Here is a 72,089-nt window from a genome sequence, read left to right as displayed (position 1 = left end):
CAACCCAAACCCTTTTCGGAACAAACTACAACTTCCTGTTCCTCTCTCTGACTCACTCCTGTTTGCGATAACTGCTACCGTTGGAGACGGTGTCACATAAATTAGAAGGTGCGGCTTGTGATTGGCTGGAGTGGAGGTCTGGAGCGCTCGGCTGTGGTCACTTGGACCGGGTTTCTGTTGGCTCAGAGCCCACCCGTAGCTGCCGCTGATTGGTCTGGACTGGGACTTTACGTCATTATCCACTCTCTTTGAACAGTCCCAGATGTTTGCGCAGGGCGGTACGCACTGCTGCCATCATCTGGCGGATTCAGGTTACTTTGCAGATAGAAAGAGGATAATTCAAGCTTTCTGTACAGCTGCAATGTTGAAGAGTTTAACATTGTTTAATACAATCAGAGACTTGTTGGTTGGTAACTGGTGTTACCAACCAACTACACAACATCAACACAACAACTACACAACAAAGCAGCAGATCTCCAAGCTCACAACGCGTCTGCAGAGTGACATGTTGTGAGCTTGTAGATCTGCTTCCTTCCCCATAACCATATTAAACTAGTATAAACTCACCCTACACATGTTGTTCTGTGTTGTTTGTAAACTATTCTGAACAAACTGTAACTTCCTGTTCCTCTCTCTGTTTCTGCCTGACTGCAACCATAGACATAGAAAGGTAGACGCCTCCTTCTGCTCTGGTGCGTATGCATCGGGGGACCAAGGGCATCGCTTCCATGTGCGTCACACATAGGGAAGTTGCTAGGCCAATCAGAGGCAGGTGTTAATTATCTCATTAAATTTGCACAATACAAAAATGTATTGCTGGCAACATTTTTAAGCTCTAATCCAGCATTTACTGTTTTCTGATATATTTAATGAATCCTGACAGGTTGATTAAAGATCAACATGGAGAGAGAGGAGGAGAGCAGAGACCGAGCAGAGTCTCCACCAGTGAACAGTGACCGGTCTAAAGATGAAGCACCGTATGTCAATCCCTCTATATGTTTACGTTTATCTATAGATTATAAATCACTATGTGCTATTCAATGTTTATCTATAGATTATAAATCACTATGTGCTGTTCAATGTTTATCTATAGATTATAAATCACTATGTGCTTGTTCAGTGGTGAAGCTGCACTATGCAAACATCCAGGAGTTGAAACCTCCAAACATTTACTCTGTCATAGACTACTTTCATAATGAGATTTAACAATACATAATGTTGAACAAACTGACCTTTTCATTCACATAATAATTATTTAAACATTTGTATGATTCCAGAAGTCTTCACCACAGACCAGAGACTTCAACAGTGAAGAGTGACCGGTCTAAAGATGAGTCTCCTTCAGACACTAATGAACCTGGACCTTCACACACACAGTATGTCAATCCTTCTAAATCGTGGATGTACTAATCATAATAAAATGTGGAGTTGTGTCCAAGGATCAGGATTAAATAAAAATAAAAAAGATTATGACCTACGGTTCAAGCTTGAGGAAAGTCTCATGGCCTCTGTGTCAGTCCATGTCCCTTTTATGCCCATACTGTATATGGAGATCCCTGATGTCATCAATATTACGTTTTGCATTTTCCCTTTCAAGTCAGTGGAGGTAATGAATTCACTAATACATGTATATAGGCTAAATTACAATATGTATAATGTATCTTTTGGCAATTTGACACATGGCACAAGTGAGTGCCACTGTGGGAGGAATCCGCGGCAAAATACTATCTGGAAAGATTGAAAAATGTCGGACAAGTAACCATAGTCTGGTTGCCCTCTGCTGGGGCAACACATTAAATAGCCAATTTTCAAGCTCACAAAACGGCGCGATGTGACACATTGTGAGCTTGTAGATCGTCTATTTTTGCTACCTTTGTTTGACTTTTGACCGATTAGCGCATTCATTTACGAATAAACAGAAAGAATTTTGGCGATGAAAAGTTTCTGCCTGAAAGAAAGCAATTCATATTTTAAAATGTTTAATATGTCTGTTTAATTTGTGCAAGGTCAAGGTCTCATCTCTCTGGCCCCTCCCCCAACAGAGGCAGGGCAGTGGGGACAAAGATTAGCGCTTTCTTCAAGAAAATCTCCACAGCCTTCAGAGGGTGAGTCTACTGTACCTGGTCTACCATCAATCTATACCAGGGTTCCCCAATTAGTTTTCCTGGGCCGAATTATGTCTAGCCAAGGGTCACAACATTGCGGGGACGACGGCGGCATTCCCGCTACTCCAGCGACAGTTATATAGATAGATATACTAGTGTTGTTGCTGCTCTTATACCACCATTATTGTGGGCTCGCTGAAAGGCGAGACCATTATGTTATACCAAATCTTTATTGGTCAAGTTTATTGTCCGCCAAAAAATTACAGACAGTACAAAGGCAGGGTTGTGTTTATTCTCCGCAAATAAATTACAGACAGTACAAAGGCAGGGTCCTTGGTCAATGAGGAGCAGCGTTCTAGGTGATATCATCACCAACAAGTGCGACCTAATATAAATTACAACAACATGTTGGCTCGAGACCAGTATGTTGTATCAGTATGTTATGCTATACTTTACGCCCCCTCTGTTATACCAAATCTTTATAGGTCAAGTTTATTCTCCGCAAAAACATTACTGGCAGTACAAAGGCAGGGCCCTTAGCCAATGAGGAGTAGCGTTTGGTGACATCACAAATAAGTAAGTGGAGCCAAAGTAGGCATGCAGCTTAAGTGCACAAGATACGAGCAGTGGGTACTTCTCTCTGCACACAAGTGACCAAAAGTCCTGGTTTCTAGCTCTGCCCTTCAGTTGATGGTCAGTTAGTAGCTCAAAAATCTCCATCTCCACACCTGTAGTTAATGCAAACACATCCTGCATTTTAGCTGACAGCTGATCAATGTCAATATCGAGGAAGGGGTTTGATACAAATTCAGCTACTTGACTCATGCCTTGTACCTCAACAAATCTACGCTCAAATTCTGATTTCAGTTTGTTCAAATGGGCACAGAATTGTTCGGGATGAAATGCAGTTTTGTCTGTGAGGTTTTGTAAAACCTTCTCAAGATTTGGGAAGTGTGTCAGCCTTGCACGTCGGAACTGAGAGCTCCACCAATCGAGCTTCATTTTGAATGCATTGACTGCACTGATCATGTGACCAATGCTTTTGTCCTTCCCTTGCAAATCTTGGTTGAGGTCGTTTAGTCTTGCTGTCAGGTCTGTAAGAAACCCCAAGTCAATAGCCAAGCATCGTCAGACAGCTGCTCGTACTCCTCGTCCCTCGACTTGAGAAAAATTATGATCTCTGGCAGCAAATCCAGAAAACACTGCAGCACTTTGCCCCGACTGAGCCACCTAGCGTCTGCGTGAAGTATCAAATCTCCATATACAGAGTCCAGTTCATCCAATAAAGACATAAATAATCAGAGCTGTAGCACTTTATCACGAATTGAGTTGACTATTTTAACAACAACATTCATCACGTGTGACATGTCAATTGCTTTAGCAGCCAGTGCCTGCTGGTGTATCACACAGTGATAGTTCACAAACGGCAGAAAGTCTTCGTCTTTTCTGCACAGTGAAACAAATCCTGATCGAACACCAAGCATCGCTGGGGCCCCGTCTGTTGTATTGGGGATCTTGTACTGACGCATGTAATATTTGAATTTGTTGTACACATCCTCACCTCGGGTCCTTTCTTTCAACGGAATAAGGGTGAGAAATTCCTCTTTGATGGTACAATCAGCTAAAACCATTCGGATGCATGTATGCATCTGTATAACAGCAGCCAGTTGACAGTGCAGATACATAATTGCCTTCCTTTGATATATTAACGAGCGGCCGTCAACTACTAAATAGCATCAACTGGACACAGACATGCACACAACTTCCCTCTGCAGTGTCTCATTTCTCTCCAAAAGCCCTTGAATATGATTGAAAAGGATTAATGTGATTATTGTAAGCTTACGTTTCATATCAGACTCACCATACCTGTAACTTTCACTAGTCTCCCAAAACAAATTGCTTTGAGGAAAAGAAAAGTATTGTCATTGTTGTTATTATTATCTGGTCTGGTCTACAACCAGTCTATACTGTCCCCTTCAGAGGGCGAATCTGGTCTACATGTTAAAGTTATACTATGTAACTTCTTTTATAAAACATATCTTAAAATTGTCCTAACTATTAAATCGCTAAAGTTTTAGAACCCCCACTCCGTTAATTTCAGCCCCAAAAGACTTTTCTTTATATGTGTTCTACTGAGCTCTTGTGGCCGTGAGGGGGGTTGCATTTCCCGGCAAAATGACGTCATCTGCATCATCCGTATACGTTGTGTATACGTTGGCCAATCACATTGAGGATCATACACACATGATACACTACCGGCCAATGACAGTGCATCTTGCGTCTCTTCAGGAAATAGCTTGCTTCAACAACAGCTTTGTTTAGGCTGGTCTAGAAGTCTAGCCTGTAACTCCCCAACGCCGGTCCGCAGAGGGACACGAGAGACCTATGCGACTTGGCGAGGCGGGCGAGGCGGACGCGGGGGCTGAAGGCCCGGTCCGCGGCGAAAAACTGCCGAAAAAAGCAGACGCGGTTTGCTATACCGCTACTGACCACTAGTTGAGCAACTTACACAGTATAGCTTTAAAACATGTAGCTTGCTGGCATCCTTCAAAACTGCCCTGAAAACTCACCTTTCAGGAGGCCAGAGAAGGAGGTAGTTATCACTTCTCCCAAAGACAGCCCAGAAGCGATACCTTTTCAACCAGAGAAATTAGGCCCTATGTAAATTTCATGGTTTCAGAGCATGAGAAACTCAATGGAATACTTGTCTTTATGATTGGATGTGTCTGGACCTTTGACTGCTAAAGTTGGAGATCTCCCTCTTATCTTTTTTTTTTCTAGTCCTGTGCCAGGTATTTAAGGTGTTTTACCTGTTTTTGGAGGACGCGTGTGCACAGTGCCGTCCGTCTTCTCCGTTTGCTTGCGGTCATTTCTACACCCTTGGTGTGTGTCATCGTGCAGTAGTTTTGTTTCCCTGTTCAAAGTACTCCAAATGCCGTGTGCACAAATCCATGCGGCCCATTTTCCCCTCTCCAAACCTAGGGGTGGAGATATAGCGCATTCTTCTGCTGCAGTTGACCGGGATGGGGAATGGATGTTTTGTTTCCGGGTTATTTCCTCTCCTAGCAACTATTAGCAATGGTAGCTTGATCAAACAATAGAGAAGAGTGATCTTAATACGATGATTAAAAAACGCTAAGACGGAGATCTCCTCATTTGGCAGAGCATATTAACCATAATTCATAAACCCCTGGCAGGTATGCATATTTCCAAGATGGACGCCACCCGAAAATGAGTTTTAACCATAGAGTTATAATAAGAATAGAGAGGACTCCAGATATCCCCGCCCGTCCACTTGCATTGAGTTGCTCACCCAGCGCATGAGGCGTTTTCACCCCTCCTTCCGGGCAGTAAAACCGTGACGTAGTGGGGCCTTTGTGACGCATTTTGCGTCATAGTTTGTGTTCATGGACGCGCATTCATGAACGAGCACTTCCGGTATGAACGCGCGTCAATACAAAGAAGCCTAGACGCGCGTTCATGTTTCTGGCCCCAACTGCAGTACCTCAAAACGGCCACCATGTCCATTTGGTTTCAGGGCGCCCCTAGGGTTCTCGGGGCTTGGTTTTAACAGCTGGATAGCAGTTATGTATTTTTTTTTTTTTTACTTAGCCACGCCCCTAATGCCCTTATTCTGATTCTTGATATTTCATCATTTCTATCTGTTGCCATAACTTTTGAACAGTTTGTCTTACACCTTACCTCCTACCTTCAGTAGTGAACTTGGACCGCCACACAACAATAATTACACTAATCATATGCACTTTAATTTGTACATTTAACTTAGCATGAGATCACTTTGTCATGTGTTGTGTATATTGTATAGTAAAAACAAAGCTATAGTCCAATAACATCGTGTCATCCTTGACAAATGTTTATTATGGTGGTAGGTCGCAGTTTAGTATGTGAACAGTCACAGCTTGTTCGTATGTATGTATCTCTGTCTATAAAGCCTGACACTGTCGTTCTATGGGTTTGTTGCTCTGACATCATGCTCTGACGTCACTGTGATGTCATACTGTACTAACAGAATCCCTTTATGCCAATATATGGAATGATGTCCTTGATGTCATCAATATTAAGCCCATATCTAACAGGACTTCATATGGGAATGCCCATATACGGAGGCCACATCGACCACATACCACACTAACGGCTGTTTCTACAAACACTATGAGCATAAAAGGATATGATGGCAGATGTCATAGACATCAAAATAATTTCACATAACAAATAACTGAGTAAGCATGTTTGGGCTCTCACAGCATATCTCCATTTACAGTACATTGAGCTCCATATATGGGTACCAGGGGTCTCCATATATGAGTATACATCACTGGCCAGATGGCCAAGGGCGAGGTTGCATGTCGCCCTGAGGCGTCTTACTAGTCTATAGAGTATATTAGTTACTATATGAGTATTTTGTGAATGAAGTGCTACAAATCACTATGTGCTGTTCAATGTTTATCTATAGATTATGAATCATATGTGCTGTTCAATGGTGAAGATGCACTATACAGACTGACTGACTGACTGACTGACTGACTGACTGACTGACTGACTGACTGACTGTTTTTGTTGTTGCTGCAACGTCCAGGAGTTGAAACCTCCAAAATGGACTCTGTTATGCTTACATAATGAGATTCAACAATAAAGAACTGACCTCTTCATTCACATATCGCTTATCTCCCGATTAGGGAGTCTTACTGGTATAAACATTTGTCTGATTCCAGAAGTCTTCACCGCAGACCAGAGTCCACAGTGAAGAGTGACCGCTCTAAAGATGAACCTCCTTCAGACACTGATGAACCTGGACCTTCACACACACAGTATGTCAATCCTTCTAAATGATACAAAGATCAGGATGAAATAAACTAAAACATCTTTATTTAATGACCTACGGTTCTAGAGTTATATGCCAAATCATGAATCTGGCTGTTGCTGCATGATATTGCCTTGTTCATTGACACAGGCCAGGCTGGCTGGATAGATGCAAGGGAGACTGCATTGCTTTCACTGAGAGACCATCCATACTCTATGAAAAAAAAGAAAAAAGAAAAAAAAATCCGGCTTGGCAATGTGTGCACGTTTATCTACAGTATTATGGTTGCTAGAGCAGCTCTTCTCAAGTGCAGGTCAAAGGCATTCTTTATCGGGCAGCAGCTTTAAGAAGATTGATCTATTATTGAGGACTTGTACACTCTAAGCTTACTAAGGTAAAAGTCCTCTGGGGTGTCAGATTTGGATACATATGTACAGCAATAATTGTGAGGTCTTGTGCCCAATTGATGACGTCATCTGAGAGAGAATCAGAAGAGTTTTCACCAAACCCCTCAAGTGCACTGAGATCGAGACACATGCTGGCCTTGAACCATGCCTTCTTGCCAGTGAAGAAGGTATAGCTATCTCTGCCACTTAAACTATGGATAAAGGGCAGGGCACGACACTGTGTAAGCCCCAGTGCTGATACCATTTGATGGACAGGAAGGTATTCATTTTGCTCTCACCCACAGCTCACCCACAGCTCTGGAACTGGAAGGCATCTGAGATGGGTTGCTGTATAGTAAACGCTGTAACGGTTTGATGTTTTCGGGTGCCAGTTAGGACTGAGCCTTGGATTGTGTCCAAATGGAACCGCAACCACTTTTTTTTTTACATTTTATAGTCAACCTTACAGAGTGTTTTTAAATAACACATAAATAATGGCCCTGCTGCAAGTGGAGGAGTTCAAGTACCTCGGGATCTTGTTCACGAGTGATGGAAGGAGGGAGCGGGAGATTGACAGGCGGATCGGGGCAGCGTCCGCAGTAATGCGGACGCTGCACCGGTCCGTTGTGGTGAAAAGAGAGCTGAGCCGCAAGGCAAAGCTCTCGATTTACCGGTCAGTCTACGTCCCAATCCTCACCTATGGTCATGAGCTTTGGGTAATGACCGAAAGAATGAGGTCGCGAGTACAAGCGGCCGAAATGAGTTTCCTCCGCAGGGTGTCTGGGCTAAGCCTTAGAGATAGGGTGAGGAACTCAGACATCCGGGAGGGACTCGGAGTAGAGCCGCTGCTCCTACACGTCGAGAGGAGCCAGTTGAGGTGGGTCGGGCATCTGGTTAGGATGCCTCCCGGACGCTTCCCTGGGGAAGTGTTTCGGGCACGTCCAACCGGGAGGAGACCTCGGGGTCGACCCAGAACACGCTGGAGAGATTATATCTCTCAGCTGGCCTGGGAACGCCTCGGGATCCCCCCGGAGGAGCTGGTGGAAGTGGCTGGGGAGAGGACTGTCTGGGCTTCCCTGCTGAGGATACTGCCCCCGCGACCCGGACCCTGACCGGAAAAGCGGAAGAAGACGAGTACGAGTACATAAATAACCATATATACAACCCTATAGCCAGGGAATTGGCCTGTCACGATTCACTCAACTCACGATACGATTGGAATCACGATCCAAGGTTCACGATTCACAATGTCACGATTTTCTCAACACAAATTTATTTTCCAGAAAAATTACCCTCTTTTAACAATACTGTTTTCTCTTATGCTCTTTTCAATACTGTAGAACTATCAAATGACAAAAAACAACAATTAAATTTCAGTTCTTGTATTCTCTCCTGTATTTTTGAGATGTTCTCTTATTCTCTATACAGTAGCAAATAGCAAATGACGGAAAAGTGTAAACTTATCTATTCTTAAATGTCAAATCCTGTTCTTTTTTTTAAACAGTACTCTTACCCTCTTTTCAATACTGTATCAATTATCAAAGAATGCCCTTTTCCTGTGGTACATAGCAAGCCTGTACTGTAACCCTACTGCCAGCTCCTTTTAGAACAGAATCCAATTAATTGGAAAAATAAGTCTCCAATCAGCCAAACAAGCTTTATTTGACAGCTGTGATCAGTGCATTTACCAGACATTTAAAACTGTCAGTAATTTTGACCCTAGGCTCTGTATGGTCTTTCCCTCAGAATAAAGGGATATATAGGGTTTAGGCTATGTCAATAGTAGTGTTAATAAAAGAAAGGGGTCCTATCACACAAAGATAAACCCCACTAGTACTACTTCTTGCTTGTGTTGTTGTGTGTAAATGAGAAGAGGAGGGGTTCACTGACCGTCTCTCTTCTCTCTCTCTCTCTCTCTCTCTGTGTGTGTGTGTGTGTGTGTGTGTGTGTGTGTGTGTGTGTGTGTGTGTGTGTGTGTGTGTGTGTGTGTGTGTGTGTGTGTGTGTGTGTGTGTGTGTGTGTGTGTGTGTGTGTGTGTGTGTGTGTGTGTGTGTGTGTGTTTGTGTGTGCGCGCGTGTGCGCGTGTGTAGGGTTGGGACCCGAAACCGGTTCTTTTTAGGACCCGGTTCCATGATAGCGGGTCCAGAACCGGGTCAATCATTTTTGCCGGTCCGATTCTCTTAACGGGTCTCATCACCGCATCGCGGTAAAAGAAAAACACTAGCGATTAGCGAATCGCAAAGGCCTGCAAAGTAGACTTCCCAAGCGATATGGAGACGTTTTAATTTTTGAAATCCCTTCATAATTGACTGTGCAATGATCAAATCAAACCGTGGTGTCTGTCCTTAAATCCTTGTGCATTGATTAAAAGCTGCCATTTGTCCTAAGCTGAAAGTGAAAGTAACTTCTGTGCAACGGTGGCTCCCCCTCCTCGTCCCCCGCACACAGCTTTGGTGTGTGTCTTAGGGTGCTTTTTTTTGCCTTGATGAAACTTAAGCAAGGTAGCGACATACAGTACTTTCTTCCTTGACAATAATGAGAGGCAGACAATACCATTACTGACATTTTGCTGAATATAAAAACGTTTTATATTGCTAATAAGCAAAGTAAAAGGGAATCTTTTGGAAACTTTATGGGTCTGTAACTCAGTGAATAAATGGAACCAAATGGACCTGTTCCATTTTTACTCTAATATTTTAACATTTAATATAAATTGGGGTCCCAGTGATATAAATATAATTAAATGGGTATCTGTAGCCTAGTGTATTTAGAAATCCTAGTTCTAAGTTCAAACTAAGCCATATTGTAAAATAAATATAAGAAATAGGCAAACATTTTGAAAATAGCCGATCTACAAGCTCACAGCGCTCAAACACTTTATTGAGGACTCATAAAACTTTTCTGGGACCCGGGACCCATTACATTGAAAACCTATTAACATCACTGCTAACTACTGTTTGAACGCCCATTAGGCTTATGTAAACAACTACTGTTAAATGGTCTCAATCGTTCATGTTTTATTTAGGAAAAAAAATCATAAAAAAAAAACATGTTGGACTCATGCATACAGCCAGACTACCTAACCGAACAGTGTTCAAGCCAAGTGAAATGGGTGCAGTAATTTAATAAAGCTGATTTTCCATGGTTTAAGTTGTGTGTATTATGTAATTGTATAATGGATGATAGAAAATATGAAAAAATATATATATTGGAACCGTTAAGAGAACCGTTAGGAACCGGAATCGTTAAGAGGGAATCGCTAAGGACTCGGAATCGTTAAAATCCTAACGAGTCCCAACCCTACGCGTGTGTGTGTGTGTGTGTGTGTGTCAACTCGCGAGGCAATCTACAACTCTCTGCGCAGTTGTGTCAACTTGACCTACTTCAGAAGAAGTTACGACCGTCAATTAAGCAAGCAGCTGCAGGCGATCAGAGCCCTGCATGCGGGGCTTTGATCGGCTCTCCTCTCCTGCCAGATTGTTGGTCGAATCGCGATTCGTTTTTTAAAAGATCGATTTTAACCGGCCCCCAATTAAATCGATTTAAATCGTTTTTTTTCGTGAATCGTGACAGGCCTACCAGGGATAGATTACCCAACAAAAAACAACCTTCAACTCAAGAACCAAGAAAACACACAAACACAGAAAATAAACATTCAATGCCACGTATTGAAATTACTCCCAGCCGACGTGCATGCATGATTTTCCTGTCCTCTCCTAAATCCTCCAATACTACCTCATAATTCACTGGTCCGACTATTCTCCACTGGCTCCCGATTGCTGCTCGCACAAAATGCTGATGCTGGTATTCAAAGCAGCCAAATGGCACCTCATACCTCCAAAACCTGATCGACCCCTTCAACCCCTTCAACCCCACTCGTTCACTCAGATCAGCTAACACAGGGATGCTGACAGAACCCTCACTAAAAACCCCAGGACAATGATCAACTCATCCTAGACTCTTCGCCCTCCTGGCCCCCAAACAGTGGAATAAACTCGGCATACTCACTCCCTAGCTTCCGCCGTGGTCTGAAGACTCACCTCTTCAGACTCCACCTTTGCCCATAGCACTTACCATAGAACTTGCCTACCCTCAAATGACCATACACATAATTTAGATTTTTTTTTTTTTTTAATGAATAGGTGCTTGATCTTTCTTACATTACAATTTCTATGCATTCGATGTATTACCTTGCTATTACAAGTCTCTCTGGATTAAGAGCATCTGCTAAACGCCTACATTTCAAATTTGAAATTGTGAGATACTTAGCCACGCCCCTAATGCCATTATTCTGATTATTGATATCTCATAACTTGCCATAACTTTTGAACAGTTTCTCTTACAACGTTCTACCTTCAGTAATGAACTTGGACCTCCACACACAAAGTATTACACAAAACAATATGCACTTTAATTTATATTGTATAGTAAAAACAAAGCTATACATACACACAGCGTGTCCTCCCTGTCCAATGTTTATCTATAGAGTATAAGTTACTATATGGGTAGTTGTGAATGAAGTACAATAAATCACTATGTGCTGTTCAATGTTTATCTATAGATTATAAATCACTATGTGCTGTTCAATGTAACTGTAGATTATAAATCACTGTGTTGTTCAATATTTATCTTTAGAATATAAATCATTATGTGCTGTTCAATGATATCTATAGATTATAAATCACTATGTGCTGTTCAATGTGTATCTATAGATTATAAATCACTATGTTCTGTTCAGTGGTGAAGCTGCACTATACAGACTGACTGACTGACTGTTGTTGTTGTTGCTGCAACGTCCAGGAGTTGAAACCTCCAAACATTTACTCTGTTATACTTTCATAATGAGATTTAACAATATAGAACTGACCTCTTTAATCACATAGTACTTATTTAAACATTTGTATGATTCCAGAAGTCTTCACCACAGACCAGAGTCTCCGACAGTGAAGAGTGACCGGTCTAAAGATGAACCTCCTTCAGACACTGTTGAACCTGGACCTTCACCCAAACAGTATGTCAATCCTTCTATACAATATAAACAACAAAGTGATCTGCTAATCGATTCGATTGTGATTAACCAGGTAACGATTCGATTTGATTATACGATGCATGCATGTGTCCATCATGCACGATCGTGCACGATGGTGTGCACCAGGCGTGTGCACACTGTTCACAGCTTTCAAACAAAAAACAGGATAAACAAATGATCCATTGCCGAGATAGCTTTAGCTGTGTTTACAGCTAAAGCTAACGTCCCATTTCATGGTGACACCCCGTTCTGTTTCCGCTGGAAATGGAAATGGGACCGGAAATGGGACCCGACGCACTTTTCCGGGGGCGATTATACTTTTAATTGTTTTATAGCGATTAAAGCATATTAAAGTTATACCATGTAACTTTTTTTATAAAACAAATCTTAAAATTGTCCTAACTGTTAAATCGCTAAAGTTTTAGAACACCCACTCCATTATTTTCAGCTTCTAAAGCCTTCTCTTTATATGTTTTCTATGATCCTGACCGGGCCTCGGTTTTCGCGAAAAAATTACGTCATCACACTACCGGCCAATCACAGCGAGGGTTATACACTGCCGGCCAATCACAGCGCATCTTGAAGTGGGGTCGCTATGGCGGCCATATTTGTAGTCGCCCGTGTGTCTCTATACTCAAAAGGTAACCTCGCCTACCAGGCAGGGTGAAGGAGTCCGTTTCTCCGGAATGCCTGAACGCACAGGAACCAGGGACCCCTCTAAAGATAGATCTCGGCGAGGTGGAGGCAGACGTGGGGGTGTGAGGCCCGAAAAACGTCCGAAAGACGCGGACGCGGTTTGCTATAGGGCTACTGACCACTAGTTGAGCATCTTACACAGTATAGCTTTAAATTCTTGGGTTCCTCGGGGCTGGCAGAGAAAGACAACAGCTTTTTCTCTGGATCCTCCGGTCTAGGCAGCAAATGAGTTAATGTGCAACTTGAAGCAGTGCTCTTCCGAGCACAGGTCTCCCAGGTTGTGCGTGTACAACTGAAGGACTAATACAAAAATTGTTTCACATAAGTTGACTTCCTGGTGGCGCTATAAAATGCAAATTAGAAAAATACACAATGCAGGACAAAGATAGTGGGAATGTGCGTGCACAATTTCACAGAAATAGCACGCTGTGTTCATGATTTGAGGCATTTTGTTCAAAACAGACCAATCCTGCAAACTTTGAAAGCCAATCTTAGCCAATCAGGATGGAATATGAAAAAGCATCACATGACTAGAGATCACATGTACCGAGTTGCATGAAATTTGGATAAAATCTGAAGGAGTAATACAAAGAAATTTGTTTTACATAGTTGGCCTCCTGGTGGCGCTATAAAAGGCAGATTTGAAATGCAGGGCAAAGTTATATATTTTTTCCTTGGCCTCTAGGGAGTACGCATACAACGTTTTACACGGATTGGTGGAAGTAAAAACACAAACCAGCCTGTTACAGCGCCACCATGAGGCTGATGTGAAAATATTCAAGTGACATTTCTTCCTTGGCCTAGTGGGAATAATAATTGAAGGCATTTTGTTCAAAACAGGGCACTCCTGCAAACTTTGGAAGCCAATCTTGGCCAATCAGGATGGAATATGAAAAATCTGGAAAATTTGTTTTGTTTAATGACTATCAGAGATACTGTGTACTGATTTGTGTGATTTCTGGACAAAATCTGTAGGAGTACTGTCCAAAAATGCGTTTTGCATAAATCCGCCTCCTGGTGGTGCTATAAAAGGCCCCTGTGAAAATTCAGGGCAGAGTTCTTGCTCTGGTATCCAGGGAGTGTGCATGCACAGTTTCGCTGCCATCGTGGCAATGGTGCTGGAGATTAGCTGTCCACAGACATAAGGAGAGGGCAGACGGACGGACTGACACACACATGGACGGACGGCGGACAGGGGGCAAAACATAGTCTCCCCATGCCTTCTGCTGGTGGAGACAATAAGTGTTAAATAGTACTGTAATAATTACTATAAGATCACCATGTTCTCTTCAGCTCTTTATAAACAGAAAATGCATATTAAACAGAATATATCACTACATTTTACTAGTAGATACAATACTTTTGGAAAATAATATTGAAGAAACCGTTAACTGGTTAATGTGTGTAGTGTACGTTCACTTTTAATTAATAATTTTGCTTCCTCGGGCAGCGCTGGCAGGTATCAATATACTTTTAGACAGACAAGTTTGTGCCACTATGTGCCAGCGAGGGTGATTAGATTTATTTCTTGATCTCCTCTTGCCTTGATTGTTTAGACAAGACATGACGTCATGGACCGCTATTGTTCTGCCCTCGTTAAAGAGTGCTTTCCCCTTTCCTTAACTAGACAGACAGTCAACTGTACAAGTCCTTGTTTTTAAGCAGAGTTTATTTGTCCACTCGATGGGTAGGACTCACACAGTAAAACTACAAAAAAGAGAAAGAAATAACATCCATCAGTAATACACTCTGTGCTGCATATAACACAACATTTCTCAAGAATGTCTTTCAAAAAGATACATGTCATTAACTTAAACATGAATGCACATAAGGATGAACAACAACCACATTATACTGTACATCATTAATCCTGCTGGTTGTAGTGACTCCAGCTAGAGCCATGCACATGTACAAACAATTGAGTTAGAAGCTAAGTCATGTCTAAAAAGAGTACACATAACTGTAATCAAAGCACTGTAAGCAACACAAATTACATTTCCACAAGAAAAGAAAGCACAAACTTACAAGCATTGATCCTGTGATGATTACAAACTGTGTGGAGTCAGAAACATGTGCCTACTGCACTCACAACTTGCAAACTGAGAGGTTCTCTGCTCACTGAGCTATACAGGTGATTCAACTTGCTCTTAATTAGGGCCCACAGCACAGAGGTAGTGGAAAATTCCACAAGACACATCCGCCACCTACTGGCTAAACAGAGAAATGCATTAAATAAAACACAGGGCCAACACAGGGCCAGCACACTCCCCGCCTTGCATCTGAGAAGATACCACCATAAACAAAACATGGGGAAAACATTTAAGTCTCTGAAGGAAGCAACAAAACAGTCTGTGTCACAGGTCGCATAAACGTCTTGCATGACCCGCCCTTCACTGTCTTGATCTCCACTTTCCTCACTCTGCCATCCGAGCCGGGGAATGTTCGAACTATGATGCCTATGGGCCACTCGTTCCTTGTCACTTGGTCATCTTTTAGTATGACAACGTCCCCGTCGCGAAGATCGCGTTTTTCCCTTTGCCATTTCCTACGTTCTTGCAGGGTAGGAAGGTACTCGGTTCTCCAGCGATGCCAAAAGGTGTTGGCCAGAGATTGCACTTGCCTCCACTGCTTGCCGTAGAGATCCCTTTCATCAAAGACCCCTTGGGGAGGAGGAAGGCCGGGATCGGAATCAGGGATTCTGATGCGTTGCACTCTGTTGTGTACATACACATAGAATATTCGGTTGTCATTGTGAATGTAGCTTAGGACCACTTGACTGTCAGAATAGAGTGTCACAGCATCAAACTTGGTGCCCATCTCATCCATGATCACCTCCGTCATTTCCACAGCCAAAACTACAGCACACAGCTCAAGTCTTGGCACAGTTGTCTCAGGGCGTGGAGCAAGCTTAGCCTTGCCAAATATGAAGCCGACATCTGTATTACCGTGTGCATCTGTTGTAGTGGATGCGTCACAGAAAACGCTCAACTCCTTATGTTGTGCCTGACTGAGAGAGATGGGAGTGTACTGACGTGGTATCTTGACTTCTTCGAGCTCTTTGAGCGAGTCTCTCCACAGTTCCCATTCTCGGTACTTCCCTTCTGGTAGAGGGGCGTTTGGGGTTTCCTGCCTTGGGGCGTTTGGGGTTTCCTGCCTTGGGGCGTTTGGGGTTTCCTGCCTTGGGGCGTTCGGGGTTTCCTGCCTTGGGGCGTATGGGGTGATAATGCTTGGGTGTCCATTCTCCAGTATGCTGGTTCTGAAGGCGTTCACAGGTGATGGTTTGTGTACACCATCGAGGCAGACCTCTCCTACTATCACCCACCCCAGGGCTAAACGTTGTGCAAAGGGAGCATGCAGAGGCCCATTACGCTGCTCTAGCACTTTGTGAGCTTGGATGATGTCTCTTCCTAGTAGGAGTAGAATCTTTGCCTTGGGGTCTAATGGAGGTATCTTAGAGGCTAGGGACTTCAAGTGAGTGTAATACTTTGCCACGGATGGCGTTGGGATCTCTGCCCTATTATCAGGTAGCTGGTCACACTCTATAAGCGTTGGCAGTGTAAGGCTGGTCTTCCCATCAGCCGACTCCACCACGAAACCCCTTGCTCTTCGACCTGCAGTTTCTGACACACCCGAACATGTCTTGAGTGTGTAGGGGGATGTGTCAGCAACTATGCCAAACCTCTCGAAGAAGGCCGACCTAGCCAAAGATCTGTTGCACTGGTCATCTAGAATGGCATATGCCTTCACCTTCTTGGCTGTTTGGCCCTTGGGGTATACATACACAAGGACAATTTTGGCGCAGGATTTCCCAGTAGTGCTGCCTCCACAAACCTCTGTGCAAGTTGATGTAGTAGTTTCAGAGGAGGGAGATTCTTCTTCCTCCCCGCCATCCTCTTCAGAGGGCCTGGTGGGTTGCTCCACTGTCCAGGGCGCTGGGCCAGCATGAAGGGCCGCAATGTGCCTGTCACTGTCACACTCTGAACATTGAATGACAGCCTTACAGTTCTTTGCTTGGTGTGAAGTCGTGGCACAGCAACGGAAACATTTTCCGTTCTCTTCAAGGAAGGACTTCCGCTCCTCCAAGGGCCTTTGTCTGAAGGCTCTACACTTATGCAGGGGATGAGGTTTCTTATGGATAGGACACTGCTTCTTAGGATTGTCCGATTCCTTGGCCCCATCCTTTGGTTGAGCTCCCTCCACCTCTGTCCTATGTACTGATATAGGCATTCTTGATGATCTCAGTGGGAATCTGTCTCCTTTTTCTCCCTTTTCTCCATTAAGTGGAGTGGTGGTAGGGGTTACTGTAACAAAACTCGGGTCATTCCTCATCCTCGCCTCATCACGGATGAAGAAGGTGAACACTGAGAAAGGTGGGAAGCTGAGATGATGCCGTTGCTTATACTGTGTGCCATGCACCATCCATTTCTCCTGTAGATTGTAGGGCAGCTTCTCCAGGATTGGGCGGATGTCATGGGCAGTATCCAGGTAACTCAGGCCTCCATAGTAACCTTCCTCTTTGGCATGGTTAATTTCCAGGAGAAGGTCACCTAACTCCCGCAAGCGTTGAGGATCTCTGCTTGAGATCCGAGGGAAGCGTTGCAGCTTGTTAAAGAGAGCAGACTCCATGGCCTCTGGGGGCCGTAGCACTCCTGTAACCTTTCCCAGACCATAGTGAGGGCTTCCGCAGGATCACTGACGTTAACTGACCTCATCCTCTTTGCATGTTCAGTGGATTCTGGTCCAAGCCACCTAATTAGCAAGCTAAGCTCCTCACTGGGTTTCAAATCAAGGTCCTCAATGACATCGGTGAATGCAGACTTCCAAGCCCAATAATCTTGCGGCTGGTCACTGAACTTTGTGAGCCCAGCTGAGAGTAGGTCTCGGCGAGCTAGGAACTTGGCTAGATCTAAGGAACGTGAGTCACCAGACACATTACGATCATCTTTACGTGACTGCTCATGATCTGCATTGTCTTTGGGTGACCGTGAATCCTTTGGTTTAGTAGAATGTGGTGGTGTATGCCACTTCCACTCAGCCTCTTTTTTGGGGGTGAAATGTACATGTGGGACTGGTTTGTTGGGGGTTGGGGTATGGGGAGATGAGAACTGCCTCTCATCTTGGCCAATACTAGCATTCTGATCTGGAAATGATTGCTTAGGCTTGTCGGCTGCTGGGGAAGTAAATTCAGCACCAGGGACTGGACCATCAATGTGCGCCACTGAAGGATGTATAGTGTTCAAGTAGGCATATTGTTCCTGTACATACCTCTCAGTTCTTTCAGACGGTCGATGATGAGTCGAGCCGTGTTCTGTGCCAGGCACCCCAGACAGCCCGCCGATGCTTCCTCCGTCCCCCACAGCGGCCTCTAAAACATTGGCTACAGCTGAAGCGGCTGCCGCCTCCTTCTCCTGCTCGATGGCGACCAGTGTGGCTTCAAGCCGTGTTGCCTCTACTTGTAGCTCAGCCTGCTTTACCTTTATCTCTATCTCCTTTTGTGCGAAGGCTGCCTTAGTATGATAAGCTTCAGCTCTGGCGCGAGCTTCTACTGCCATTCTGCTGGAGCGTATTGATGCTTTCGATGAGCGTCCACACTCTGATCTCACCACAAGCTGTTTTTCCGACATGTTGGCTGCGATGGTTGAACTCGCTGAGCAGGCTTAGAATCCACTCCACTGACGTTGGAATCACCGTAGAGTCTGCTTTTTTACTGTTCTGCCCTCGTTAAAGAGTGCTTTCCCCTTTCCTTAACTAGACAGACAGTCAACTGTACAAGTCCTTGTTTTTAAGCAGAGTTTATTTGTCCACTCGATGGGTAGGACTCACACAGTAAAACTACAAAAAAGAGAAAGAAATAACATCCATCAGTAATACACTCTGTGCTGCATATAACACAACATTTCTCAAGAATGTCTTTCAAAAAGATACATGTCATTAACTTAAACATGAATGCACATTATACTGTACATCATTAATCCTGCTGGTTGTAGTGACTCCAGCTAGAGCCATGCACATGTACAAACAATTGAGTTAGAAGCTAAGTCATGTCTAAAAAGAGTACACATAACTGTAATCAAAGCACTGTAAGCAACACAAATTACATTTCCACAAGAAAAGAAAGCACAAACTTACAAGCATTGATCCTGTGATGATTACAAACTGTGTGGAGTCAGAAACATGTGCCTACTGCACTCACAACTTGCAAACTGAGAGGTTCTCTGCTCACTGAGCTATACAGGTGATTCAACTTGCTCTTAATTAGGGCCCACAGCACAGAGGTAGTGGAAAATTCCACAAGACACATCCGCCACCTACTGGCTAAACAGAGAAATGCATTAAATAAAACACAGGGCCAACACAGGGCCAGCACAGCTATGCTCGATAACGGGCTCGACAGTCCTTAAGCTTATTGATACCGGGTCTCAATAAATTTGTTATCGAGTTTGTACGGGTTGGGTTTCAAGCTCCATCCGATATTTCTTGACCCACTTCCCTGATCTTGCGGGAAAGTCATGAAAGCCGGCAAAGGATGATTGATCGGCGTCATACTTGTAGTGTTGCCAGTCTCCCGACGAAGATGCTGCAAGAATATATTGCACTATAAATATAATGGCATAATCTGACATCTGACACAGTTGTGTAGTTTCAACCTGGATTAATGACCTGCTAACCATTTAGCCCTTGTCCTTTTTATGCCCATATATGGAGATCCCCGTCTGTAGAACAAGCCACACAGACATGGGATGTCTTCCTCCATATATGGGCAATCCCATATGAAGTCCTGTTAGATATGGGCTTAATATTGATGACATCAGGGATCTCCACATAAAGGCATGAAAGGGATTCTGTTAGTGTGGTTCCCCTGACATCACACTCACAGTGATGTCAGAGCGTGATGTCAGAGCGTGATGTCAGAGCGTTAAACCCATAGACCGTAAAAAAAAACATACACAGACAGACGTCTGGAGACATGATGTGCCGTTTCTCATACTAAACTGCGACCTACGGTCGCAATGAAACTGCCCTGTTAGGGAAACCTGACTAACAACACATGATTTATTCATCAAACTCTACTGAGCCATGTCACGTTTATTCAGTTTTAACAGCTTTTATTCAGCGCACTGTCTGTAAACAACAACACACGGTTTCCGTCCATATTCACATCTGAATACCCAGCACCCCCTGCGCATGCGTATAGACCCACAGTGTGAGCCGTAATGTGTGCAATAGAGTAGCAGTGTAAGTTAACAATCAATATCAATAGCCTTTATTAATATTTCTTCTGTCTTACCAGCATTGATGGATCTGACATCTGCGTTTAATGTGTCCAGTGTCCACATCGTGGCCTTTACCGGCTTTCTATCTTCGTCGTAGCGCCACCGTTGTAGCGCCACCATTAGGCTGTTGTAACCAAGTCTCATAGCAATCAGACGCTGCATTCATGATTTGTGGCATTTTGGGCAAAACGGGCCCCTCCCACAAACTTTGAAAGCCAAACGTTGCCAATCAGAAGGGACCAAGCCCCCAGAACCCAGGGCTAGATTTGAAGCAACGGCTACGTGCTAGCATGTAGCTAATCCAGGTGCATTCTGGGGGTTTGGCCCCACTACTCCTGTGAGCGGATAGGCGGAGAGCAGCGTGACGTCATTTGTGGTCTCGAAATAGAGACCACTTTCCCCCAGAATGCACCTGGATTAGCTACATGCTAGCACGTAGCCGTTGCTTCAAAACGCCACTGAGCACTTGCATTGAAATGATAGTGGGGGCGGGGCTCATCCGCTCTCTATTTTATATATACTCTATGGAAGGGACTGTGAAAGAGCTGACAGATTGATTATGATCACGTGACCACAGAGTTGAAACTATGTGCATGAGCCCCGCCCCCACACAGAGGAACACGGATCTGCGTCAGACCCCAGACCTGCACGAACATCATAACTTTATGTGATGGTGTATGTTTAAAAAGAACAGATCTACAAGCTAACATCATGTACCATTTCACAGTGTTTATAGCTTGTAAATCTGCTGGACACGGACACACCACAGTGCAGACTCATAGACCCATACAGTGAAGACACACCACAGTACAGACTCATAGACCCATACAGTGTAGACACACCACAGTACAGACTCATAGACCCATACAGTGTAGACACACCACAGTACAGACTCATAGACAGGGGCGGCCTTAAGAATTGGGAGGCCCGTTTCAAGATCTAATTTGGAGGCCCCCCTTATATTTTTATACACAGTATTTTTTTTTTCCCTAAAAATATACTGTATTACCAGAGATCACACTAGTATTTTAAACTGCCGGTCAGCGTGACATGGCACGATTAAAATCTACCAGACATCTAATAAAAAGACCTTTCATAGATATCTGTATGCATTAATGACAACCAGGTCCGTATAAAAGCAGCCTAACACAACCATAAGCATTATGTTTTGGATTGAACTGTTTGAACATAATGCATAGGCTATCCACAATTGTAGGGCCAACTTGCACAAATACTGTACATTAATTACTGTACCCACATTACCATTTGCGCATTGGCGTGACATGTTAAGTAATAAATTAGGATACTCACAAGTTATATTGTGGATACAAGCAGTGGATGCTGTCCCAGCGTCTGGTTTAATAGGACAGGACAGCCTTTTGGTGAAGTTGACAACATAATTGCTCCTCAGATATATATTCCATTCAAGGTAACGTTTTAACGTGTCCAGCTGTCCACATGACATGATTAACATCGTGTTTCATCTGACTGGATACGACCATAGGATGCGACAGACAGACCAGTGTTACGTCCATGTTTGTTGTTGCCATCTTAAAATGAGCGTGCATTGTTGTTAATTAGTGGTTGAACAATCTTGCCAACTTTACTCACAAGTGCCCTCTCGTTTGAAAGGCTCTGTGATGTATTCTAACTAATAACAACTTGTTTTGATAGTCCATCCGACAACTAAACCGCGCGCCTAGCTCGTATTACAAAGTCAAGCCGATCGGTGTGCACTGCAGCGTCACAGGCACTGCGACAGTGTGATAGAAGGGGGCCCATTGAGGGGGGCTTCCAATGGAGGGTCATTCACATTGACCGTCATTTATTTGGACTGAGATTTACCGGCAGTCGGAGTCCCCCCTGGCAACAGGATATAGGCAGAACTAGCACGTTAAAGGGGGCCCAAATGTGAGAGGGGGTTTTCGATGGACGATCATTTGCATTGACCATCATTTGGACTTAGACTGACGGGCAGTCGGAGGCCCCCCTGACGGCCGAGGCCCGTTTCAATTGAAACCAATGAAACATAGTTAAGGCCGCCAATGCTCATAGACCCATACAGTGTAGACACACCACAGTACAGACTCATAGACCCATACAGTGAAGACACACCACAGTACAGACTCATAGACCCATACAGTGAAGACACACCACAGCACAGACTCATAGACCCATACAGTGAAGACACACCATAGTACAGACTCATAGACCCATACAGTGAAGACACACCACAGTACAGACTCATAGACCCATACAGTGAAGACACACCACAGTACAGACTCATAGACCCATACAGTGAAGACACACCACAGTACAGACTCATAGACCCATACAGTGTAGACACACCACAGTACAGACTCATAGACCCATACAGTGAAGACACACCACAGTACAGACTCATAGACCCATACAGTGTAGACACACCACAGTACAGACTCATAGACCCATACAGTGAAGACACACCACAGTACAGACTCATAGACCCATACAGTGAAGACACACCACAGTACAGACTCATAGACCCATACAGTGTAGACACACCACAGTACAGACTCATAGACCCATACAGTGAAGACACACCACAGTACAGACTCATAGACCCATACAGTGAAGACACACCACAGTACAGACTCATAGACCCATACAGTGAAGACACACCACAGTACAGACTCATAGACCCATACAGTGAAGACACACCACAGTACAGACTCATAGACCCATACAGTGAAGACACACCACCGTACAGACTCATAGACCCATACAGTGTAGACACACCACAGTACAGACTCATAGACCCATACAGTGAAGACACACCACAGTACAGACTCATAGACCCATACAGTGAAGACACACCACAGTACAGACTCATAGACCCATACAGTGAAGACACACCACAGTACAGACTCATAGACCCATACAGTGAAGACACACCACAGTACAGACTCATAGACCCATACAGTGTAGACACACCACAGTACAGACTCATAGACCCATACAGTGAAGAGACACCACAGTGCAGACTCATAGACCCATACAGTGAAGAGACACCACAGTACAGACTCATAGACCCATACAGTGAAGACACACCACAGTACAGACTCATAGACCCATACATTCTGGGGGTTTGGCCCCACTACTCCTGTGAGCGGATAGGCGGAGAGCAGCGTGACGTCATTTGTGGTCTCGAAATAGAGACCACTTTCCCCCAGAATGCACCTGGATTAGCTACATGCTAGCACGTAGCCGTTGCTTCAAAACGCCACTGAGCACTTGCATTGAAATGATAGTGGGGGCGGGGCTCATCCGCTCTCTATTTTATATATACTCTATGGAAGGGACTGTGAAAGAGCTGACAGATTGATTATGATCACGTGACCACAGAGTTGAAACTATGTGCATGAGCCCCGCCCCCACACAGAGGAACACGGATCTGCGTCAGACCCCAGACCTGCACGAACATCATAACTTTATGTGATGGTGTATGTTTAAAAAGAACAGATCTACAAGCTAACATCATGTACCATTTCACAGTGTTTATAGCTTGTAAATCTGCTGGACACGGACACACCACAGTGCAGACTCATAGACCCATACAGTGAAGACACACCACAGTACAGACTCATAGACCCATACAGTGAAGACACACCACAGTGCAGACTCATAGACCCATACAGTGAAGACACACCACAGTACAGACTCATAGACCCATACAGTGAAGACACACCACAGTACAGACTCATAGACCCATACAGTGAAGACACACCACAGTACAGACTCATAGACCCATACAGTGAAGACACACCACAGTACAGACTCATAGACCCATACAGTGAAGAGAACACTTTTATTTTGGTCAGAAACCAAAGCAAATCACGCTCATTGTAATGAGTAAAGCAGTGTTATCTGGATAAGTAATATGTAATAATATTAGTATGTTTTGGCATAGTAATAAGTTACACTACTCGTTACTGGGTAAAGTAATAATATTACAGTAATATATTATTAAGTAACTCGTTACTGCCCAACACTGCACATACATCATATAAGTGTATGATATTCTAACCCAACACTGCACATACATCATATAAGTGTATGATATTCTAACCCAACACTGCACATATTATAAGTGTATGATATTCTAACCCAACACTGCACATACATCATATAAGTATGATGAAGTATGATCATAAAGTCATATCTCCTTCTCGTCCACAGAGAGAGGACTTGTGTTCTGATCCCACCTGGACTGAAGACGTCCCGTCAAACCACAAGTGGACAAAGTAAGACTGGACACAGTTTGTAATAATAATTATTTTTGTAGTATGTTATACGAAAACGTTATAGGTCAAAAAAATTACCGACAGTACAAAGGCAGGGCCTTAAAGGTGATACACCATGACATTTCACTTTTCCTATTTTAAAACCTTTTTTTGGGGTCCCACTAGCACCTTCTATCCTCACAAAGTCCCATTTCAGGTGTGTCTTTCTCTGGTTTTGGGAAGGTGGAGGTTAAAAGCATCCCACGGGTTCTCAAAACAGGCTGTCCAGATTTGCTGCCGTTTGTGACGTCATAAACGGCAGTTTTTGGCGCAGTTCAGGCCAAAGGTGGTACTGCAGCTGAAAGTGCTCTGAGAGCCATTCAAAAATGAGGGGCTCTCTATTCAGGAGTGGTTATTTAGCCTCAAACCTTTTGAAAAACGTTTTTGGGACATAAACAATATGACATAAATACTTTTTAAATGCATGGTGTATCACCTTTAAGCCAATGAAGGAGTAGCGTTCTTGATGACATCACCACCAACAAGTGCGACCTGATATGAATAACAACACCCACATGAAATCTTATAGTATGTTCTCCTAAATCTTTATATAGTAAAGATTTGTGGGTTTGCTGAAAGTGTATGTTCTCACAGGCCAGTATGTTCACCCAAATCTTTACTAAGGTTATTCTCCTCAAAAAAACTTCTGAAAGTACAAAGGCAGGACCTTTAGCCAATGAGGGATCAGCGAGCCCACACTGTTTCGTAGGAACAGTATTTGTAGTTTTTGCTGCCATGCATAAAGTACAGAAGTCATAGTCTGGAAGGCATTTCATTATTAATGTTCATACACAGCTGTAAGAATGTAAAGTTATGAATGAAGCTGAATGTTTAAAATGTCTTCATTGTCTTCTCATAGCAGGTGTCAGTCCACAGGAGGATTTAAAGGTTTATAAGGTCGGTTTGAACCGTCTTGATCGTGTGACATACGTCACTGAAGTGCCCTCCCTCAGCAGCATCTTCACAGAGCTCCACATCTCAGTGGGAGAGAGTGAAGGGGTTAATACCCAACATGAGGTCTGGCAGCTTGAGAGAGCTTCCAAGAAGAAGACCCTCTTTGACCAACCAATCAAATGCTCTGACATCTTTAAGCCCCTCCTCCTTGGCAGAGACAAACCCATCAGAAGAGTTCTGACCAAGGGCATCGCTGGCATTGGAAAAACATTCTCTGTGCGTAAGTTGACTTTGGACTGGGCAAGGGGTTTGGAAAACCAAGATGTCATTCTCCTGGTTCCTTTCTCATTCCGGGAGCTGAACCTGGTCAGAGATGAGCAGCACAGTCTTCTCTCACTGATCCATCGTTTCCACCCAGAATTAAAGAACATCACAGCTGAGCAGCTTGCTGTCTGGAAGGTTGGCCTCATCTTTGATGGTCTGGATGAAAGCAGGTTTTCGCTGAAATTCGAGAACATTCGCTTTGGTTCTCATGTCTTCCAAGAGAATGACATTGTTTCTGATGTCACAGTGACATCATCAGTAGATTTGCTGTTGACAAACCTCATCGAGGGGAATCTGCTCCCTAACGCCCTCCTCTGGATAACCACCAGACCTGCAGCAGCCAATCAGATCCCTGCTGATCGTATTGACCTGGTGACAGAAGTACGAGGCTTCACGGACCCCCAGAAGGAGGAGTTCTTCAGGAAGAAGTTCAGTGATGAGAAGCTGGCCAGCAAAATCATCTCACACATGAAGACATCAAGGAGCCTCCACATCATGTGTCACATCCCAGTCTTCTGTTCAATCACCGCTACCGTTCTGGAGGACATGTTGAAGACAGACGAGAAAAAACAGCTGCCCAAGACCCAGACTGCGATGTACAGCCACTTCCTGTCGGTCCAGACAAAGAGGAAGTGGAAGAAGTATGATGACAGACATGATGTGAATCAACAGCAGCTCATGGAGAAGGACAGGGAGGTTCTTCTGAAGCTGGGCAGGCTGGCGTTTGAACATCTGGAGAAAGGCAGTGTCATGTTCTACCAAGAAGACCTGGAAGAGTGTGGCCTCGATGCGAAAGACGCCTCGCTGTACTCAGGACTGTGCACAGAGATCTTCAAGAGAGAGTGTGTGAGCTTCCAGAGAACAGTCTACAGCTTTGTTCATCTGAGCATCCAGGAGTTTCTGGCTGCAGTCTACCTGTTGCACTGTTTCACACAGAAGAACACGAAGGTACTGAGGGCATTCGGGGTATTCTGGTACCGTGGCTTGGAAGACTTCCTGTACAGAGTCATGGGAATATCCCAGGAGAGTGAAAATGGCCACCTGGACCTCTTTGTCCGCTTCCTTCATGGCCTCTTACTGGAGTCCAACCAGAGTCTGTTAGGCGGCCTGCTGGGTCAGACAGAGAACAGTCCAGAGACCATCCAGAGAGTCATCGACAATCTGAAGAAGATGACCACTAAAAATCACTCTCCTGAGAGAATGATCAACATCTTCCACTGTTTGATGGAGATGAACGACCACTCAGTACTTCAGGAGATCCAACAGTACCTGAAGTCAGGGGACAGATCAAAGACCACACTGTCTCCATCCCAGTGTTCAGCTCTGGCCTTCATGCTGCAGATGTCAGAGGAGGTTCAGGATGAGTTCAACCTGGACACATACAACACATCAGAGGAGGGGCGACGGAGACTCATCCCAGCTGTGAGGAACTGCAGAAAGGCTCGGTTAGTATTCATGTGAATATAAACTAGACCAGGTCAACCTGGTTGTGCCAGACCCTGTCTGTCATCATCATTTATGACATCATGCCTTTTGTAGGCATGTCATCATCATGTCATCATCATATATACCCTTTATATAGAAAAGGGACAGACCGACATTTGCTTATGTAGGCCTACCCATTTCATGGGTCTGGCAAACATACTAGAATAGAGTCAATCTACCTTCACACCAGTACATTATAACTAGAAATGATGGTTAACATAAAACATTAGTTTTCAAAGTGTGTCTGGGGTCCAGTTCTAGGGGGTCCCCAGCTAAATAAGGAATGGTTGAACACTTTCATTAGTGTGGTTTCCAACACTTTATTTATTCTAGATAAACTTTATTCTAGACAAACTATTTGAACAGGTTTCTACCTTGAATCAAATGAAATTGGAAATTGGTTGAAATACATCTGGATTTGGGAGTGGTGTTAGCTGGAGTATTGGTTGAGCTTCACATGACAGTTAGCTTGCTGTAGAATATATCTGTCACGTCAGCAACCACACTTGCAATTTCCAATTGCATCTTTCTAGTTTAATTTTATACTGTAGGTATTTGGAAATAGTCGATCTACAAGCTCATACCGTGTCGCGGCACGTTGTGAGCTTTCCGATCGGCTATTTAAAATGTTCAATTTATATATTACTTTAAATCCTGTATGGGTCTTTTGATTGATTGACTATTTTATTAGACAAAATTGTAGTGCAGCACAAGTACAGTCAAAACACATAGGGCTCTATTTTGATTGTCTTAAGTAACAGTTCTTATGCCTTAAAGGAGTCATCCAGACCAAAACACATATAGGGTTAAATCTGTATTTTATCATACCCCTTTATACCTGCTTTATTCCATTTTTTTCATAGCTGCCCCTGTTGCTAGATTTCGGCTGCCCCTGTTGCTAGATTTCGCGGGCCCTCTCATAACTAACAGAGTAGATAGACTTTATACTAGTGCGGTTATTTCTTCAGCTTCAAAGTTATAATTTTTTTTATTGGATTGTGTTTACACAACGTCCTGAGACCAACCAAACCGCTGTTTTGACCTCTCAGGCACCCTTACTTGTCAAACCGACCCCTCCCTCTCCTCCCTTTCTAGCCTCTCCTCTCCCTGCTCTGGTGCAGAGCAGAAGCCGTTTGATTTTTTATTTCTTGGACCATATGGCTTGATGTATGGCCTCTTTTTACAGATGCCATCTCCCCACCATTTTGCCACTGCTTCCTGGCTTTTATAATCTGCAGGAGCACAACCCTGTGATTTGATAAGGAGGAGGTCTTCAATTGTGGATGTGTGCAGACTTAGGCGCCAGTCTCCCTGCATTCTCTTCATAATTGAGAACTGTCGCTCTACCTGAGAGGTGGAAACAGGGAACACTAAGACAATTCTAATAAGGTGTAGCAGGTTGGGATATGTGTTTCCCTTCTCATTGAGAAACTTTGACCATAACTGGAGGAAAGTCTGGTTCTTGTGGTGGCGTACTATGTTAACTTTAGCTCTATACCACTCTCTGTGAATCTCTGCCACATTACAACCATTTTTTGTGAGAAGAGGCTCAAAGTGCTTGCATAAGTGATGCACTTCTTCCTCACCAAACTCCTCCAAGAGCCCTTCTTCTGTTGGGAAATTCACAGGATCAAACACCTCTGCTGCAAACAGCACAGGATCAGTGGAGAAAGTGGAAAATATCTTGCCAATGCAGGCAATGATTTTGTCCACAGTCTCTTTCCTACAGCGACAGAAGGCCTCTGCTGTTACATTGGAGTTTTTGATTGTGACACCATTGTATTTAAAATCCTCCGTGGCACTGGTGAAGAATTCAAGGACTGGGCGGAGATAGGGTCCTGGCTTCTTAGTTTGCTTTAATACTAACCAGTAAGACTCCCTAATCGGGAGATAAGCGACCGTCAGGTGACATGTATACACAAAGAGGGCTGTAAGTGGCATTGGTTCCTGAGTGTAGGGGGACGTGTAGACATAGTGTGTACCGATTTGTGTGATTTTAGGGCAAAATCTGTAGGAGCATTGTCCAAAAATGTGTTTTGCAAGAATCGGCCTCATGGTGGCGCTAGAAGAGGGCCATGTGAGAAATGAGGGGTGGGGTCTCCGCGTTGCCTTGGCGGACGAATAGGTACCGGCCCCGGCTCTCCCGGACGCTCCTAGCCCGAGTTACGGCATTTTATGTGAGCTGCAGTGGAGGGGGTCCTCCACTGGGGGCGCCACCACTTTTGAATCCGTTCTGGAGCACCAGGAGTCGGTGGTCCCCGGGAATTCCCCGTGAGCAGCCCCGTTGGGGTGGTCATTTGGTCATTTTTGCACATTTGGTCATTTTTTACATCTGGGGTCCCCCAGGGACCTGGGGGTCCCTGGAGCTCCGGGGGTTGTAGTTGTAGTTTGGCAGGCAAGGAGCGTGTGTGCAAAATTTGGCATGGATCGGGGCAACGGTTGCGGAGATATGAGCAGGGCAATAGTGTGACATGTGAGGTGTGACAGACAGACTGACGGAGGGACTGACTGACTGACTGACTGACTGACTGACTGACTGACTTACAGTTTGTGGAGGTTTTGATAGTAAGTGCGACCTGACGGTCGCAATTATTCACCTTGTTCCCTGGGAGCGAGCTGGTTTCACAACATGCTCCTTAAGTTCCTTTCCGATGGCCTTCAACTCCCTCCATTTTTTGGGGGGAACGACGGTAGAGAGAGTACAGTCTTGCCAAGAGGTCATCAATCTTAGTAAAAGACAAACAGAAATAAAGGCATTTATTACACTGCATTACACATGTACATTTTGATTATATATTTTCCAGATATAGTAGGTAAAAAAGAATACATTACCTGTTCAAAGTATGTGCCCTTGAAGGCTTCCTTCAGGCACAGCTCCAGTCTGTGGGCAACACAATGCACTTTCAGCATCCATGGCACAGATTCCTGGAGTTTGGTAAGGACACCATTTGTCTTTCCAAAGTTGACGACTGCTCCATCAGCTGCTGTTGCAGTCAAGCAGCCACTTAGATCCAGGTGGTTCTCTCCACACTTCTGCATTATGGCCCCAAAGATCCCATCAGTGTCACAGGTCGTTGGCTCTGCAATACTTAAAAAACAGCAAATGGAGCACAAAGATAGACAATGAAAATGTGTTTTTAATACATCCATGCCTTTTATACTGTCACTAACCAAATAAAGCAAAAACTAAAAACATAAGCTTGCATGTGGAGAAAAGAACATTCAGCAAAGACTACAATCCCCATTTACACTGGCAGCCAAATCCAGCCTGAATCAGATCTGTGTCACATCCAGATTGGAATCTGATTTGTTTCATGTGACCATTTAAAGTTTCTAATCTGGATGTGGCACAGATCTGATTCAGGCTGGATTTGGCTGCCACTGTAAATGGGGCCCCAAGTCTACATTCTTCTTACCAAAGTAGGCTGATTTTTGGGGATCCATTTTCAATAAGCTTTATGCTTATAACTTCTTTGTCTGAAGCTCCTTTGTCTGTGCTTCCATCGAAAAGCAAAGAGCAGTAGAAAGGCTCACATTTTCTTATGACTTGAAGCTCATCTCTTATGCTTTCAGCAATATAGTGGATGAACACACGGCAGGATTTAGAATTATGGTAGGTGAGCCCCAGCTCCACCCCATGTTTTCGCTCCACTGACACATGAGTCTTGTACATATTAAACGGTTGCTCAGAGTACGCAACCATGTAAGCTATGTCAAATAATTTGCACATCTTCGTCTCTGTCCTCTCGTAAAGCTTCTGGAGCTGTGAAACTGTATTACTTGGAGTTGTGTTTGCTTGGTTGCATGCTGTCATGTGAGCTTTTGAATCATTATGTGTTTTAGCTGTGTCTTTTTTAATGTTTGTCGTTCCAGTTAAGTATGAATCCGAGCAAATTTGAAGATGTGGCTTTTTTTTGGTTTTCTCTTTATAGTATTTTCTACACATGGAACACCACAGCTTAGTAACCCTTCATTGTCCTTATCAAAGAGCAGCCAATCATATCCCCACGACACAGTTGTGGCAGTTGTCTTTCTTGGCTGTCTTACATTGTCTGCTCCAGCATGTTTGCCTCCATTCTTAGCTCTGTGTCTTTGTCTTACATTACCTCCTCTGGCATGTTCTCCTTCACTCTCTGTGTCTCTCATTGTCTTCATGTTCTCCTTCACTCTCATCTCTGTGTCTCTCATTGTCTTCATGTTCTCCTTCACTCTCATCTCTATGTCTCTCATCGTCTTCATTTTCTCCTCTCTCATCTCTGTCGCCTTGACTTACATTGCCTGTTCTGTCATGTTCTTCAGTCTCATCTCTGTCCCTTTGTCTTACTTTGTCTCCTCCTTCATATGGTTCTGGTTCATTTTCTCTTCTGGCTTGTTCTCTCTCATCTCTGCCTCTTAGGCTTACATGTTCTCCTGCTGCCTGGTCTCCTCTTTCATATCTGTGGCTTTCTTCATTTTCACCTCCATCCTCTCCATGTAGAAATAATACTTCTTGTTCACCTGTGTCTGTTCTTTGGTTCTTCTGTGTCTTTCTGGTCTGCCTTACTCTGGCTGGAAAATATTGACACAATACATACAAAACAACTGGGTAAAGAGAGCTAATAGCAAATCAGTGGTGGAAAAAGTATTCACATGTTTTACTTAAGTGAAAATATCAATACTGCCATATAGAAATACTCTGTTAGTAAAAGTCTGGAATTCAAAGTGTACTTGATTAACCCTTAAGTTCTGTTCAGATTCACTACACCTTCGTTCTGTTCGGGTCATTTTGACCCGGTGGATATTTGGTGTAAAAAAAACAACACTAATATAAATTTTAACTTAACAAATCATCATGATACATTGACTTTGACTCAATACCAAACAATTCATATGATATATTTGGTAAATGTTTGCATTTCTGCTTTGCTCTATCACATTAAACACTGAAAGAGCTAGGCGTTTTTACTGATTTAGCTGAAATCCATGTAAAAAAAACTACTTCATTTAATACTGGGCAATATTGCTCATGCTTATAGGAAGGGGGGGAGGGTTCGGAATGGGGCTTCGGAAGGGGGATGTTAGAAGTGGGGGTGACTGTGTGTCTGTGCTTTGGCATAATACTGTGTATTTCTGTGCTTCCGGGTCAAAATGACCCGAACAGCACTTAAGGTTCAAAAAATATGAGGGGGGTGTAGCATGGGTGTAGTGCAAAAATATTTTTTTTACATGTTCATCTCAGAAGAATCTTTAAGGCCAGTGAGTTTCAAGTGGAAACATTTTTAACTTCTACCTTTTTTTTTCAAATGAAAATGTAAAACGGGTCAAAATGACCCGAACAGCACTTAAGGGTTAAAGGTACGAAAGTATTGGGATCAAAATATACGTTAAGTACAAAATGTTTGAAAATAGCAGATATACAAGCTCACAATGCGTCGCAAAGCAACACGTTGTGAGCTTGTAGATCGGCTATTTTCAAATAGCCGATCTAAAGTGGCTAAAGTGGATTCATGTATGTTTTATAATATAATCATTTATATCTGCAAAATCTAGTAACTATAGTGGAGTAAAAGTACAATATTTGGATCCCAGATGTAGTGGAGTAGAAGTAAAAGTACTGAAAACTGGAACTAATCAAGTAAAGTATACATCAAAACTGTACTTAACTACACCACTAGTTACTTTACACCACTAGCAAATACATTAAATGTTTCACTGCACAACAACTAGATTACATGCATTTTTGTGCATTCTTAGTTGCTAACCTTTTGCATCATAATTTCCTCACCTGAAAAAAAAGTCCAATGTTTTGCAGTTTTTGGCTGCATTCTGAAATGTCTTCTGCAAAGCTTGATCCCTCCGCTTCTTGCACGGCATGTCTGTAGCTGAGAGTAAAATGAAAGTAACATTAATTGTCTAACTTCTAACAAAGCCGCTGCCTACCTAACAAAACCTGCTGTCAAACCAATTACAAAGATGTTAATTCATCACATTAATTCCTGTATAATCATATTCTTTCAGGCACATTTTAAAACAAGGATATTTACATTTCTACACCATAGGAAAAGTACAGGACAGTACAGTTCAGATACAAGGTCAAGGACCCCCAAATTGACATGCATTCTGCAGACCCACCCATCTGAAAATATTTGCCAGGGAAGATTGTTCTAGATTTATCAAAATATTTCGAAGATAGCCGATCTACAAGCTCAAAATGGGCAGTAATGGAACGCATTGTGAGCTTGTAGATCATCTATTTTCAAAGTAAAAAATATGGTTTAAGTGGTAAAACTGTTTCTCGTTTTGTTGTGGACCCCCTGGAGCTTTCACAAGGACCCCTGGAGGTCCCCAGACCACACTTTGAGAACCACTGCTCTAAATAAATGCTAAAATATTATTTTAATTTAAATCCTATATTATACAACTGTATAAACATGTCACACTCAAACACTACCCTTAGAGTGCTCTCCTCCAGTGTGCTGGGTCTACTAATATGCTTCCTCCAGTCTTCCAGAACTTACAAACAGGTGTTTAATTCTAAACACTTGTGATTTAAGCCCAAGCATTCATGAATGTATGTGAAAATCACAAAGGAGACTGTTTCAAAATTTTTCTGAATCATTTTGTCACAAGTCTGTAAAGACATCGACCAAAAAAGCAGTCAAATAAGTAAAAAAAAAAAACGAACACGGTCTCAAACTGAAACAACAGAGAATGTAGCGTGTGCTTCAGCCTTCATCAAGTGGTCTTTGTCTAGTTACCGTATGCGTCGTCGGCAGCAGGTCAGCGTCGCTAAACGCTAACAGTTGCATAATGTAATTTATATTAAATGTTGAGTTTTTTGTCTTGTGCTTTCACAAATGTATCAAACTTTCTTACCTCTGTGCTCAGCAGAGCTCAATCATCGTCTTCTTCAGAGCACACAGTCCGTTTACGTTCGCAGCACATCCGGGTTCTTCGTTTGATCCACACACAGGCTGGCAGGCTGCGTTAGATTTTTCTCCTGTTTGTCCCGGCGATGCTTTTGTGTGTGGTAAAACACTGTGTTGTTGCACCTTGCGGGAGCTTCGAATACTACTGGTCATGTGAGACGCTCAACTGGAGACACCGTATATGACTGAAAAATCGTGCAGCGGAAAAATGAAATGTTGTGGGCGCTGGTCGTCCGACTGGGGCACCACGGCCACTGTGGCCGCGTGGGCATGTCATTTTTCGAGGGGCACACGGCCAAAGAAGGGGGCAACGACGGCCATGGCCGTCGTGGCCGCCGTGAATTTCCTGCCCTGGATGGACTGCTTTTTTGCACGAGCTACGTGCATGCATAGTGTGTCTATTAATTCATTTGACACATGACCTTGCATGTTGATACCTCAATATCGATATATTTTCGATATATTGCCCAGCCTTAGCTTGTAGATCAGCAAGTTTTTTTGAATAACTTTGACATTTATTACAACATATTAAATATGTGGGACAATGGCAAAAAAAAACTCAGTTGGAGGTCCACAGCCAATTGTGTGGGGTCCAAAGGGTGGCGCTATATGAAAGGTTGTGGGGTCACTTCATCTGTAGAGTTAATTCTCCAAGGAGCATCAATGTGCTCCATAATTTTCATGACAATCCTCACATTAGATTTTCAAACATCATGTGTGCAAGTGGACATTTTGGCCTAAAGGTGGTGCTAGAGTAGAGGTCATGAGGTCAGTAAAAGCAGTAGGTTTAATCCGGTGGCGAGAATAAATGTCCCAGAATAGCCCAGATAGGGTCATCGGCCATATGGTGGCGCTCTACCGTACACCATTTCAAACTAAGACCTCTAAGTTAACTTCAATGACAGTGAATGTGGTCTAATCGCTTTGATTTTACATTTAATCTTTACAGACTTGTTGGCTGTGACCTCAAAGGGACAGACTGTGAAGTTTTGGCTTCAGCTCTCAGCTCTAATCCTTCACATCTAACAGAACTGGATCTCAGTGGGACCAAACTGGACCATTCATCCATGGAGCTGATCTCTGCTGGACTAAAGAGTCCACATTGTAGACTGCAGGTCTTAAGGTCAGACTAATTTACCACCATTATTTGTATTAGTTTAGTTTTACTATTTATTATGTGATTATAACATGAATACTGTGGTGAGACTTTATTTGAAGACTGTGAATAAGGTTGACATCATAGTAACCCACACTGACCAGAATAATGATAAGGTAAGATAAGATGTTAGCAGGGGCTGCAAGACAGGCTGGATTCCTCATGCACCAGTTGTTTTAAAACCCGTTTAATCCCACCGGTCACAATAGTGACCGTAATTATTTTCTTCATTTATGAGGCTATAAAATGTTATTGAATGATATATTCATGCATTTCCAGCAATTATTGAAAAGGTTAAAGGGTCCCAATCAAATATGTGCAGTGTCACATGTTAACTTTAAATTGTCACATGACCAGAGCTGTTTACTTCCTGTCTGCACCAAGAGGAGAGGATGGAAGCCCCCAAAAGAAATCAAAGCCCCAAAAGAAAATGTATCTTAACACCTTCTAAGCCTGTCCGTACTCCCTCGGACTTCCTACTTGGTCCAATCAGCCACACGTCTATTCCCGGACTTTTGATATAAATGATAATAATAAAAAAAAAAAAACATCGGCCATTCTTCTCTGTGTCATTTTGGAGCCATCTGAAACGGTTAATATCCTCTCTCAATCATTTTCTGGGACTGGGTGTGATGCTCGGAGTATCCAGCAGGCCGCGCCGTTGACTCACATTCTGGATGGATGGGTGGCTAGGAGTGGCCTCCTACTCTCCACGTTGTTGAAACTCGACAAGAAGGGCACACAACATGGCTGCTCTTTGTCTCTGTTCGTGGATCGCGGTCTCAATCATGTTCGGGCGCCGCTTCTCTATCGCTCCTTTCCCTGCTTCGCCGCACGTAAACGAATGGAATTGATCTCCCCTCCGCCTCGCCAAAGTAAGATCGCCGACCTCTGCAGGATGAATATGTACGCTGTATCGAGCACTCCATTACCGAGCACTACCTCTGTTCAGAGGGTTCTGCCGCGGCTTGCAAGGTGTTAACATAAAGATAGGACCATGATTTTTGGTAAACATCTTCTTTAAGATGTCTAGTATTGGTGTATGCCTTTGCAATTACTCAAATGTGTTCAGTGTGGTCATAAAACGAACAAACATATCAACAGCAACAATAGTGACCGGTGGGATAATACATTAGCAACTACTGTAGCTATACACATACTAATACACATAGCAAATTATTCTCTTTCTGCTGTTTTCTTTTACTTTAACTGGGGAATTCCCGGGGACCACCGACTCCTGGTGCTCCAGAATGGATGCAAAAGTGGTTGCGCCCCCTAGTGGAGGACCCCCGCCACTGCAGCGCACATAACATGCCGGCAGCGCACATAAAATGCTGTAACTCAGGCTAGGAGCGAACGGGAGAGCTGGGGCCGGTACCCACGCGTCCGCCTCGGCGGCGCGGAGACAGCCGTGCATAGAGCGCCACCTTGTGGTGGACCCCGCTACTGCAGCCCACTAAAAAGGCCGTAACTTGCCCCCCGAGCCACCTGACGGTCGCTTATCTCCCAATTATTGAGTCTTACTGGTATGTTGGATGAAAATTAGCTCCCAGACAAGGCATGCAACATTGCAGTGTCTCAAAGTGAGAAAGATGCTGTCCTCAGTGATTGTGATGTGTCAGACATGGACTACTAGGGACAAACAGGTTATTAGGGTCAAGCCAGGCTGTGCACGTGCTGAATTTATGCAAGTAGATGAGTGGAACGATGACTTACTAGTAAAACGCCTAAGGGTGACAAGCGACCTTGCCATGAAGGGTGAGGTCACGCCATGTCTTGGCCATCTGACCAGTTATGTATTAGGCCTGGGACGAAATATCGATATGGCGATATATCGCGGTATTACCTCCCGCGATAATTATCGATAAATTGCCGGCAAATATCGACTTTTCATAACACCAGGGATTTCCCATTTAACCTACTGTATGGTGCAGTACTATGGTGCATTACCGCCAGCCGCCTGCACTGTTTGTAGTGGGGGCGCTAGAGAGATAAATGAGACTAGAGTGGGAGTATTATGCACATGAGAGGAAGAGAGTGTGAAAGTTACGTTGTTGTTCAGAGTCAGACCAGAGTCCAGACGCAGACTGTCAGCTGCGCTCTCTGACCATCAGAGGGGCAGAGAGGAGGAATGGAGAGGATTATTTTCAATTTACAACAAGGTAAAGTTAATTTGAGCAACACAACTCTGTTTGTGTTTAGTCAGTGGACACACACATAGGCTACTGTACTGTACTGTACACATGCATGCAGCCACCATTACAATACACAAATGCACTATACACACCCACGTTAATATAATGAATGGAAGTGATACAGACACTCAAAACACAATGATGTTCCCCCTTTGCCTCGATCTACCTCATGTTATTTTATTTATTCATACATCCTCACCACTGATATGGATTACATTTCATTGTTTGTTATTGTATTATTATCAAAGCAATAAGAACATGAAACAAATTGGTTACTTGCACTCTCACTATTGAAAAATATTTTTTCCTCCTGTAAATGTATTTTGCACAATATAGCCTAGAGGTTATTTTAAAGGTTTCAGTCAGTGTTTTTGCTGTTAAGACAAGAGGAGGCACTTTGCATGCATGCACATTTTTTACATGTGTCAATCTTATTTTAGGCTGTGTGTTTCTTGACAATTAGGCTACATTTTCACTAAATGCTTTTTAGTTATGGATTGATTAGTTAGTAGGCCTACCCATTGTTGTGCTGGACAGACAAATTGTGGGCAGGTTACAAAGTTGCAGTGTTTGTTGTTTGAGGAGGCAAGATTCATTTACTTATTAGCCAATTTATAAAATAATCTTGTAAGATTAATGGAATACATGTATAATTCCAGAGTTTTGCCTTTTATGGTTATTTTTCATTTTCAATTACAAATATCGTGATATATCGTTGATGACATTTCTTGCAATATATCGAATATCGCAATATATCGAATATTGTGATATTATTGTTATCAAGAGCCTAATATCGTGATAGATATCGTATCGTGAGATAGCAATATCGTCCCACCCCTATTATGTATGTATATTGGACCAGTTACCCATATATGGAGACCCCTGGTACCCATATATGGAGATCCTAGTACTGATATGCTGTGAGACCCCAAACATGCTTATACTCAGTTATTTGTTATGTGAAAGTCCTATGACGTCTATGACATCTGACATCATACATACAATCCCTTTTATGCCCATATATGGAGATCCCTGTCTGTAGAACCAGCCACACATATGGTGGTAGGTAAGTAGTACGATGAGGGATGCAGTATTGTGGATGGTAAGTACTGTAGGTAATTAGATGATGGATGCGGTATGGTGGTTGGTAGTTAGTAGATGAAGGACACTGTATGGTGGTAGGTAGGTAGTAGATGGGGGATGATGGTAATAGGTTGGTAGGTAGACCATACTGCTGTGGTGGTTGGTAGGTTGATAGTTAGATTAGGGATGCAATATGGAGGTACATAATTAGATGATGGATGCAGTAAGGTGGTAGGTAGGTAGTTAGATGATGGATGCAGTATGTTAGGTAGGTAGGTAGGTAGGTAGGTGATAGATGCTGTAAGGTGGTAGGTATGTAGTTGAATGATGGATGCAGTTTGGTGGTAGGTAGGTATGTACAGTAGGTAGATGAGGGATTCATTATGGTGGTAAGTAGATAGGTAGTTAGATGATGGATGCAATATGGTGGTAAGAGGGTAGTTAGATGCGGGATGCAGTATGGTGTGGTATAGTTAGATGAGGGATGCAATATGGTGATTGGTATGTATGTGGTTAGATGAAGGGATGCTGTATGGTGGTAGGTAGGTAGTTGTATGAGGGCTGCAGTATGGTGGTAGGTAGGTAGTTAGATAAGGGACCCAGTATGGTGGTAGATACTGTAGGTCTTTAAATGAAGGATGCACTATCATGGTATGTAGATAGTTAAATGGTGGATGGTTGAAACCGCAGTTTATTATGAAAAACGGCACATCATGTCCGTGTCTGTCCGTCCGTCACGTTTCTTACGGTCTATGGGTTTGCCGCTCTGACATCATGCTGACTCTCACACTCTGACATCACGCTCTGACAACACTGTGATGTGAGGGGAACCAAATCCCTTTTGTGCCCATATATGGAGATATGGAGATCCCTGTGATGCCAGGGGAACCAAATCCCTTTTATTGATGATGTCATCAATATTGATGATGATGACATCATCAATATCATCATCAATATTGATGATGTCATCAATATTAAGCCCATATCTGTTAATATCTATGGGTACCAGGGGTCTCTATATATGGGTAACTGGTCCGATATATATCACTGGTCAGATGACCAAGATATGGTGCTTTTCACCTTTAGGTGTCTTACTGGTAGGTAGTTTAATGAGGGATGCAGTATGGTGGTAGGTAGGTAGTTATGCCTTTGGTGTAAGATTTTCACTTTCTAGGATAACTATATTGACTATATACTCTATATAGGCCTATAGGTTGATACAACACATTATCCCACCGGTCACAATTGTGACCGGTCATAAAACACACCTTTTCACCTACTTTTTCATGAAAATTTCAAAAAAATATGATTGATTATTTCAAAGGGTTACTAATGACACAATATTTGAATATTCTTATGTCTGGGAAAAAATCGGGATTAAACGGGTTTTTAATGTGTTTCTTTGGTTTATTTTTTACCTATGTTAAACAAGTGCAAAACAGGTGCTGCTTTTCTAGACTGACTGCCTGTCAGACTGACTGTCATTTTGCCATATGTTGGGAGTTAATAATTGCTTCTCTGCTGACGCACGAGCCATGAGGACGTATTTTGTGAGCTTGTAGATCTGCCATTTCCACTATTTGTACCAAGCCTATTTGTATTCAAATGTTTAAAAAAAATATTCAAATATTTTTACATTTTTACAAGATATATAATTATATTTGTTTAAATAGCAGATCTACAAGCTCACCCTGAATTTCAGACTGATCGTGGGACTGATCGGTACCCGTGGGTTTGGGCTCGGGACCAGGCCCGGTTGAAGGACATCTGACACCCTGGGAAATGTACCTATGATGCCTCTGAAAGGCTAAATAACAACACAGAGAGACTATACTGTTGAGACTAAAATGAAATAACAAATTGACTTCAAAATTAAATAATCATCACCTTTCTTCACAGCTACAGTAAGTGTCTAAATGGGGAGGATTAAGAAAGTCTGACAAGTGAACATTATAAATCTCGTCTGTCTTCTCACGCAACGCCTTTCTTCTCCCTCTCTCTCGGTTATTGACTGATGATTGCTACAATGAAAAAACAAAACAAAAAACAAAAGAATCAGTGCCTCACACACACACACACACACACACACACACACACACACACACACACACACACACACACACACACACACACACACACACACACACACATCCTATGCATGATGAAATGACAGTTTTACTCACCCCCTTAGAAGTGGACATTTCCTGCCTTGCTGCAGCAAAGTCTTCTATAATTCTGGAGTATTCCAAATCGCGAGCTATTTCGTGCTCGATAGCTATTTCTGCAAGTCCATTGAGATGGTCTTGAGACATGCTTGATCTCATGTAGTTCTTCAGGAGCTTCAATTTGGAAAAGTTTCTCTCGGCAGAGGCCACGGTTACTGGCACAGTCAGCAGTATGCGCAGAACAACACTAAGATTTGGATACATGTCCAAGACGCTTTTCTCGTAAATGTAACACAACATGCCAAATGGAGATTTAGGAGTGTTTTGGGGATAGCTGTTGGCAATTAGTCTTATCTCAAGGCACATGTCCTGAGCATCGATGTCCCCCATTTCCTCAGCAAAATGTTTATACCTCTCAGGCAGTGTGCCGTCTTCAATCGCTGTCCACATGTCCGCGGTGCTGAAGAGGAATCCATATAAATCATTGAATCTGTCTAGCTGTGAAAATCACTCTCTGATGCTGGACAGAGCCTTGTCAATCAGGGGGAGAAATATTTCAAGCTTGTAGTTTTCTTCAGGTGTAATTGATGGGCAATCATCTTTACCCTCATAATCAAATAGAGCTGTTTTTTTTTCTCTCTATCACTGTTCTGGGAATCGAGTGGTTTTTCCACTGTGGCCTTTTCAGCAATCGCTCGTGCGTCTGTACGCGCATCCATGAACCCGTTCTCTCTGAAGTCCTCGAGAAATAGTATGACAGCATGGATTTAGTTTAGAAGGGCTTCCATGCTGACTGTGGGACTCTGTAGTTGTTTGCTCACTTTATTTATTTGAAACGAAATGTCATGACACACCACAACGCTCACGAGAAATGGCCCGTTATTATTTATTTTGATAGGCTTTTGGCCTCTGTTGCCGTTACACCATCTTTGTGCTGGAGTGCATAGTACTCCAGCGCTCCCAGTGCTATGTGAACATCTTCTAGGTGGTAACGCAACACCTTTACGCTCTCTATATGTGATTCCCAGCGGGTGTCTGAGAGGGCTTTTACAGTCAGCCCAGAATCATTTTTGCACTCCCTGATTCTTTGCTTTCATGTTACTCCTGTTATCATAACTTTGGCCCCTGCAGTCATTCACTGATGTCGAGACCCAGTTTTTCCCAGTGAACTCACATTGAATAAATACAGTGAAATGTTCAACAATAGAAACAACAGCAGGCTTTTCTTCTGTTTTTGGGACACAATTCACAATGCACAAAATGGCTGATGTCGGGTGAATAATATTTAGCGTTGTGCACCTTTTCACAGATGGACTGGAGAACCATCGCTCCTATCCTCACAATCAGCTCATTCTGTATGTGCTTGCTGAGGTAATGAGTGGTTATGTCACGTCTCTCGATTCTTCGCAAGTGCTTGCTCATTACTGGGTCGTGTTTAGCCATCAGCTCCACCTGTCCTAAAGAATAACCATTGGAGTGCTTGTACAATTTGACTGATGTCCCACAAAAGGCCATGTTGCGTTCAGCTAAAGGGCAGATGATGGAGATAATTCTGCACAGCACTTCTCTCCAATATTATTTTTTTCTCTTTGATCCATGTGTTGCCAGTAAACAGTCTTCATAGTAGCCATGCCATGAGCGTGTGCCACGCTTCCATACAACGGGTGTGTGCTTTTGATTGCTCGTGAGCTTTTAGAATATCCCTATCCATCCATCATATCCCTCATTTGACAGACTGATGTCACGTTTCCCGAAGAGCAAGCAACAAAACAGAAAACCCTATCCTCAGATTTATAGTCAATGGTGTCTGACTATAACTTCTTCATTATAGTCAATGGTGTCTGACTATACCTTCTTCATTATAGTCAATGGTGTCTGACTATACCTTCTTCATTATAGTCAATGGTGTCTGACTATACCTTCTTCATTATAGTCAATGGTGTCTGACTATACCTTCTTCATTTCAATAGTGTCTGACTTAACCTTCTTCATTATAGTCAATGGCGTCTGCCTGGCCACTAGGCTGACTATACCTTCTTCATTAAATACTGTACCTTGTCCCTAGTAAGTAAGTGAACTGGGGATCGTTGTGTTGCCAGATTTTTTCCAAAAAAACAAGCAGCCAGGTCTATGAAAATAAGCCCAAAAGAAGCAACTAGGCTCAGTGTTACTACTTTACATTGGCTATTTGAAAATAGCAGATCAGCAAGCTCACAATGTGTGACATCACAACACGTTGTGAGCTTGTAGATTGTAGAGTGGTTATGTCACGTCTCTCGATTCTTCGCAAGTGCTTGCTCATTACTGGGTCGTGTTTAGCCATCAGCTCCACCTGTCCTAAAGAATAACCATTGGAGTGCTTGTACAGTTTGACTGATGTCCCACAAAAGGCCATGTTGCGTTCAGCTAAAGGGCAGATGATGGAGATAATTCTGCACAGCACTTCTCTCCAATATTATTTTTTTCTCTTTGATCCATGTGTTGCCAGTAAACAGTCTTCATAGTAGCCATGCCATTAGCGTGTGCCACGCTTCCATACAACGGGTGTGTGCTTTTGATTGCTCGTGAGCTTTTAGAATATCCCTATCCATCCATCATATCCCTCATTTGACAGACTGATGTCACGTTTCCCGAAGAGCAAGCAACAAAACAGAAAACCCTATCCTCAGATTTATAGTCAGTGGTGTCTGACTATACCTTCTTCATTATAGTCAATGGTGTCTGACTATACCTTCTTCATTATAGTCAATGGTGTATAGTCAATGGTGTCTGACTATACCTTCTTCATTATAGTCAATGGTGTCTGACTATACCTTCTTCATTTCAATAGTGTCTGACTTAACCTTCTTCATTATAGTCAATGGCGTCTGCCTGGCCACTAGGCTGACTATACCTTCTTCATTAAATACTGTACCTTGTCCCTAGTAAGTAAGTGAACTGGGGATTGTTGTGTTGCCAGATTTTTTCCAAAAAAACAAGCAGCCAGGTCTATGAAAATAAGCCCAAAAGAAGCAACTAGGCTCAGTGTTACTACTTTACATTGGCTATTTGAAAATAGCAGATCAGCAAGCTCACAATGTGTGACATCACAACACGTTGTGAGCTTGTAGATATGCTATTTTCAAAAATATTGGGTAAAACAGTACAATATTTTTGTTAAACATTTTAACAACTTAAATCTTGTATGGGGGTCCCTGGCACCACATATTTGCAAATGGGGTTCCCAGTATTTTATAGATGTTTCCTTATTTTAGAGTAAATGTAATTTTCTTTCGCAGAAAAATGTGCTGGAAAAGGTAGGCTACTCCCATTTTTTACAAAAGTATCAATTTTAGTAAAAGTATCAATAGTTACTGAATTATAGAAATACTCTGTTACTCTGTTACCGCTACTGTGAGGTGATGTTGTTTGGGCTGAAACAGTGCTCTCTTTTCACAATAAAATGTCACCCGCCCGTGTTTAGTCCCGTACTGCCCGTTCCCGTACCCGCAAACGTATAAAAGTATGTTTTCCACCTGTTTTTGCCTGTCAAACACGGACCCCCGCCGGGTATTCATGGGTACCCACTACCCGGACCGTTGCAGGACTCACATTAGATTTTCACACATCATGGGTGCAAGTGGACATTTTAGCCTAAAGGTGGTGCTAAAGTGGAGGTCATGAGGTCAGCAAAGCAGTAAGTTTAATCCTGTGGGGAGAATAAATGTGATCAACAAGTTTCATGACAATCTGACCACTACTGTACATTTAGAAATGTCGTGACAGTGAACATTTTGACTTAATGGTGGTGCTAGAAGAAAGACTATTTGAACACTAAAATCAGTTGGGGTCATCCTCTGGGGAGCATGAAGGTTCACAGTCTTTATTTATATTATTCTTTTCAACATATGTTGTTGTTTATGATGTTTATGTAAGCTCTCAATGTGCGACATATTGTGAGCTTGTAGATCTGCTATTTTGGCTGAATGTTCAGCGCAGAATAGGGTCATAGACCATATGTTGGCACGCTACCTTAAACAATGTCTAACTAGATAGAAGATCTCTTGGTTGACTTCATTGACAGTGAATGTGGTCTAATCTGTTTGATTTTACATTTCATCTTTACAGACTTGCTGGCTGTGACCTCAACAAGACAGACTGTGAAGGTGTGGCTTCAGCTCTCAGCTCTAATCCTTCACATCTAACAGAACTGGACCTCAGTGGGACCAAACTGGACCATTCATCCATGGAGCTGATCTTTGCTGGACTAAAGAGTCCACATTGTAGACTGCAGGTCCTAAGGTCAGACTAATTTACCAACATTATTTGTATTAGTTTAGTTTGACTATTTATTATGTGATTACATGAATACTGTGGTGAGACTTTATTTGAAGAGTGTGAATAAGGTTGACATCACGGTAACCCACACTGACTAAAATAATGATAAAGTACAGTGACTACAGTATGTGATCCATCATGGCTGCTAGGGAACGATCATATCCACTTACTTAGTCTAAAAGGAACACCGTTGGGGTCCTTGTTATCCAATTCATCAACATATAAAGTATCATCAAAAACATTCAATATCATCACAAGTATAATCACTATATGTACAGAGTAGGAAAAAAATGGTGGGGCTAAGTAAGGAGTTGGGGGGGTGGGGGGGGGGGAATCTGATCTCTATGGAAAAATAAATACAAATACATGTTATGTTTTAGTGCTAGGTTTTATATTGTATATTCACTGAAATATTCACTGTATTGTAATAAACAGCAACAGCTTTAATTCTATGCATAAGAAAGAACAGCGTTTTTAAACAAAATACTATATAGTTCTTTTTGTCCAAAGGGTGGCGATATATGAAATGTTGTGGGGTCACTTCATCAGTAGGGTTCTTTCTCCAGGGAGCATCAATGTGCTCCATAAGTTTCATGATAATCCTCACATCAGAGTCCTGCACAGGTCCAATTTTGACAACCCGCGTCCGCCCCGCCTGTCATTAATCAGATCCACGGACCGACCCGCTACCCACAATTACATAAAGTCTAAACCAGATCTGCCTCGCCCGTCAAAAAACGGAACCGTTGCCCGCCCCGCTACCCCCGATTACACGCAGTTAAGTAAATAGCCTACAGCAGTGCATGCGTGCTTCCAAACAGCATCGCACTCGATCATCCCCGCACGCCCAGTGTTTGCGACGCAATATATTTATTCACATTTTCACAATAAAATGTCACATTTCCACAATAAAATGTCACCTGCCCACATTTAGTCCTCTACCGGCCATTCCTGTACCCGCAAAGTTATAAAACTATATTTTCTGCACGTTTTAGCCCGTCAAACACGGGTCCCCGCCGGGTACCCGGACCGTCTGCCTCACATTAGATTTTCACACACGTGTGCAAGTGGACATTTTAGCATGAAGGTGGTGCTAGAGTAGAGGTCATGGGGTCAGTGAAAGGAGAAGGTTTAATCCTGTGGGGAGTATAAATGTGATCAACACGTTTCATGACAATCTGACCGGGTACATTTAGAAATGTTGTGACAGTGAACATTTTGACCTACATGTAATGGTGGTGCTAGAAGAAAGACTAATTTGAACACTACAATAAGCATACTTTAGTAATATTATTATTTTTATGATGTTTATGTAAGCTTTCAATGTGCGACTTATTGTGAGCTTGTAGATCTGCTATTTTGTCTGAATGTTCTGCCCAGAATAGGGTCATCGGCCATATGATGGCTCTCTACCGTACGCCATTTCTAGCTAGATAGAAGATCTCTTAGTTAACTTGACTGACAGTGAATGTGGTCTAATCGGTTTGATTTTACATTTAATCTTTACAGACTTGCTGGCTGGGGCCTCAAAAAGACAGACTGTGAAGTTGTGGCTTCAAGTCTCAGCTCTAATCCCTCATATCTAACAGAACTGGACCTCAGTGGGACCAAACTGGACCTTTCATCTGTGGAGCTGATCTTTGCTGGACTAAAGAGTCCACATTGTAGACTGCAGATCCTAAGGTCAGACTAATTTACCACCATTATTTGTATTAGTATAGTTTTACTATTTATTATCTGATTATAACATTAATACAGTGGTGAGAGTTTATTTCAAGAGTGTGAATAAGGTTGACATCATGGTAACCCACACTGACTAGAATAATGAAATGGTACAGTGACTACAGTATGTGATCCATCATGGCTGTTAAGGAATGATCACATCCAGTTATGTAATCATTTGACTGTCAAACTGGTGTAAACACAGACTGGAAGGTTTGCTGGTTCCTCAGCCCACCAACACCAGCAGTCTGATCAATTATGATCACTGTTGTGTCTCTAAGAGTTTCAGAGTAAAACGGTCCATTATTCTGAAATGCTGCTGATAAAACTGTCTCCTGTCTGTTTCCTATGAGTTATTTATTTCATAATTATAACAACACAGATGTTTCACATGTATTTAGTAAAAGTAATGGAAAGCAAAACTGCTACACAATTATGTGATTTGTTTCACTTTCTTCGTGTAAATGATTGGTATTATTATTATTTGTACATGTATGGACCTCAGTGGGACCAAACTGGACGATTCAACCATGGAGCTGATCTCTGCTGTTCTAAAGAGTCCATGTTGTGGACTGCAGACCCTAAGGTAAGAGTTTAATACCATTATTTGTATTAGTTTAGTTATAGTTATAACAACACAGATCTTCCACATTATTTAGTAAAAGTAATGAAAATAAAAATTGCTACATATGTGATGTAGATCAATATTTTTTTTATTTGAGAAAATAAATTAATATTCATCACGTAAAATATTATTATTATTTGTACATTTGTCAGTCTGTCTGTTTTGTTTTCTTGATGATAAGAACCTGATTTTGTTAACACCCTTTTTTCATGCCGAGACGGTGATGAGCTAAACAAAGCTCTCTGATGGCTTAAATTTAACGAGACGTTTATGTGTGATTTCTGTTGACAGCTATTACAATAGCTCATTTACAAGCTCATATTTTTTGTGTGCCATAGGGTAGCGCTAGATGAAAGGCTTCATCAGTAGGGTTTGTTCTCCTGGGAGCATCAATGTCCTCCATACATTTCATGACAATCCTCACAAAAATTTCACACATCATGTGTGACAGTGAATATTTTGCCCTAATGGTGGCGCTAGAAGAAAGACTATATGGGGAGCATGACGGTTCACTGTCTTTATTGTGTATTATTCTTTTCAATATATGTTGTTGTTTATGTTGTTTATGTAAGCTCCTAATGTGCGACTTATTGTGAGCTTGTAGATCTGCTATTTTGGCTGAATGTTCATCCCAGAATAGGGTCATCGGCCATGTGGTGGCACTCTACCTTACACCATTTCTAACTAGATAGAAGATCTCTCAGTTAAAGACGCACTTCAACGGAAATTCTCCATTTGCTCCACTTCCTTATGGTGACGCAGTTCCTAGTGAAACGGTCCAGGAAGGAGGGACATAGCGCTGGGAGGAATGTGATTTGATGGTCAAAAAGTAGGCTGGCCATAACTCATTGAAGACATTAATATGTAAAGACGGGTGGGCTGACAAAAGACACTGAGTCTAACAGCGTCGCTCCCATAGACTGACAAGGCAGCACTATAGAAACATTTTTGTGAGATGAGATGTCGGCCGCGGCTTTTGATTGGCTGAACCGGAGGTAAGCCAGCGCAACATACTGGCTCTGCTGTGCGGGGAGGACGAACGGGGAGGCGGGGGAAGGGGGAAGCCACGTGAACCAGCTGCTTGCGGGGAGTAGCTGAAGTTGAAGTTGATTGACAAAGGCACCTGTCAATCATTCTGACCTCATGAATTGTTAAGTGGAGTTAATGTAGCCTCTGTCATCACGCATTACGTGCTTTTTTAGGGGCTGTACTCAGGGCTGTAAGTGTCATGTTATAATACAAAACACTGTACTTTTTTAGCCATCTACTGTTAGGTATGGCCATAATATCACTACAGATATGCTCTAAAAGTGTGAAAAAAAACATGTTTTTAATTTCACTACATCTATAACTTCAGTGAATGTGGTTTAATCTCTTTGATAATTTCTGATTTTACATGTAATCTTTACAGACTGGCTGGCCGTATCCTCAAACAGAAACACTCTGAAGGTGTGGCTTCAGCTCTCAGCTCTAATCCTTCACATCTAACAGAACTGGACCTCAGTGGGACCAAACTGGACCATTCATCCATGGAGCTGATCTCTGCTGGACTAAAGTGTCCACATTGTAGACTGCAGGTCTTAAGGTCAGACTCATTTATTGTATTAGTTTAGTTTAACTTTTTATTATGTGATTATAACATGAATACTGTGGTGAGACTTTATTTGAAGAGTGTGAATAAGGTTGATATCATGGTAACCCACACTGACTATAATGATAAGGTACAGTGACTACAGTATGTGATCCATCATGGCTGCTAGGAATGATCACATCCACTTACTTAAAAGGAACACACCAAAAAAAAGTCCTTATGGTCTTATTTCCGTTGGGGTCCTTGGTTTTCAATTCATCAACATAAAGTGGCATAAAAAATATTCAATATCATCACAAGTACAAAACACTATGTGTACAGAATTGAAAAAAAGGGTGGGGGTGAAGTAAAGAGGGGGGGGGGTGATATTTCTGGGCTGTTTTGAAGGAAGCCAGTGAACTACATGTTTTCAAATGGTGACTGGTGGTGTTGTGTTTATGTATAAATAAAACATGAGACTTTGAGTCTAAAAGCCCTGCTGTTTAACCCAACTGGACCAGCACTCTCACTAGTTTCTCTGTAAAATAAAAACTAAGTCAAATAAGTAACATTATGTCAGGTAACTGGTCTACAAGCTCACAGTTGTGAGGTGCTCATTGCTGTGGTGCAAACAATTATAAATCTGGCTTTATAACCCAGCTCTCTATGGAAAAATGAATACAAATACATGTATTTGCACACGGCAGCTCCCGTTCATGGCCGTTCAACGTCTTGGCTTTCACATGGAGAAGAAAAAATACAGCCGCGACGATATGTGTGTCCAGGGGTCTTCAACGTTTTCAGGCCGGGGACCCCCAAACTGATGGGGAGACGGAGCAGGGACCCCCTACCACCTCGTAGGGTGGGGGGGTCGGGGCTACGACATATTTTTTATTTTAAACAAGTTACAGCGAGCAGGGTGGGCCGTACCACTACCACTTATTAACTGAGAACAAATGTCAATAATATCAACAATCTGTCAATTGCATAGTAATCATGTATTCAAGCTATTCAAAATGGATAGAATCATGATTTATTTTTTAACATAAATGTGTAAAAAGGCAAACAAAAAAAAAAACATTTTTTGAAAACCTTTTTTTTTTTTTTTTTTTTTTTACCAATAATTTCGCGGACCCCCTGCAGTACCTCCGCGGACCCCCTAGGGGTCGCGGACCCCCTGTTGAAGACCCCTGGACTGTAAGCTATGGTCCACAGAAAACAGACGTTTTGACCAATCAAGCCATATGGGAAAAGAAGCAGAGATAAATCCATGTTTTTGCAGGAGCTTGTTTACAAAGCAATGAGGAAAAGGAAGTGAGCAGCAGCGGCTTTTGCGAGGCATCATGGGAAATTGAGTTTTTCCGCTCGCTAGTGGCCACCGCAGGGTGGAGGTCGTCGGTTACCATGGTAACCAGTTAACACGTCCCTGGACGTGATAACGGGGCCGTGGCGCTCCACTGGGGGAATCCTTATCACGTTCCTGGACGTTTTTATTATCCCATGTGTTAATCCTGTGAGGAGAATGAATGTGATCAACAAGTTTCATGTCAATCTGACCAGTACATTTAGAAATGTTGTGACAGTGAACATTTACACTTAATGATGGCGCTAGAAGAAAGACTATTTAAACACTAAAATATGTAGGGGTCATCCTCTGAGCAGTCTTTATTTATATTCTTTTCAATGTATGTTGCTGTTTATGATGTTTATGTAAGCTCTCAATGTGCGACATATTGTGAGCTTGTAGATCTGCTATGTTGGTTGAATGTCCAGCCCAGAATAGGGTCATCGGCCATATGGTGGAGCTCTACACCATTTTTAACTAGATAGAAGATCTCTTAGTTGACTTCATTGACAGTGAATGTGGTCTAATTTATTTAAATGTACATTTAATCTTTACAGACTTGCTGGCTGTGACCTCAAAAAGACAGACTGTGAAGTTCTGGCTTCAGCTCTCAGCTCTAATCCGTCACATCTAACAGAACTGGACCTCAGTGGGACCAAACTGGACCATTCATCCATGGAGCTGATCTTTGCTGGACTAAAGAGTCCACATTGTAGACTGCAGGTCCTAAGGTCAGACTAATATACCACCATTATTTGTATTAGTTTAGTTTGACTATTTATTATGTGATTACATGAATACTGTGGTGAGACTTTATTTGATGAGTGTGAATAAGGTTGACATCATGGTAAACCACACTGACTAGAATAATGATAAGGTACAGTGACTACAGTATGTGATCCATCATGGCTGCTAGGGATGATCACATCCACTTACTTAGTCTAAAAGGAACACCATTGGGGTCCTTGTTATCCAATTCATCAACATATAAAGTAGCATCAAAAACATTCAATATCATCACAAGTATAAAACACTGTACAGAATAGGAAAAAAAACGGTGGGGGCGAAGTAAGGAGTTTGGGGGGGGGGGGGGGGGGGTGATTACTTATCGCCTGTCTCAGGGAGAGGTGATAACTACCTCCACATTTGACCTCCTGAAAGGTGAATTTTCAGGGCTGTTTTGAAGGAAGCCAGTGAACTACATGTTTTCAAAATTGGTGACTGGTGGCCCTGCTATTTAACCCAACTGGACCAGCACTCTCACTAGTTTGTCTATAAAAATAAAAACTACGTCAAATAAGTAACATTATGTCTGGTAGCTGATCTAAAAGGTCACAGTTGTGAGGTACTCGTTGATGCCATGCAAACAATTATGAATCAAGCTGTATTACCCAGATCTCTATGGAAAAAATAAATACAAATAAATGTTATGTTTTAGTGCTAGGTTTTATATTGTATATTCACTGAAATATTCACTGTATTGTAATTAACAGCAACAGCTTTCATTTCATGCATAAGAAAGAACAGCATTTTTAAACAAAATACTATATAGTGCTTTTTGTCAAAGGGTGGCGATACATGAAATGTTGTGGGGTCACTTCATCAGTATTTAGGGTTCATTCTCCAGGGAGCATCAATTTGCTCCTTAAGTTTCATGATAATCCCCACATCAAAGTCCTGCACAGGTCCAATGTTGACAACCCGCGTCCGCCCCGCCTGTCGTTAAACAGATCCATGGACCAACCCGCTACCCGCAATAGACCCTATTCACGGCCCGCCCACGCACGCGCACTCAGCTAATTTCTCAGTAACTTCCTGGTGCTGACGTCAGCTTTGAAGGGTAAAACAACACAGAAATTGCTGGACTTAAAGCCAACATCTCATTATTTCGAACGGTAAAGTAAATTATAACGCTTTGTGCCTTTTACTATCTTGTGTTCTGTATCATGCTAGCCGTATTTTATACTTCACTATTCGTAAATTGCATTAAATTTACGATTTCTGTTTTAACTCTCCCCTTCAACCGTGACGTCAGCACCAGGAAGTTGCGTAACGTGAATTTGGTTAATTACATAAAGTCTAAACCAGATACGCCTCGCCCGTCAAAAATACGGAACCGTTGCCCGCCCGCTACCCCCGATTACACGCAGTTAAGTAAATAGCCTACAGCCGTGCATGCGTACTTCCAAACTGCATCGCACTCGATCATCCCCGCACGCCCAGTGTTTGCGACGCAATATATTTATTCACATTTTCAAAATAAAATTTGAATTTTCACAATAAAATGTCACCCACAAACATTTAGTCCAGTACCGGCCATTCCTGTACCCGCAAACGTATAAAAGTATATTTTCTGCCCGTTTTAGCCTGTCAAACACGGGTCCCTGCCAGGTACCCGGACCGTCTGCCTCACATTAGATTTTCACACATGTGTGCAAGTGGACATTTTAGCATAAAGGTGGTGCTAGAGTAGAGGTCATGGGGTCAGTGAAAGGAGAAGGTTTAATCCTGTGGGGAGTATAAATGTGATCAACAAGTTTCATGACAATTTGACCGGTACATTTAGAAATGTTGTGACAGTGAACATTTTGACCTACATGTAATGGTGGTGCTATAGAAGAAAGACTAATTTGAACACTACAATAAGTCTGAGCAGTCTTTATTAATATTATTCATTTTTTATGATGTTTATGTAAGCTCCCAATGTGCGACATATTGTGAGCTTGTATATCTGCTATTTTGGCTTAATGTTCAGCCCAGAATAGGGCCATAGGCCATAATGGTGGTGCTCTACCTTAAACCATTTCCAACTAGATAGAAGATGTCTTAGTTGACTTCACTGGCAGTGAATGTGGTCTAATCGGTTTAATTTTACATTTAATCTTTACAGACTTGCTGGCTGTGATCTCAAAAAGACAGACTGTGACGGTGTGGCTTCAGCTCTCAGCTCTAATCCTTCACATCTAACAGAACTGGACCTCAGTGGGACCAAACTGGACCTTTCATCTGTGGAGCTGATCTTTGCTGGACTAAAGAGTCCACATTGTAGACTGCAGATCCTAAGGTCAGACTAATTTACCACCATTAGTATAGTTTTACTATTTATTATCTGATTATAACATTAATACAGTGGTGAGAGTTTATTTGAAGAGTGTGAATAAGGTTGACATCCCCACTGACTAGAATAATGATAAGATACAGTGACTACAGTATGTGATCCATCATGGCTGCTAGGGAATGATCACATCCAGTTATGTAATCATTTGACTGTCAAACTGGTGTAAACACAGACTGGAAGGTTTGCTGGTTCCTAAGCCTACCAGCACCAGCAGTCTGATCAATTATGATCACTGGTGTGTTTTTAAGAGTTTCAGAGTAAAACAGTCCATTATTCTGAAATGTTGCTGATAAAACTGTCTCCTGTCTGTTTCCTATGAGTTAATTATATTCCAATGAGATAATTATAACAACACAGATATTTCACATGTATTTTGTAAAAGTAATGGATAGCAAAATTGCTACACAATTCTGTGATTTGTTTCACTTCCTTCATTGGTATCATTATTATTTGTTCTTTTATGGACCTCAGTGGGACCAAACTGGACGATTCAACCATGGAGCTGATCTCTGCTGTTCTAAAGAGTCCAGGTTGTGGACTGCAGACCCTAAGGTAAGAATTTACCACCATTATTTGTATTAGTTATAGTTATAGTTATAACAACACAGATCTTCCACATTATTTAGTAAAAGTAATGTAAATAAAAACTGCTATATATGTGATGTAGTGAAATTTATTTTTTATTTGATAAAATAATTAATATTCAATTAATTTTCTTCATATAAATCATTAGTTGCGACAGTTCACAAGTTACTATGAAAAGCTCCACCGGCTGTCTGTCCATCACATCACATCACACTTTTGGCTCTACTCTTATCTCCGGCACCGTTGCCCCTATCCTTCAGCCTGCTTCCAGACCATTTACTCCGCCCACTCTCAGAGTGGACTCTTTCTCTGGTCTGGAGCTGAGTACATGAATCTGCATTTATTTTCGGCTCCTCCAATGGGGGTGGGGGTGGGTGTGGGTCTAACGAATATCCAATCCGCGCAGCAGTTGAAACGATTCAAACGAAGTTCACACACACAGGCAGGCTGAGTAAGACACACACACGCGCGCGCGCTGATTTCACCAAGCTGTTAATGTTGATTACATTTTTCTGGTCGCAGTTCTGTGTGGAAGCAGTCACTGGCACAGACAGAGACACACACAATCACACACACACTCCACGACCGTGCGTCGCGTCCACCGTGGGTCTTGATCACCGTGCGTCGCAATCACTCACGCGCGCACGCTCGCAAAAAAGTCCCTCCACCGTAAATAGGGACAGTTTCAGACTACTGCGTGAGCTGAGTCTGAGATCAGGCTACCTATCCTTGCCAAACTTTGCACACACACTCCTTGGCTCCCAAACCACATCCTCCGCCCCTGATTTCTCAAATGCCCCTCTTCTAGCGCCAACCATAAGGTTGCGTTTTGCCGTGGCTGCGTCCGAAATCCACCCTATTCCCTATTTTAGTGTACTAAAGGGGCGTTCCACCATTTTGAAGTAGTGTCCGAATGTATAGTGAGCTTTTTTGTACCCTAATATAGTGGACTCAAATATACCACAATGCGTCTGGATTTGTGGGGTGCATTCGATGGTCACTATTCAAGCCCTACCGCCCCACAATGCACTGCGCTGCGGCCGCTACCTCGCGCTTTGAGCACGCGCATGCAGTGTGCACGCAAACACGCACACTGCAGACTCTTTTCTGGGCAGGAGGCAACGGTGCTGCGTAGGCGTAGCCATCTGTTGCTGAGCAAACGCAAACGAGCCGCCTGTAGCAGAACCACCGGCTAAAGAAAACAATGCATACCAATGTCCACTCAGCGGTTGAAGAATTATTCATGGGCGTGTTTCGGCCGGTACTTTAATTCACCAATCAAGTTTGCAGCTGTCATCACCTTTAAGAGCGTCAGAACTGGCATAAAACTCTGCATAAGCCTTCTTGAACAGCTTTGAAATGGATGAAGGGGCGACGGTGCTCTCATCTTTGCATAGACAAATGGACAGTCACAGACAGCAATGTAGGCTTATAATTCTCTCTAGCACCTTATTAAGTGTAGTCCGTGTTTTCTTTGCTTATTCACATATCAGTGATATCACTTGAAAGTCACTCTGGTGTGTGTGTGTGTGTGTGTGTGTGTGTGTGTGTGTGTGTGTGTGTGTGTGTGTGTGTGTGTGTGTGTGTGTGTTAATCTAGCTGTTTGTTCTTTATAGGCTGACAGTAGGCCTATCGCGGTGCGGCAGCGCCCTCTCATTTGGCCAAAATGGCTTTTAGCGCATAAAAGCAGGTTCAACCACGTCTAAATGCTATGCTTTATTAAAGGCAAGCTTCTTAACAGCATATTGACACATTGTGCTGCACTTCGCCCCCCGATTTACATAATCTCCGTTAAATATGCGAGCAACACTAAAACGTAACGTTCAGCACGCTGATTACATTCAGCGCGCATTTTATAATAGCAATAACGCATATGATGGGTGGCGCTCGCCGATTTGTGTGCTCAAGGCGAGTTTCAAAATCGAGTCTCACAGCATCGCTCCCATAGACTAACAAAGCAGCGGCTACGGAAACAATTTTGTGTTCATAGGAGATAAGAAGTCGGCTTAACCATAGGCAAGCAAGCGCAACACACTGGCTCCACTGTGCGGGGAAGACGAACAGGGAGGTGGGGGAAGGGGGAAGCCACGCGAACCGGCGGCTCGTGGGGGGAGCTGAAGTTGAAGTAGTTGAAGTTGACACAGGCACCTGTCAATCATTCTGACCACAAATTATTAAGTAGAGTTAACATAGACTACGCATTGCATTACGTTTTTTTTAGGCGCTGTACTTAGGACTGTAATTGTCTTGTTATAATACACAATACAGGATTATTTTTTTTCACTTCTTTGCCATCTACTGTTAGGTATGGCCATATTATCAGGGGTGCACATAACCTTTTGGGGCTAGTACTCAGGGCTATATATATATATATATATATATTAGGGTGCATCAAAATTCAATGCAAAAAAAAATTATCTCATTCCATCTTGAACTTTGTTCCACTGTCTATACAAATGATTTTAGCAAAGTTTGGGGGAAATTCATTCATAGTTAGAGGTGCAACGCAGCATGTCAAATTTAGGAAAAAGTGACATTTAGGCTGCTTTTAGAGCTTTCATTTCTTGATAACAGGACATGACAATTTCTCAAAAATACAACAAATAGTTTGTGAGAAGGTGTTTTTGACAAGAGAAAGCATGTTTAATCAAGAAGAAACATTTATATTTTCATTGAAAGTCAATGAAAAAGTATTGAAAATATTGAAATATTGTCCTAGTTAAGTGACATTTCGGCTGCTTTTAGAACTCTCATTTTTTGATAACATGACATGCCAATTTCTCAAAAATACAACAAATAGTTTGTGAGGAGGTGTTTCTGCCAAGAGAAAAGGTGTTTAATCAAGAAGAAACATTTACATTTTTATTGAAAGTCACTGAAAAATATTTAAATATTGTCCTAGTCATTCACTGTGTTCAGCTTGCTCTTATAGGTGCGAATATTGGGCTGTTCACGGCGGTCATGCTCAACTGATTGCAGCACATTCTGAAGGTGTTGCTCACTTGGCTGCTGCCACGAAGTCTGATGTGAGTTTGACCCCTCACTCGGCACAGTCATTCACAACATTGATGGCACGCACATTCGCCACACCTGCCTGGAATGATGCACTGGTACCCCAATCCTCTACATTGAGTGGAAGTGCTGTATCGATTTGCAACTGGTGCATACCAAACCAGCAGGTTGGGTTGGCAAGGTCGGCTAACCTGGTGGCCGGTGAGAGGACTGGAAACTTTGGCTTACCGAAACCAGTGCCAAAGTGCTACTGTGGGGCTTGCATGGGGAGGTTATCTGGTTTGTGCTCCAAGATGGCATCCGCAAGTGCATGCTGCTGATCAGCTGGCTGGCATCTTGGTGCTGAGGACTGCCAGGGGCAGCATCTAGTGGTGCTTCCTGCGCTTTCATGGCTGATGTTGCAATGACCTCGTCAACAGACGTACTCAGTTGTTTGAGGTAATTCCGTGCGGCATCTACTGCTGTTACAGGTCAGCCACCATGTTGCGTAGATGTGCGTAATGAAGTTGGCAAATGCCAGAATCTTTGGCACCTGCTGCCGTGTGGTGATGGTGCCATGGGGATGCAAGATGTGCTGTTCCATCAAAGCCAGCTAGAGAGTGCAGAGGAGCTTGCCCATCCAGCGCGCCTTGTGCACAGTCCAGGCCGTTGGAAGTTTACTGGAGTCTACATCATCTGCACCCAGAGAAGACACAGCTGCACAAAGTCATGGTAGTCGCACTCACCTCGTCTGTAGTCTATCACTGCTGCAGCACACATGGTGAATTCAGCACTTAACTTGCCCAGGAACAATGGGCCACTGTAGTTGTGCAGCAGCACGCTCCAGTTGTACTTTAGACACCTAAACAACCTCTGGTGAGGGTGAGGTCAGTGAAGATGTGGCTGAGGAGCACCTCACCAATGTGATGCCAGCACCCAGACAAGAGCAGTGGTCTACCAAGTGAGAGCTGGATGGCAATGCAGGCTGCTGTGAGATTGCCTGTGTTTGATGAAGTGGTGTCGAATACCATATTGACAACCTGGTCGACACAGCACCAGCCCTGTAGTAGTTTGCATGTCAGCCAGGTGATCATCTCTCCGCACGCCTCGTCTTTCCTCTTTGTGGATGGGGCACACTAGATGCTGCCCCTGGCACTCCTCAGCACCAGCTAATCAGCAGCATGCACTTGTGGATGCCATCTTGGAGCACAAACCAGTTAACCTCCCCATGCAAGCCCCACAGTAGCACTTTGGCACTGGTTTCGGTAAGCCAAAGTTTCCAGTCCCCTCACCGGCCACCAGGTTAGCCGACCTTGCCAACCCAGACTGCTGGTTCGGTATGCACCAGTTGCAAATCGATACAGCATTTCTTCCACTCAATGTAGAGGATTGGGGTACCAGTGCATCATTCCAGGCAGGTGTGGTGAATGTGCGTGCCATCAATGTTGTGAATGACTGTGCCAAGCGAGGGGTCAAACTCACATCAGACTTTGTGGCAGCAGCCAAGTGAGCAACACCTTCAGAATGTGCTGCATTTAGTTGAGCATGACCGCCGTGAACAGCCCAATCTTCGCTCCAACAAACGCAAGCTGAACACAGTGAATGACTAGGACAATATTTCAATATTTTTAAAAAAATTTCAATGAAAATGTAAATGTTTCTTCTTGATTAAACACCTTGTCTCTTGGCAGAAACACCTCCTCACAAACTATTTCTTGTATTTTTTTAGAAATTGCAGTGTCATGTTATCAAGAAATGAGTTCTAAAAGCAGCCGGAATGTCACTTAACTAGGACAATATTTCAATATTTTCAAACATTTTTCAGTGACTTTAAATGAAAATGTAAATGTTTCTTCTTGATTAAAACACCTTTTCTCTTGTCAGAAACACCTTCTCACAAACTATTTGTTGTATTTTGGAGAAATTGTCATGTCATGTTATCAAGAAATGAAAGCTCTAAAAGCAGCCGAAATGTCACTTTTCCCTAAATTTGACATGCTGCGTTGCACCTCTAACTATGAATGAATTTTCCCCAAACTTTGCTAAAATCATTTGTATAGACAGTGGAACAAAGTTCTAGATGGAATGAAATGAAATTTTGACGTTAAATATTTTGCATTGAAATTTGATGCACCCTAATATATATATATATATATATAGTACTCAGGGCTATATATATATATATATATATATATATATATATATATATATATATTAGGCCTCTCACGATTCGACCAACAGAGCAGCTCTATTGCTTAATTTATACTTCTATAGCAGGGGTCCTCAATAGGCGGACCGCGGTCCATGTCCGGACCGCGAGGCACCGCCGACCGGACCCAGGACGAATTATAGTAAAAAAAAAAAAAAAAAAAAAAAGTGGAAAAACATCTCCACGTTTTTGTTTCCACTTCTCGTATTCATTCACTTTCATTGCATGCGCTGAGTGTGTGTGTGTGAGAGAGAGAGAGAGAGAGAGAGAGACAACGACGCGGTGATTGGCTGATGCCTGGCAACAAAGTATTATGGGCTGTCATGTCTTCGACAACGATGCGCTGATAGTCTGTTCTGTTGCTACAGACCGCGGATGTTTTCGGAGCAGCAGCAACAGCAGCAGCCACCAACAATGCAACTAGTTATAAATCAGTGGGGTTTCATTCACGCTAAACATCATCAACGTGAATACGTTTGCAGGATTGTAATCTTATCTCCAGAGTTTGTCGCGACGTGCCACGGGCCCACGGCACGACGGCCCGTGACGGCTGCCTCTCTTTCTGCATGGATGTTGTTCTCCCATGGTTCTCCCCACCGGGGGAAATGGATGTGCTGCCGTCCGCGTTCAGTGTGTGCTCCCCTGTCTCTGACGCGCGACATCTTGTTTTCATATCGATATTCACGTTGCGACACAAGCATAAATTATTCGAAGATTATCCCAGTTTGTTAAAAGAAACCAGAGCACTAGCGCAAAATATCTCTGCTCCATTGAACATTCTGTTCTCCCTGCTTTAATGGGTTGTTTCTCTTCAATCAAGTAATGCCCCCAAATGATTTTGGAGGAGTCCCCAGCCCAGATGACAGTGAAGTCATAATTTAAGGACCCTTTTAATAAAGAAAGAAACGGGAAAAGACCATTACTGCATGAAGCCTGGTGGGCGAGGTTATTACTGTATCAACAAACTACTACTAAAAAAAAAAAACAACACATCAGCCATTGTAAAAAAAATAAAAATAAGAAAGGGATCCCTAATTATGTAAGATGAACATGACCTGAGGGCAAGTAGAACATGACCTGTACTTTCCAGATGGACAAGTGCCTCTGAGACCATGGTGTCAACCCCTGGTTGGTACTTTTTTGTATCTTAGCCTACTATTTAAGATTGACCGACATAATAAAAATAAGCGAATATAAATATATTTTAATATATATATATATATATATATATTAATTGTTTTATTTTTTCCCCGGACCCGGGCCTGTTTCAAAAAAATATTTGTGGACCTTCAAGATTTGTATTTGAGGACCCCTGTTCTATAGTATGGTGGTGTAATTCGCCAAAAAGAACAGATCTACAAGCTAACGACGTGTCACGTCTCACCGTGTCAATAGCTTGAGGATCTTCTGTCCCCTTGCTTCCATGGTCCCTCCCCCTTGGTTTGGGAAGCATGCAGTCACTAGGCAGGCTACTAGCCCTGACATGACCATCATGTAATATTCAGGGATAGGCAGGCTTCGAGCGACTGACAGACACACACAGAGGGGCTGCGTATTCTCCCTCGGTCTATGGAATATGCCAAAACCGACACGATGAAACTCAAGTTATTATGTTTGTTCGAATGTCACTCGATATAACTTTTAACCAAACGCGGGTGACACACTAGTGATTAGTGTTGTAGTTGAGTCCACCTAAAGCGAGTCCAAGTCAAGTCCAAGTCATATGGGGTACGAGTCCGAGTTGAGTCCAAGTCAAGAGCCCTTGGGAGGGGGTCGAGTCCGAGTCGAGTCCGAGACCAACGGGGATCGAGACCGAGTCGAGTCCGAGATGAAAGGGGGTCGAGACTGAGCAGAGTCTTTTTTTTTTTTTCTTCTTTTTTTGTAAGCCAAATTAATGGCTCGTCTTGGATTACTTTTAAGCAAAACTATATATATATATATATATATATATATATATATATATATATATATATTTAAATTAAGTGTCCCGGTACTGTTTTTTCCCCATACCAATTTTCTATCTAAGAATATATACACATTTAAGACAGATAAGTACAAATAAGACGTATGCCATACTGTAGTACAATATCCCAAATCACAGACGATAATTATCCAGTCTAATATCATGATATGGATATAATATTGATGCCCATGCACCGAAAGGCAAAGTGATTACAAAAATAATATTAATTTAATAAATAATTATACTAGGCCTACTGTAGTCTATAAAATGTTTAAACATTGCTGTTATAGCTGTGTCATTGTAATAGAGCTGCATGAATATGGCAAAACGTATCTTATCAAAGTCTTATTTTAATGAAGAAACATTTTATTTAAAATATATAAATAAGGTTTCCCCATTCAAGCACATAGCAGTACATGCCTGTCTGAATTTGAATGTTCAAGGTGAGAAATGTATTATGTCATTATAGTCTCATGCCTTTCAAATATACAAAATGCAAAATGCAAAAAAACAAATAAAAAAAAATATGCTATGTCACTGCTTCAGGCTTCAGTTGTTTTGGTTCTTTTAACCTCTCTTTATGGACTTTAAATGTCACCTTCTCTCTAACTGTTGATGGGGGCCACATATAGCCCCTGGGAGCCACACATGGCCCCTGGTGTGACTTTCCTCATGGCAAACCCCTGAACAGTGTTTGAGACACTTTTGGTGCATAATGGGGCAACAGTGCACATAATGGGGCAACAGTTTGTTAAAAGAAACCAGAGCACTAGCGCAAAATATCTCTGCTCCATTGAACATTCTGTTCTCCCTGCTTTAATGGGTTGTTTCTCTTCAATCAAGTAATGCCCCCAAATGATTTTGGAGGAGTCCCCAGCCCAGATGACAGTGAAGTCATAATTTAAGGACCCTTTTAATAAAGAAAGAAACGGGAAAAGACCATTACTGCATGAAGCCTGGTGGGCGAGGTTATTACTGTATCAACAAACTACTACTAAAAAAAAACAACAACACATCAGCCATTGTAAAAAAAATAAAAATAAGAAAGGGATCCCTAATTATGTAAGATGAACATGACCTGAGGGCAAGTAGAACATGACCTGTACTTTCCAGACGGACAAGTGCCTCTGAGACCATGGTGTCAACCCCTGGTTGGTACTTTTTTGTATCTTAGCCTACTATTTAAGATTGACCGACATAATAAAAATAAGCGAATATAAATATATTTTAATATATATATATATATATATATATATATATATATATATATATATATATATATATATATATATATATATATATAAATATATATATATATATATATATATATATTAATTGTTTTATTTTTTCCCCGGACCCGGGCCTGTTTCAAAAAAATATTTGTGGACCTTCAAGATTTGTATTTGAGGACCCCTGTTCTATAGTATGGTGGTGTAATTCGCCAAAAAGAACAGATCTACAAGCTAACGACGTGTCACGTCTCACCGTGTCAATAGCTTGAGGATCTTCTGTCCCCTTGCTTCCATGGTCCCTCCCCCTTGGTTTGGGAAGCATGCAGTCACTAGGCAGGCTACTAGCCCTGACATGACCATCATGTAATATTCAGGGATAGGCAGGCTTCGAGCGACTGACAGACACACACAGAGGGGCTGCGTATTCTCCCTCGGTCTATGGAATATGCCAAAACCGACACGATGAAACTCAAGTTATTATGTTTGTTCGAATGTCACTCGATATAACTTTTAACCAAACGCGGGTGACACACTAGTGATTAGTGTTGTAGTTGAGTCCACCTAAAGCGAGTCCAAGTCAAGTCCAAGTCATATGGGGTACGAGTCCGAGTTGAGTCCAAGTCAAGAGCCCTTGGGAGGGGGTCGAGTCCGAGTCGAGTCCGAGACCAACGGGGATCGAGACCGAGTCGAGTCCGAGATGAAAGGGGGTCGAGACTGAGCAGAGTCTTTTTTTTTTTTCTTCTTTTTTTGTAAGCCAAATTAATGGCTCGTCTTGGATTACTTTTAAGCAAAACTATATATATATATATATATATATATATATATATATATATATATATATTTAAATTAAGTGTCCCGGTACTGTTTTTTCCCCATACCAATTTTCTATCTAAGAATATATACACATTTAAGACAGATAAGTACAAATAAGACGTATGCCATACTGTAGTACAATATCCCAAATCACAGACGATAATTATCCAGTCTAATATCATGATATGGATATAATATTGATGCCCATGCACCGAAAGGCAAAGTGATTACAAAAATAATATTAATTTAATAAATAATTATACTAGGCCTACTGTAGTCTATAAAATGTTTAAACATTGCTGTTATAGCTGTGTCATTGTAATAGAGCTGCATGAATATGGCAAAACGTATCTTATCAAAGTCTTATTTTAATGAAGAAACATTTTATTTAAAATATATAAATAAGGTTTCCCCATTCAAGCACATAGCAGTACATGCCTGTCTGAATTTGAATGTTCAAGGTGAGAAATGTATTATGTCATTATAGTCTCATGCCTTTCAAATATACAAAATGCAAAATGCAAAAAAACAAATAAAAAAAAATATGCTATGTCACTGCTTCAGGCTTCAGTTGTTTTGGTTCTTTTAACCTCTCTTTATGGACTTTAAATGTCACCTTCTCTCTAACTGTTGATCAGTGCATTTGTTAAACTTTCGGACAAGGCTTGCTTATCGAGTTATAGGCTACAGCTGAGAAGATAACAAGACGTCAATTCTTAATCCAGTGGTGCGGGTGGATTAAACATGATCACATCTTAATCCAGTGGTGCGGGTGGATTAAACATGATCACAACGCCTTGTGTTTGGAAGTTGTTTACTACCTTAAGGACTTATTTATTTGGAACACGAGGATATCCTACAGGTTGGAGGGAAGGAGAGTGGACTGAGTTCAGTGTGTTGTCTGTCTCTGTTGTTGTTGGGCTTGTTGGCTGCTGCTGCAGCAAGGCTCTCGGGTGTGTGTGTGTGTGTGTGTGTGTGTGTGTGTGTGTGTGTGTGTGTGTGTGTGTGTGTGTGTGTGTGTGTGTGTGTGTGTGTGTGTGTGTGTGTGTGTGTGTGTGTGTGTGCGTGCGTGCGTGCGTGCGTGCGTGCGTGCGTGCGTGCGTGCGTGCGTGCGTGCGTGCGGGTGAAATCGTTGTCTATTTCACGTCTAAAATATCGAATAGGATGATAACTGCATTGTAAAATACAGAGTAATTATGTAATAAGAAAGCTTGTGTCATGACAAACTTCCTGGCTGTGGTCGTAAGGTAATTAATTGTTTTCCACCCAGTTACTGTTGGTAAGGCATCCCCCTTGCACGGGTTGTTGTTGTCAACATGTGTGTCGAGACACCCAGAGAGAGAGAGTTCAACACCAAACGCACCCAAATGTTGTACACAAATACAGATTATCACATACATAATCCCATTCCCCGTACTTCTATTCACCTAATTTTGATGTTAAATTAGTTTCATTCATCATAAATATAGGCTACTACTTTCATTTCAAAGTATGATGTGGGTCTATTGTTATTTCATTTTTACTGATCAACTATATACAGGATTTGACATTTAAGAATTGATAAGTTTACACTTTTCCGTCATTTGCTATTTGCCACTGTATAGAGGATAAGAGAACATCTCAAAAATCTCAGGATTCCTTGTAAGAGAAGAGAACTGACAAGAGAACTGAAATTTAATTGTTGTTTTTTTGTCATTTGATAGTTCTAATTTATTGAAAAGGGCATAAGAGAAAACAATATTGTTAAAATAAAATAAAATACTGGAATTGTAAGAATTGTGGATTTTTTGAGGGGGAATTTTCTGGAAAAATTGTGTTGAAAAAATCGTGACATCGTGAATCGTGAACCTTGAATCGTGATTTGAATCGTATCGTGAGTTGAGTGATTTTTTTGTTCCAGTGGTTGACTACTGAGGCCGTAGCGATTTCCTTTGTGTTCTAATAAAGTGTCCCATGTGTTTAATTTGTCCTTTTTAATGTGGAATATCTGTCATATTGATACACTACCAATAATATACTTTAATATACTTCATCAGTGAATCAAAAGTGCTAGCATTGGAAATGTTACGTTTAAGTGGCCGAATGGTCCACACGTCATGGACGCATCCCTTATGGTTTTCAATACCCAGATACACTTGTCTCTCATGTATATTTAGGCTATTTATTTTGGGAAATTATCGCATCTTGCTTCTTCCAAACGGAGTCTTGCAAGTTATTTTTTGATTAATACTAACCTGGAGAATTCACTCTGTAGTTGAAAATGTCGGGATCTTTAAAGTCGGCGCTCATAAATGCATAGCAGGAAAGCCAGTGATGTCACTGAAAAGCGACAGGTTCTTTGTCTGCCGTTTTCCCCTCTGCTCTGTTAACATTATGGGTAATCCATTCAAGTGGAATATTAAACGATACACACATAATTTATTTAGAAAACTAGAAGATATGTTGTCAGAGTCTGACTATGGGTTGGCTTGCAGTACACCGCTCTCCCTTAGCCGAAGTGGGTCCGCTGTCTCAATTGTGGCGTGAATGTGTAGGCGCTATGTGTCTCTATACAATATAGGTCATGACCTAATAGAAGGCTACAATGCAAGCGTTTCAGTGCTGATGTGCACTTTGGCACATTTAAAAGCAATGAATAGATGAAGAACTATGATTGTTTTTTTTCCCCCATCAGACTGTTCTGAGATTGAGACCAGCGCTACTGCATCAAAATATATATAGTAAAATATCCAGCAGTCGCTCGTGGCAGCAAGAAACAATAAATAAATAACAGTTTAGAGAATAGAGAAAAGTCTCCGGCAATGGCCTGATTATTGCACACTAAGCGTTTTGTTGGAGCTACAGCTCTGATCCCACAACGTTACTCCAGCAAGCATGAGACAGAGAGATTAATTGAACTAGGCTACTCACATTATGCTGCAGAGTTTAACGTGCGGTACGTCCAAAGTGTGCACGTTGTTTTCAAGTCACAGATGCATGGGGTTGGCTAAAACCATGTGTTTAATCCATGTGGGTTCTTTAGTTAGACATGCGTTTTCGTCATCATTACAACTTGTCATGCTTGGCGAGATGCCGTCAGTGCATGCGTCATGGCAGCTGGGTTACAATACGGACATCCTCTAAAACCGGCGGATTTCAAAATAATATCCACTCGTAAAGATTAAATAGTCAACACTAATTTTATTTCTTAAGTCTACTTACAGGAAGTACGTGCAGTCCGTGCAGTACAGGACACCAGAGAAACTGACACCATTAAAAAAGAGAGTACAGGAGGTGTGCAAGAGCGCTTCATTTTAGTGATGGGCAATCCCGTTCATTTCAGTGAACGAATCATTTCGTTCACGTTCAAATTAATGATCCGTTCAAATGATTCGTTCAAATGATTCATTCAAATGATTCGTTCAAATGATTCGTTCATTTTCCGCGCATGCGCATGGAAGCGCGTGTCTCAAGAGCGGACCGCAGTCTCGCTGAAGTTGAAGCAGCAGCAGCAGCACTGAGCACTGCTTTGTGCCCTTACTGCAGCTTATTAAAAGATCTCGCAGAGTTAAATAACAAAGTAAAGCACTGTAAAGAAATGGAAAGCTGTCATATGACTGCTCAAATACATGAAAAGAAGCATCGCTACCGCAACAACCCATATTTTACCTATGAACTACCGCATGCCATGGTCCTTTTCCTTAACCTCGTAAATGTATGCTTGCTAAAGTTAATAACTGGGCGATAAATTCTTTGTTTGAAAATAGATAGGTCTATATCCTTTTAAAATCCTTTTTGAAAATAGCAGATCTAACACACACAAGTGATTTTGTGAGCTTGTGATGAAGAGTTGGGAGAGTGGAGACACAGAGGAGGAAGAAGCAGGCAGTCTAACGTTAACGTATGCATTGTTTGCATAGACCTATTCATTCGTCAGGTGAATGGTGATAGTTTGACGACCATTAGCTGTGTCTATTGTCGTCATTATTCCTTTTCTTATGCGCCACTAAGTTCTCTAACTGATTTTGCACCTCCAAATGAGGCTGGACTCTAACAGTGTACTCTAACCGTCAAAGGAAATTCATTTGGAATTCAAATGGTAAATTAATCGCTGTCTGCTTTCGCTCTGCCGTCCTTTGACTCCTTTGTGGAGGATTTGGGACTCGTAAACGATCTGCGGGGAGGCGGGGCGGGTGAACGAAAGAATGAACAAATGAACAAATGAACGAACGAACGACACATTTCAGGGATTTGAACGAATCGTTCACGAGTCAGGCTAAAGATTTGAATCTTATGAACGAATCACTCATGAACGACTCATCACTACTTCATTTCGTCTGATCTGGGATGCAACATTTATTTTGACCACGCATGCACACTTGCGCACCATTTATGTTAACCCCTGCATATTATCACTACAGATATGCTCTAAAAGTGTGAAAAACATATTTTTATTTCACTATGTCTTTAACTTCAATTAAAGTGAATGTGGTTTAATCTGTTGGTCATTTCTGATTATACATGTAATCCTTACAGACTTGCTGGCCGTATCCTCAAACAGACACACTGTGAAGGTGTGGCTTCAGCTCTCAGCTCTAATCCTTCACATCTAACAGAACTGGACCTCAGTGGGACCAAACTGGACCATTCATCCATGGAGCTGATCTCTGCTGGACTAAAGTGTCCACATTGTAGACTGAAGACCCTAAGGTCAGACCATCATTATATTGTATTACTTTTGTTTTTTTTATTATGGGATTATAAAAGAATACAATACTGTATTTGAATATAGTGAATAAGGTTGACATCCCCACTGACTAGAATGATGATAAGGTACAGTGACTACAGTATGTGATCCATCATGGCTGCTAGGGAATGATCACATCCAGTTATGTAATCATTTGACTGTCAAACTGGTGTAAACACAGACTGGAAGGTTTGCTGGTTCCTCAGCCCACCGGCACCAGCAGTCTGATCAATTATGATCACTGTTGTGTCTGTAAGAGTTTCAGAGTAAATCAGTCCATTACTCTGAAATGTTGCTGATAAAACTTTTCTATGAGTTATTTATTTCTTTATAATAACAACACAGATCTTCCACATGTATTTAGTAAAATGTATGAAAAGCAAAACTGCTACATATTTGATTTAGAAAAAATATATTTTTAATTTGATAAATTAAAGCTATACTGTGTAAGTTGCTCAACTAGAGGTCAGTAGCTCTACAGCAAACCGTGGTCGCGTCCGCGTCTTTCGGCCGTTTTTCGCCGCGGACCGGGCCTCACACCCCCGCATCTGCCTCCACCTCGCCGAGATCTATCTTTAGAGGGGTCCCTGGTTCCTGTGCGTTCAGGCATTCCGGAGAAACGGACTCCTTCACCCGAGTAAATGCTGTTGTTATGTTGAGGCAAGCTACACGGGCGCCTACAAATATGGCCGCCGTATTGTGATAGCGACCCCACTTCAAGATGCGCTGTGATTGGCCGGCAGTGTATAACCCTCGCTGTGATTGGCCGGTAGTGTATGATGACGTAATTTTTCCGCGAAAACCGGGGCCCGGTCAGGATCATAGAAAACATATAAAGAGAAGGCTTTAGAAGCTGAAAATAACGGAGTGGGTGTTCTAAAACTTTAGGGATTTAACAGTTAGGACAATTTTAAGATTTGTTTTATAAAAAAAGTTACATGGTATAACTTTAATTAATTAAATTTTCTTCGTGTAAATCATTAGTTTTAGTATTGTACATTTATTTATCCATCTGTCTTTCTGTCCAGTGTTGTAGTGCTACTTTTAGAAGTGGGGGGACGCCTCATAATTCATGTGCTCAAGCACACGCATCCACGTGCATGCCCAGTACCCAGTATGATGCTGACAAGATCATCAAGTAGTCAAAGCTCTACAAGCTCATAATGTGTTGTGAGCTTGTAGTAAGGCTGGGCGATATTAGGAAAACCGTCGATATGCGATAACGTTGTTGAATACCTCATTAACGATATTACTTAAGATATTAGTCAAAACAATTGCATTATATAATTTCTAATGTTTTTTCTGCTTTAGGTCCACTGCCTGCCTAACCCAGATAATGAACAGCATATCCATGCATGCACACAGTACACATAGCATTCATTTTCCGTGACCCTAACCCTTTCCAACAATGGTTTCATTGAAATAACCACACCTGGTTACAGATGGACTGCTTTTTTGCACGTGCTACGTGCATGCATAGTGTGTCTATTAATTAATTTGACACATGACCTCGCATATTGATACCTCAATATCGATATATTTTCGATATATTGCCCATTCTTAGCTTGTAGATCTGCACGTTTCTTTTTTTTTATGATTTTGATTTTTTTTTTTTTTTTTTTACAACTTTTTGTAACTTTTTACAATTTATTTTCTCTCTTGAGGGACAATGGCAAAACAAATCAGTTGGAGGTCCGCAGCCAATTATGTGGGGTCCAAAGGGTGGCGCTATATGAAAGGTTGTGGGGTCACTTCATCTGTAGAGTTAATTCTCCAGGGAGCATCAATGTGCTCCATAAGTTTCATGACAATCCTCACATTAGATTTTCAAACATCATGTGTGCAAGTGGACATTTTGGCCTAAAGGTGGCGCTAGAGTAGAGGTCAAGAGGTCAGTAAAAGCAGTTGGTTTAATCGGGTGGCGAGAATAAATGTCCCAGAATAGCCCAGATAGGGTCATCGGCCATATGGTGGCGCTCTACCGTACACCATTTCAAACTAAGACCTCTAAGTTAACTTCAATGACAGTGAATGTGGTCTAATCGCTTTGATTTTACATTTAATCTTTACAGACTTGTTGGCTGTGACCTCAAAAAGACAGACTGTGAAGTTTTGGCTTCAGCTCTCAGCTCTAATCCTTCACACCTAACGGAACTGGACCTCAGTGGGACCAAACTGGACCATTCATCCATGGAGCTGATCTCTGCTGGACTAAAGAGTCCACATTGTAGACTGCAGGTCCTAAGGTCAGACTAATTTTACGCTAAACAACGCTCTTTGATGACTAAAATATAACGATACATGTATACGTGTGACTTTCATTGACAGTTATTAAAACAGCTTATCTACAAGCTTGTGTTGTGAGCTTGTATATCTGGATTTTTTTCTTGAATAACTTTGACATGTTTAACAACATATTGTCTTCTCTTATGTGGGACAATGGCAAAACATATTTTCAGAGCGGAGGTCCACAGCCAATTATGTGGGGTCTAAAGGGTGGCGCTATACAGAAGTTTGTGGGGTCACTTCATCAGTAGGGTTCATTTTCCAGCGAGCATCAATGTGCTCCATAAGTTTCATGACAATCCTCACATTATATTTTCACACATCATGTGAGCAAGTGGACATTTTGGCCTAAAGGTGGCACTAGAGTAGAGGCCATGAGGTCAGTAAAAGCAGTAGGTTTAATCCTGTAGGGAGAATAAATGTGATCAACAAGTTTCATGACAATCTGACCAGTACATTTAGAAATGTTGTGACAGTGAACAATTAGACCGGTAATATACCGGTATGTTGTTGTTTATGAATTTTATGTAAGCTCTCAATGTGCGACATATTCTGAGCTTGTACCGGTAGATCAGGGGTGCCCAAAAGGTAGATTGGGATTTACCAGTAGATCACAAAGGCTATGCAGGTAGACCACATGATATGCCCTAAAAATATATAGGCTATAATTAAACTTGAGTTATTGACAACAAGAAGGGCCTTTCAACTCCCTTTGTGGCTTCTAAAATAGGCAAACCCCCAATGCAATGTGTTGTTTTTGAGAGTCAGTAGCATTACAAAGAAGCCAGAAAACCTACCACTTCCATACAGAATGGGTAGAATACTTTTTTCCCCACACTATTTCCATATTTTTTACCCTGCTATTTAAATTTGTTTGACTTATATGTAACGCCAGTGCCTCTATTCCAAAGCCCGCTCAGGTAAAGTTTTGTGGGTGGCTAGATCATGTTGAGCTGGTCATTTTAAAAGTAGATCTCAAGTCACAAAAATGTGGGCAGTAGATCTTCTATTTTGTCTGAATGTTCAGCCCAGAATAGGGTCATCGGTCATATGGTCAGTAAACACCATTTCTAGCAAGCTAGAAGATCTCTTAGTTAACTTCATTGACAGTGAATGTGGTCTAATCTGTTTTACATTTAATCTTTACAGATTTACTGGCTGTGACCTCAAACAGACACACTGTAAAGTTGTGGCTTCAGCTCTCAGCTCTAATTCTTCGCATCTAAGAGAACTGGACCTCAGTGGGACCAAACTGGACCATTCATCCATGGAGCTGATCTCTGCTGGACTAAAGAGTCCACATTGTAGACTGCAGGTCTTAAGGTCAGACTAATTTACCACCATTATTTGTATTAGTTTAGTTTTACTATTTATTATGTGATTATAACATGAATACTGTGGTGAGACTTTATTTGAAGAGTGTGAATAAGGTTGACATCATGGTAACCCACACTGACTAAAATAATGATAAGGTAAGATAAGATGTTAGCAGGGGCTGCAAGACAGGCTGGATTCCTCATGCACGTGCGCAGTCCTGTTGTTTTAATGGGTTTCTACCGTTAATTTTTCACCTAAATGTAAAACAAGTGCAAAACCAGGTACTGCTTTTCTAGACTGTTCATTTTGCCATATGTTGGGAGTTAATAATTGCCATGAGGACGTATTTTGTGAGCTTGTAGATCTGCCATTTCCACTATTTGTACCAGCCTATTTGTATTCAAATGTTTAAAAAAAAATCAAATA

The 72,089-nt window shown here is 42.2% G+C and overlaps 1 protein-coding gene across 1 annotated transcript; it reads left to right on the top strand.

Annotated features, from left to right (window-relative positions):
- Positions 1-23,706: 23,706 nt before the first annotated feature.
- On the top strand, positions 23,707-57,099 carry LOC308298172 (protein NLRC3-like; the record flags this gene model as incomplete). Its single annotated transcript, XM_080741728.1, has 5 exons — positions 23,707-23,786; positions 25,588-27,297; positions 44,952-45,125; positions 48,920-48,957; positions 57,059-57,099. 5 exons carry the CDS (start codon positions 23,707-23,709, stop codon positions 57,097-57,099), a joined length of 2,043 nt encoding a protein of 680 aa, XP_080597854.1.
- Positions 57,100-72,089: the final 14,990 nt, after the last annotated feature.

The sequence above is a fragment of the Nannobrachium achirus genome, assembly GCF_963921795.1.
Source record: "Nannobrachium achirus genome assembly, chromosome: 14".
Taxonomy (NCBI): domain Eukaryota; kingdom Metazoa; phylum Chordata; class Actinopteri; order Myctophiformes; family Myctophidae; genus Nannobrachium; species Nannobrachium achirus.
This window is presented reverse-complemented; position numbering and strand designations above follow the sequence as displayed.